A 72,089-nucleotide genomic window follows, 5' to 3' on the forward strand; every position below is an offset into this window, starting at 1 on the left:
CTCACTAACTCTAAATATATCCTCTAATATTTATTCCTGTTACCCGATAACCCGGTAATGTACCAGTTACCCAAAATACCCCTTGACTCACCCTGAGTCGGGTATTGGGTCCCGTTGTGACTTTCCCGCTAACCTGCTCCCTAGGATCGTCTCGTGTCGAGTAACCCAAATAAACCCACATAATAATGTGGTCTCTCATATATATCAAATATATGCACATAAATCACATATATGCACATATATACAATTATGTCCATAACGGGCCAAATTACAAAAATTGCCCTTCTAATAAGAAACGAACCCGCATGCATATCTAGTCATATTATAATATAACTTCACATAATCACATATTTACACACATATATACCACATAAGCACATATTTTCCATAAATTACCAGCATGGCCCCCTAATCAAGGCCCTAAGCCTTATTAGGTAATTTGGGATGTTACAACTATCCCCTCCTTACAGAAATTTCGTCCTCAAAATTTTACCTGAACAGCTCGGGGTACTGAGTCTGCATATCTGCCTCCAGCTCCCAGGTCGCTTCCTCGACATTGTTATTCCTCCATAATACCTTAACTAAAGGTATAGTCCTGTTCCTCAGGACCTTGTCCTTCCTGTCTAAAATCTGAATTGGGTGCTCCTCATAGGACAAATCTGTCTCCAATTCTAGATCCTCATAACTGGATACATAAGTCTCATCTGATACATACTTCCTCAACATAGAAATATGAAATACGTTGTGCACACTAAAGAGTGCAGGGGGTAAGGCCAACCTATAGGCCACCTGACCAATCCTTTCTAGGATCCCAAATGGTCCCACAAACCTAGGGTTCAGCTTGCCTTGCTTCCCAAATCATTTCACCACTCTCAGTGGTGAAACCCTAAGGAAGACATAGTCTCCCACCTAGAACTCCCCGTTCCTCTTCTTTGGGTCTGATTAACTCTTCTATCTGCTCTGAGACGTGAGCATCCAAACTCTAATATTTTCAATAGCCTCAGTGGTCCTCTGAACTGCCTTAGGACCCACATATTTCCTTTCACCCATCTCATTCCAGTGAATGGCGATTTGCACTTCCTACCATACAGCATCCGATAAGGTGCCACTCCAATAGTCGACTGGTAGCTGATATTATAGGAAAACTCTATCAAAGACAAATATTTACTCCAGGACCCTTCAAAGTGTTAGGAACAGTTCCTAGTGTGCAGCAGAAACTGCGGTAACAGTAGCATTGTATATAACAAAAAAAAATTCATAAAAACAACTTTATATTTGGATCCTTTAATATGCAATATGTTAATCAACATTATATGTATATGTAAAAATAATACAAAATGATTTACCTCTTGTAGCCTATGAAGAATCCTTGAATCTTTTCGTATATATTTTGATCTTCCTATCATCGCCAGAGTACTCACACCAAGATCTTCCAAGACGTTCTCTATACCTCAAGATGTGGGTGGGCACATAGAGAACAAGAATCAAATTTTTGAATCAAAAATATTCTCAACACATGAGACTCTTGATTATAGGCTAGAGAGAAAGGTTTATCTTTTGTGAGAAAAAGATGATCAGATTTTCTCATTTCTCTTGTAAAACTGTTATCTTATTATTTCTATCATATGGAATATATAGATATTATTATCATAATAATAATAATAATCAAATAAAATTGATCATCTTAATAATAATAAATAAATGATAATTAAAGACAAAGTCTTACATTCCATTTTAAAAACCCTTTTAAAAATATTTTATTAATTAATTAAATAAAATAAAATAAATCAATAACTGATCACTATCAGTAGTGGTACACACATAGGGCAGTCAAGGAAGCCATATGCATGTAACACTTCCCTAAAATAAGGGGATTTGACTTTTCATGCATTTTTATTTTAATTAATTAATAATTAGAAATTCAAATAAGGTATCATCTTTTTAAGGAAAAGATGACAACTTAATTTTCAAAATTCAAAATTCAAAATTTGAATTTCCATTATCATCTTATTATTAAATAAATAAATATAATAAGCAAAACCAATTTTAACTATCCATATATATCATTTCACACTTAAATAAAATAATTGATTAAAATCAACTTCTTTTACTTCTACACAATTTTGAAAATTGCATAAATGCAATAATAAATTGTGCAACTTCAATTATCACATAATTGCATATTTATTCCAATGAATAAATATTCTCTCAAATAGCTCATTCACAGTTTGACCCTTGTATCAACTCTTACATTGAATAGTGTTTGTTAACCGAGATTTTCGGTAACTACATTAATAAATGTTACTTAAGGATAATTGTAATGAAAGCTGAAGATTAACACGGGGTTTTTACGTGGTTGGGGCGTTAACTAGCCTTAGTCCACGAGTCTGTAGTATTAGAGCTTGAAAAACCTTTTACAATGGAGTTTCCCTCTGTATTTTGACAGGGTTACTGTATCTCAGATGAAGAGATCCTTTTTACAGTGTTCTATAGCTTATATTTATAGGCTTATGGGAACACTGGGTCTGGGCCAGGTACGACCCGGGCCCTTCGGAGATATGGATACTCTTGGCCTTTCTAGTGGAAGCCCAATACAAAAGATACAAAATACATGAATTCCAGACCAGCTAAGGCCCAATAAGTTGACTCAAGAGCTATATCTCGCCCGACAAAACGGTGCTTTTGGTCTGGACATTTCAAGTTACGAGGCAGATTCAGGAGACAAGACCAGTCAGAGTACTTGGCAGCGCAGACCTGAAACAACGGCATGCAATCCCGATGTGGCCTTTTCTGCAGGTGAAAAGTGGTGACAATACCCACGCGGAGTGGGGCGGCTTCAGGGTCCAGGACACTTGACCCCTCCAACAGGGGATGAGGTGATCCGGGTCCATTTACCTTTGTCCCTCTTCATTTACCACAGGCCCGGACCGTACCAGGGTCTGGGACCTGGACGCGTAGGTTGTGGGGGATCTGAATGATCTATACATCACCCGGACGACCGTCCCGGAGGGCCATGCCGGACCCCTCAAATGGGCCCAGACATGCACCCCTGGTCCATACCCCTCCCCTCGGACATTTTCCGTACCAAGAGGCCTTGGGCCGGGCCCGCATGCTTACATGGCCCCTGACAATGGGCCTGGACGAAGGCCCCGAGCCCATGCAGGAAATGGGGATAATAGTGTTGATAAAGCTGCCCCGAGGATCTATGGACCATTAATTCCATGATCCAATAAATAAAATATTATTAATAATCATATTTATTAATCTCATGATTACTCCACTATAAATATGAGACTGCACTCTTGAGAATTAAAGACATATATTTACTGAGTACTTTATTGTAACCATAAAGTGTCCATTGATATAATCATTACATACAAATTAATCATCTATTGATGATTCATAATCAAGTGGGAATAAAATTATCATTTTACCTTTTTAATTATATCTTGATTCCTAGTGTACCATTGACTTTACTAGTGAAGGTTAATTCATAATCTGGTTATGAATTTGACGTCAATAACCTTTTCAGTTCCAAAAGCCAACCAATAAGGAATTATCATTCAATCTATAAGAAGGTATAGATTCCATATATGTTAAGCTAAATCCCCAGCCATATACATCATTGAGTCACCAAAACAATAATTTTTAGCGTGATCATTCTGACAAACCGTAACGCATGAATCAAATGATCAAATGACATATATAAGAGTTCATAGTAACTTCAGGATTAAGATCAGTTTGTATATGATCATCAGTTGATATATTTTATAATACTACAAAATGGTATTCAATCAAGTATTATTAAATCACATCTGGTCCAGTTCTACATACTCTCAGTATGCAAAGTACCTCCACTAAAGTGTCCCACTACACTAGTAACCCGAATCTAGGTCACATATATTCATAATACTAGTGGATCGTTCTAGTAGTAATTAATCTAAAGATTCCATAACTTTATTTTACTGCGAACTATTTAAGTCAATTATCTCAATCTCGATCCTCTCATACCAATATGAGATTAAGACCACATAGATGAACTTGGAAATTTTCTAATACTTACTTAATATTATTAACAATAATATAGTACATAAGCTACATATATACAATAATTCAATTCATTCATTTATTTCATTAAAACCATTGTCAACTACAATTTCTTTAAGGGCACAATGCCCAACACAAAGTCCAATACACATGCTCTCAGCATGTCCTCCAATATCTAGATAGTCCTCTCAGACTGACCATCGGTCTGAGGATGACAAGTTGTACTGAACTTCAGCTGTGTGCCCATCGCCCTCTACAAACTTCCCCAGAACTTGGAAGTAAAGATAGGGTCCCTATGAGACACGATAGACCTCGAAGACCCATGAAGGCGAACTATCTCCCTCACATAGAGATCTGCATATTGTTCAACCGTGTAATTCATCCTCACTGGTAGAAAGTGAGATGATTTTGTATACCGATCCATGATGACCCATATTGAAACGTGATGGCCCACTGTCCTGGGTAATCCTACCAAAAAATCCATTGTGATGTCCTCCCACTTCCACTCTGGGATATCCAGAGGCTGCAACAGCCCTGCTGGTCTCTGATGCTCTGCCTTGACCTGTTGACAGGTCAGGCACCTTGCCACGTACTCAGTCACATCCCTCTTCCACCACTAGATCAATACCTGCTCTAGTCATATCATCTGCCAACTCCCTGGACATCTGCCTAGCACTATACAACTACCCCGGACCCTTCCGGCTTAAGGCATCTACTACTACATTGGCCTTCCCTGGGTGATAGAGGATTTCATAATCATAATCCTTCACCAACTCCAGCCAACGCCTTTGTCTCGTGTGAAGAAGTACTTCAAGCTTTTGTGATCTGCGTATATTTCACACTTCTCACCATATAGGTAGTTCCGCCACACCTTCAGTGCAAAAATCACTGCTACAAGTTCTAAATCATGTGTGGGGTACCTCTGCTCTCCTTCAGCTGACATGATGCATAGGCAATCACTTTCTCTATCTGCATAAGGACACAACCTAGGCCCTGCCTCAAGGCATCATAATAAACCACAATCTTGTCCTGATCTGTAGGAAGACTCAGAACTGGAGCGGTACTCAAACTCTTCTTCAATTTCTGGAAGTTGTCTTCACACTTGTCTGGCCATATGAACCTCTGATTCTTACATGTTAACTCTGTCAGTGGTGACACAATCTTGGAAAACCCCTCCACAAAGCGTCTATAATAACCTGCCAATCCCAAGAAACTTTTGATCTCTGAAGCATTCTTCGGCCTTGGCCAATCTCTGACCACCTCAATCTTCACTAGATCTGCCATAATTCCATCCTTACTAACAATATGACCTAAGAAAGTCATATGTGGCAACTAGAACTCGCACTTCTTGAATTTCGCATACAGCATGTGCTCCCTTAGCCTCTGTAGTACCAATCTGAGATGTTGCTCGTGCTTTGTCTCTGGCTGAGAGTATACCAGTATACCATCGATAAAGACGATCACAAACTGATCCAGGTAATCTTTGAACACCATGTTCATCAGATCCATAAATGTTGATGGGGCATTAGTCAGTCCAAATGACATCACCAAAAACTCATAATTCCCATACCTGGTGTGAAAAGCTATCTTCGGTATATCCTCTTCCCTGATCCTCAGCTAGTGATAATCAGATCGAAGATCTATCTTGGATAATACCGTTCTACCTTGTAGCTGATCAAACAGATCATCAATCCTTGGTAGAGGATACATGTTCTTGATAGTCAACTTGTTCAGTTCTCTATAGTCGATGCACATCCTTAGAGAACCATCTTTCTTATTCACGAAGAGAACTGGTGCGCCCCATGGCGAGAAACTGGGTCTGATAAAACCCAAGTCTAGTAACTCTTGTAGTTGAACCTTCAGTTCCTTCAAATCTGCTAGAGCCATCCTATAAGGTGCTCTAGACACTGCTCTGTCCCTAGCACCAATTCGATCACAAACTCTATATCCTTGTGTGGAGGTAACCCTGCCAGATCTTGTTCTCTGCGCTCTCAGCTATAAGCACCTTCTCCACAGCCTGTGCATAGGTAGTCAATTCTGGCACAGAAGTAATACGAACATCCCAGGCTATCATAGGTTGTAGCCCCTGGAGAAACCTCTCTCTTCTGGTCCCATCAGTGGGCACCAGATCCCCAGCAAACTTTTCCAATCTATCGAACTTCAGGGCATAATCAGTCATTGTCATGTTACCCTGAAGTAACTTACTGAACTCTTTAGCCTTCGCAGCTTTAACTGCGTCATTGTAGTATTTCTCATTGAACAGAGTTTTGAATTCTTCCCATTCCATAGTATTTACTGCCCTGGTCTGGAATATCACCTCCCACCATATTCGGGCATCCTCCCAAAACATGTAAGTGGCGCAGACCACTCTCTCATTACCACATACCCTCATAAAATCCAGGATGGTGGTTATCGTAGTCATCCATTATTTAGCCTTCAATGGGTCAGAGTTGCCCTCAAAACTAGAGGGTATTGTTTCCTGAACCTCTCATACAGGGGTTCCCATCTATCTCCCCCTGCATGGGGCTGTACCGTAGCTGGTAACCTGGCAGTATCACTGCTGGTACTGCGGGTGGTAGGTTCCCTGTTGAAACCTGATTTTATCTCAAGAGGCAAATCTCATCTTCTTGTCTCTATAACCTGGCTTGCATATCAGCAATCAACTGCTACCAGTTCTCTGGAGCTAGCGGTGGGGCCTGGCCTTGGTCATTCTCTTCCCTAACCTGTATCTCTTGGCCATCCAACCTCTCTGACCTTCAAGGAAACATATTGATAACTATTCCACTCTCAGTGATCAAATCGGCCATTAGGTAAGTAATAACTATACCTTTTGTCGCCTAACGATCCAAGATCAAACAAACAAACAAACAAATGTGATGCTAATAAGCATGCCAACACATAATACATTCAATCATGGTGCTAATAAGCACTTCCTGATATTCATCAGCAATTAACGATGCAAATAAGCATGTTCAAGCATTTATACATGTATAACAATGCTAATAAGCATGTTCTTTAATCCATGCCAGTATTAATAGTGCTAATAAGCATTTTCTGGCCTATTTGCAAATAACAACACTAATAAGCGTGTCTTGACCTACATGTCCATATAATAATGCTAATAAGCAGTTCCTTTGCATTCACAAGCAATAACGATGTTAATAAGCATGTTCTTTATAATTCATGCAACAGTCAAGGGCCAGGCCCTATCAAAATATCTCATGCTCCCTAATCAGGCATGCAGCTAAGGCAGTTATATCCTATTTAAGCAGTTAAACGCATAACCACATAAATAGTTACCGAACCCTGAGTCGAGCTTGTCTTTAGTGGCGAGTGTACATGCCCGGCCAGTCTTCAAGAACCCTTAAACCTTGGCAACTCTAATACCAAGTTGTAATGTCTTCTTAATCCAGGACCGTTACACTGTGTACTTTAAATAGTGTCAGACTTGCTAATCAAGTCATTTGGTTATAAATGTGTAACTAAAGTTAATGTCAAGGGTTAGGGTTAAATATTTTGGTCAAAGGAATTGTTGACTTTTCATTTAAAAGTTTCATACATACATGGGATCCCAAAATATTACAAACAGATATTTAAAAGGGTATATACAAGTCAAAAGTTACAACCAGCCGGCCTCAGCGGCAAAATAAAGGTTACAACCCTAGTTCCTCTGAACTATCCTCGGTCGTGGTGGATGAGCAGCCGCACATGTACACGCCGCCATCGAAGCTCTCCAACTCATGGCTGGTCTAGCTTTCCTTTCCCCTTACCTACACCACATAGCACCCGTGAGCCAAGGCTAAGCAAGAAAACTTAAACATGTGCATGAACAGTAAATACATATTCCAAATACATATCTAGCATGCCCATCAGTAATAACATTCTCATGCATGCATACAAATGCAAATAAATGATCATTGGATCATACTGGGGCTCGCTGCCCTAAATAGTTGACCACAGAGTCAATCTAGGGCCCCATTGCCCTAGCTATGTGTCCATAGAGTCACCTAGGACCCTTGCCCTTAGCTCTGAGTAACTAGCTATGTGACCATAGATTCACCTAGGACCCTTGCCCTTAGCTCTGAGTAACTAGCCATAGAGTTAGCCAAGCACTTTGTTTTCCAACGACCATAGGGTTGGCCAACGTAATAGTACGTCCCTGATTGGGCCTAAGCCTCTCAACCAGCGCGCAGTGCGCTATTGCCACCCTTGACTAATAAGCCAAGGCTTTAATCAGACATTCAGATAACTAGACAATCAGATACAGATAAGCATACTTTAGAGAATACAAGTATGCATACATATAAATCATGGTATCTGAACCAATCAAGCAGTAATAACCATGTTCCTTAACGGGCCCGAGCCCTACCTATGCAAACAAGGCAAGCATTCATTAAACAATTATCCAGATACAGAGCATTCAAGCATAGCCTAAATCATGTTCATTCTCAAAGGCCAAGCCTCATTCACAATTATAATCAATAATCGGGCCAAGCTCTAATCACATATATCACGTATTGGGTATGGTTTTCTTACCTCAGGTTCGAGTGCAAAATATAATAAGAACGACCCTCGAGCACGATCCTGGTTCTGAGCCTAGCGATAACCTTAACTGTGAATTAAATCCTCCTAGCTACATCTATTCCAATCCTAGATTCAAGCCTTCAATTTCCTAAGTTTTCATCCAATAATCCCCTTAGTTTCCTCAAGCATTCCACCTAAAATTGAGAGAGAGTGAGGGAGAGAGAGGGAGTCGTTTGAGAGAGAGGAATGATGAGAGTGTTGTGTATTTTATGTAGTTTACTTAAGGTTCAAGTAACTTAAGTTAATCCCAAGGCTCGAGGTACCAAAAACATCCCCGAGAGAAAAATGGTCAAAATCTTCGATATTCCCTCCTAATCTCACTAACTCCAAATATATCCTCGAATACTTATTCCTGTTACCCAAAATACCCATTGACTAACTTGCTCCCTAGGATTGTCTCATGCTGAGTAACCCAAATAAACTCACATAATAATGTAGTCTCTCACATATATCACATATATGCACATATATACAATTATGTCTATAACGGGCCAAATTACAAAAATTTCCCTTCTAATAAGAAACGGACCCCATGCATATCTAGTCATATTATAATATAACTTCACATAATCACATATTTACACACATATATATCACATAAGCACATAATTTCCATAAATTACCAGCATGGCCCCCTAATCAAGGCCCTAAGCCTTATTAGGTAATTTGGGACGTTACAACTATCCCCTCCTTATAGAAATTCCGTCCTCGAAATTTTACATGAATAACTCGGGGTACTGAGTCTGCATATCTGCCTCCAACTCCCAGGTCGCTTCCTCGACATTTCTATTCCTCCATAATACCTTAACTAAAGGTATAGTCCTGTTCCTTAGGACCTTGTCCTTCCTGTCTAAAATCTGAATTGGGTGCTCCTCATAGGACAAATCTGTCTCCAGTTCTAGATCCTCATAATTGGATACATGAGTCTCATCTGATACATACTTCCTCAACATGGAAATATGAAATACGTTGTGCACACTAAAGAGTGCAGGGGGTAAGGCCAACCTATAGGCCACCTGACCGATCATTTCCAGGATCTCAAATAGTCCCACAAACCTAGGGCTCAGCTTGCCCTTCTTTCCAAGTTTCTTCACCTCTCTCAATGGTGAAACCCTAAGGAAGACATAGTCTCCCACCTGGAACTCCACGTTCCTCTGCTTTGGGTCTGAATAACTCTTTTGTCTGCTCTGAGACGTGAGCATCCGAGCTCTAATCTTTTCAATAGCCTCAGTGGTCCTCTGAACTGCCTCAGGACCCACATATTTCCTCTCACCCATCTCATCCCAATGAATGGATGATCTGCACTTCCTACCATACAGCATCTCATAAGGTGTCACTCCAATAGTCGACTAGTAAGGGGTTCAGAACTTTGGCTAGTTAAGCATTGTAAACTCAGAGCAATATATACACTGCTTGAGACTCCATTGAAGCTTACTCAAATAATCTTCAAACTCACTAATGTCAAATACTCGTGGACTAGGGTTCTTTTATAGCTTGAACCACGTAAAACTACTATGTTATTTTCTTCTATTTTATCTCAAGTTCTTAGATTAGATTGATAGCGCAGTCAACAATATCTTTTTTTAATATTTTGAATCATAAATATTGTGCAATATTTTAATTTACATATAATTTACTATTTTTTATTTTAAAATTTTAATCTAAAAATGATTTTTTAAATAAATGGGATCTCTGTGGGGATTCCCCACCCTGTCCCTGACGGGGACGAGGGGAGCACTCCCTGCTAATTCCCCACCCCATGTGCATCACTAGTTCCACCCGAGTTGGTCTATGTGAACCAATCATTGCATTCAAGTTTTGGATATAACAAGCCTTAAACCTTAATAATATTCCTCAAGATCTGTCGACACTCCTCTTTCGACAACTATGGACACCAACTAGAAAGAATGTTCATCTGGAAGCACATGAAAAGAGTAAGTATGATGGTTTGAGAAATTATAATTTATTGATAGGAATGGAAAATGTCCTTTTTTTATATAGATTTTCATCCTAAAACTAAAAAATATATATGTCATGATAAGAAAATAATTTTAAAATATGTAAGTTAAATATATACAACCAAGCCTATCATACAACTTTATTTTCTCCTTCTCTGAACTACTAGTTTTGACTAAAAAAAGGCCCCACTAAATGAAGTTAAAAGTGAAGCCCTACCAAAAAAAAATTCCTAAAAAGTTAAAATGGAGCATTTGAACTTTGAAATGTATCTATTAGCTACAAAGACTATGTTTACTACTGGATATTTGCTTTCTGAATTTTGAAATATGTGTGTTATGAGATAATTTCAACTTAGGATGTAAGGACAACCTTGCTTATACGAGAATGGTGAGCTCACATGATTAGCTGACTGCAACATCTACAACACACAAGAGCTACCTCACTTATGTCAAAGAAGCGAGCTTGTTGCCTTACGAGAAGGGTGCAACTTGCTCAATGTGGCGAGCATGTAATGCACAAAGTACAATCGAGTCCAAATGAATCTTCAGCTGTGGTCAATAGCTAGAAATGTATAGCTACTTAATGATTGTGAATGTAGATGTTATAAATATTATAGGAACTCATCTATTAGTAAGTTATTATGATAACGTTATGATAGGCCACCACTCACTTATGTGTATGCTAGGAAGCATAGGAAGAGTAAGAGTGTGGGTGCAATAAAGGATAATTAACTGTGTTGGTTAGCAGGTGGTTACGAGAGTTGTTTTAGTGTGTGGGAGGGTGTATGTTACCAGCTGGGGTATCGGATATAATAAGAGTGAATTAGCTCATTAGAGGGTGTGAAGAATTTGTTGGGGTGTAACCCTTGTGGGAGAGACTAGGCTCTCAGATTCCTAGTGATCAATACAGATACATTGATTCATTTTCTGGCTATTTTCTTACTAGTTTCTATGTTGTGTTCTTGTTAGCTGATTAATTAGCAAGTTGAGTCTATCAAAGTGGTATCAAAGCATTTTCGATCGGCATGGGATCAAAGAAGGATTCAAAGCTGGAGATCTTGGAGGAACGGATTGAAGCGATTCAGTCGGAAGTTCATCGGGAGTTGCAGGACACACGGTCAGAATTTCAACAATTTCCTAAGGAATTGGAGCTGCTAAAGTTGGAAGTTCAGAGGTTACCAACAATGGAGAAGAAAATGGATTATCTAGTTGCTCATTTGGCTCATTTGCTGCAAGCTCAGGGACAACCTTCAGCCGAAGCGATTGCTGCGAGCATGGATCAGCAACGTCAAGCAGTTGAGGGGGACATTTCGTCGACTCCGGTACCGGCATCGTCGGGCGTTCGGGTCACTCTGCCTCCTCTGCCTGCTTCTGGTTCAACTCCGCTACCACCACTGATTCCGATGGATTCCTATTACTCCAGGCAGAGTTTTGGTCACGACTATCACCCACCTCGGATGGCATTGCCTCTGTTTTCAGGAGATAACCCTGATGGGTGGATTTATCGGGCTGAGAGGTATTTTTTGCTAACGAGAATGACGGAGCAAATGATGTTAGAGACAGCCATTGTGGGCTTGGATGGTGATGCTCTGACCTAGTTTCAATGGGAAAACCAGCGACGTCCGATCACCTCTTAGGCGGCTTTGAAAAGGCTGATTATTTTGTGATTTCGAGTTGTCCCAGTCGGGTCGATCTCGGAGGAATTGATGTCCATCACCCAAACGTCCACCGTGGAGGACTACCGCGTACGGTGGGAGGTCTTGGCGTCTCGGGTCCTTGATGCTCCGGATCACATCCTTGAAGGTAACTTCGTGAGGGGCCTCAAAGATGAGATCAAGGCTGCTTTGCACATCTTACAACCCATTGGGTTGTCCCAAATTATGGATACGGCCCAGAGGGTGGAAGAGGGCCACCAGCTTTTCAACGTAGGCCCAACCTCTCGGCCCACCCTTCCTAAACCTAGCCTGAGCCCAATCACACCTTTCAGGAACTCCTTTCTGTCTGTTGCACGATCTCTTGCGCCGCCCGTTACAACAGTTTCCTCTCAGGCGTTGACGATGACTAATCGCACCTCCGCCACCCAGTCGCCCAAAGCTCCGCCATTCCGCCGCCTGACTGAGGCCAAGTATCAGGATAAGAAGGCCCGTGGGGTATGTTTTAAGTGTGATAAAAAATTCGTCTGAGGGCAACAATGTGAACAAAAGGTATTGCAAGTTTTGTTGATGATTGATGAAGATGAACTAGCCCCTCTTGATGAATCGCCGCCGCCATCGCCAGACTCTGGGGAGACCGTGGTCACGGAAGAAACCTTGGCTACTCTATCTCTTAATTCTTTGGTGGGAATTACCTCTGCTCATACAATGAAGTTGGTGGGTCATATTGGGCAGCAATCAGTGACGATATTAATTGATAGTGGGGCAACTCACAACTTTATTTCCATGGATGTGGTCTCAGCTACTGGTATTCCAATTACAGCTACAACTTGTTATGGGGTTTTATTGGGTACTGGAGGGAAGGTTCGCACAGAGGACATTTGCGCACAAGTGGAGTTGGATTTGGGGTCTTTGCGGGTGGTTACTGATTTTTTTCCATTGGAGTTAGGTGGAGTTGATGTGATATTGGGTATCAAAATGGTTGGAAACCCTTGGTAACATACAAGTTAATTGGAGAACTATGGTTATGAAGTTTGAGATGGCTGGTGCTTGGGTTACTTTGCAGGGAGATCCTAGCTTGTGTAAGTCTCTTATTTCCCTTAAAGCCATGATTCTGTCTGTTGAGAAGGAAGCCCAAGGATTTTGGGTTCACTTTGGGGCACTATCCAAGGAGTCGGGTGAGGACCAGCAGCTGCTACCTACGGCCATCAGCAAATTTCTTGGGCAATTTGACTCACTTTTTTTTATGTCTGCGGGCTTACCACCGAGAAGAACCCGTGAACATGCTATCAAACTCAGGGTGGGGTCGGGACTGATTTTTGTGAGGCCATATCAGTATGCCCAAGTCCAGAAAGATAAAATTGAACGGTTAGTGTCAGAGATGCTACAAACTGGTATCATTCAGCCAAGCACAAGTCCATTTTCGAGCCCGATACTCTTAGTTAAGAAGAAGGATGGGAGTTGGCATTTCTGCGTTGATTGTCAAGCTTTAAATCGAGAAACTATAGCTGATAAGTTTCTAATTCCTGTTATAGATGAGTTGTTGGACGAGCTTCATGGAGCTCAAGTGTTCTCTAAGTTGGATTTGAAGTCGGGGTACCACCAAATTCGTGAGACTACTCGGGATGTGGAGAAGACAGCATTTCGTACTCATGAGGACCACTACGAGTTCCTTGTTATGCCTTTTGGCTTGACAAATGCGCCTGCAACGTTCCAAGCTCTTATGAATTAGGTTTTTCGGGATTATTTGCACAACTTTGTATTGGTCTTTTTTGACGACATTTTGGTTTATAGTACATCCTTGGAGGAGCATGTTCACCATCTGACGTTGGTTTTGGCTGACCTTCAGCAACACCAACTCTATGCAAACCAAAAAAAGTGCTTGTTTGCTCAAGAGAAGGTGGAATATTTGGGCCACATTATTTCAGCCCAAGGAGTTTCAGCTGACCCAAACAAACTTGCAGCAATGGAGGAATGGCCTACTCCAAAGACAATTAAGGATTTGAGGGGTTCTTGGGACTTACAGGATATTACCGTAATTTTGTCAAGGGATATGGGGGAATTGCAAAGCCTTTGACGGATCAGTTAAGGAAGGATGCTTTTGGGTGGACACTTGAGGCTCAAGAGGCTTTCTTGCAGCTAAAGAAGGCCATGTGATCGATGCCGGTGTTGGCCCTTCCCAATTTTTTCGAGCCTTTTATTCTTGAGGCGGATGCTTCGGGTGTAAGATTAGGGTCGGTTTTGATGCAACAAGGGAGGCCCATTGCTTTTTACAACCAGGTTTTGTCTTCAATGGCACGCATGAAATCAGTTTATGAGAGGGAGTTGATGGCTATAGTCCTGGTCATTCAAACATGGCGTCCTTATTTGTTGGGAAGGAAGTTCTTGGTGCGTACAGACCAATGAAGTTTGAAGTTCTTGTTGGAGCAACGATTGGTAGCCTTGGAGCATTAAAAATGGCTCACTAAGATCTTAGGGTACGATTTTGATATACAATATCGTTCGGGTTTGGAGAACAAGGCTGCCAACGCCTTGTCAAGGGTTCGCGATGACATTACACTTGCTGCCATTTCAGTCCCCAATGTGCTTTCTATACCAGATTTGCAAGCTTATGTCGTCGGGGATCCGACACTAGCTAAGGTGATTAAGGAGTTGTCTTTGGGCAAGTCATGTGGGGGGTTTTCGCTAGTACACGGTTGCCTTAAGTTTCGGGGCAGATTGGTAATTCCTTCTTCATCCCCTTTCATTCAATTGTTGTTGTAAGAATATCATTGCAGTAAGGCAGGGGGACATTCAGGAGTTTTCAAGACTTTCCAAAGGTTGGCAGCGGACTTATATTGGCGGGGTATGCGAAAGGTTTTGCAGCGGTTTGTTATGGAGTGTTCAGTGTGCCAGCTAAACAAATACCTTGCTTAGTCACCAGCTGGCTTATTACAACCTCTGCCAATTCCTGAGCAAGTGTGGGAGGATATTTCAATGGATTTCATTGAAGGGTTGTCGATGTCAAATGGATTTGATTCCATTTTGGTGGTAGTGGACAGGTTGAGCAAGTATGGTCATTTTATACCACTAAGGCATCTGTACTCAGCGGTAACGATAGCAACTATTTTTGTGAGAGAAGTGGTGAAACTTCATGGCATTCCATGATCTATTGTCTCGAATAGGGATAAAATTTTCCTCAGTCTATTTTGGAAAGAATTGTTTAGGCTCCAAGGGACAAGTTTGAAACAAAGCATGGCATATCACCCCCAATCCGATGGTTAAACGGAGGTGGTTAATCGGTGTTTAGAGACATATCTTCGATGTTTTGTGAGCTCCAAAGCAAGCCAATGGGAAAAGTGGATACCTTGGGCCGAGTATTGGTACAACACATCCTTCCACTCTTCGGCTGGTATGACTCATTTTCGTGCTCTCTATCATAGGGATCCTCCTCCTTTGCTTCGCTTTGAACCAGCCAGCACTAAGGTTTCGGAGGTAGAACAGAATATGCAAGCGGGGGATGATGTCCTTGATTTATTGAAACAGAACCTGCATCGCGCTCAACAAAAGATGAAGGATCAAGTTGATTGTAAGCGCTGTGATGTGCAGTATAAGGTAGGGGATTTGGTGTATGTGAAGTTGCAACCATATAGGCAGCGTAAGGTGGCTAAACGCGTGAACGAGAAGCTGTCCCCTCGATATTTTGGTCCATTTCCTGTGATTGCCCGAGTAGGTGCTGCTGCCTATCGCCTTCAATTGCCTTCGGATGCAGCTATACATCCTGTGTTCCATGTGTCCCTTCTCCGAGCAGCCATGGGACCAAACCAGCAAGCCACAACACTCCCTCTTGGGTTGACAACAGACTTAGAGTGGCTGTTGGAACCTGAATCCTTGTTGGAAGTAAGGCCAGGCACTCATACAAAGCCACCTCAAGCTCTTATTAAATGGTGAAACCTGGCCGATTTTGAAGCTACTTGGGAAGATTTTGGAGTGATACAAGCGCAATTTCCTCATTTTCACCTTGAGGACAAGGTGAAACTCCTAGCGGGCGGTATTGATAGGCCACCACTCACTTATGTGTATGCTAGGAAGCATAGGAAGAGTAAGAGTGTGCAATAGAGGATAACTAACTGTGTTGGTTAGCATGTGTTTATGAGAGTTGTTTTAGTGTGTGGGAGGGTGTATGTTACCAGCTGGGGTATCGGGTATAAGAAGAGTGAGTTAGCTCATTAGAGGGTGTGAAGAATTTGGTAGGGTATAACCCTTGTGGGAGAGACTAGGCTCTCGGATTCCTAGTGATCAATACAGATACATTGATTCATTTTCTGCCTATTTTCTTGCTAGTTTTTCTGTGTGTTCTTGTTAGCTGAGTAATTGGCATGTTGAGTCTATTACGTTCACCTTGACCTATAAATAGTTGAACACAAATTTAGAAAAGATTAGCCACATCTTACATATTCAGTGGACATAGGGATTGTTGGTTGAACCAATTGCAAATTACGGTGGTCATTTTTGTTCTTACAGTTTACTTTTGACATTCACTGTTTTACACGAGTGCTATGACGTTTTGTGTGGTAAATTTAAAACCTCCAACAATTTTTTTCCCTCAAAACTTGTATTTGATAATGCTGACCATAAAAAATTGTTCATTGTTCAATAGAAGGCTGACTTAAGCTGTTCAAAAACTAAGTAAACATATAATTCTTATGCCAAAATGAAAATCTCTTGAAAATATAGCATCCACTTCAAAATGGCTGTTTCATTTGTTAAGTTTTAGATTATATAAGATTTTCTTTTTTCAAAAAAAAAAATTGATTTTCAGTTATCATTTTTTTTTTAAATTAAAGGACTTGGATTATAAAAAAAAACTATAATTAAAGGACTTGGATTAATTATATTCAAATTCTAAACAAATCCAACTCTTGTATATATATTTTTTTATCGAAATGTTACATAGAAGAAAACTATTCACATGTTGATCAAAGAGAGAAGATACATCAAGAGCTGCTGCCCTACATAAGACAAATATACCTTAATGCTACTCTGCTCAACTTAAATAGACAAGTCATTCGCTAATAAATAAATGATAAGAAAAAAGGGTCAGAAAATAGCAAGGAAGGGTTTATTTACAATCGGAGAATTGTTCTTAGTGTATCACAAAGGTTTTGAATGGTCTGTTGCTCTTGAGTGGCTTGCAATTCCTGAAGTGGCATGTCCTCATAGCACCTGAAGTTTAAAATTCAAAGACAGTAAACAAAAATATCACTGCTGTACCCGCCGAATAAAGAACATAAAAACACTATATTTTCAGAAATACTGTTAGCATACATACGTTCTGTGGTAAGCTAGAGCTTGCGCCAGATTCAGTAATGTTGAACTTGAAGTGAGCCTTTGGTAGATACTAGGAGGAAGGGGCATCTGCAGTGCAAAACATTCAATGAGCAACCAATATTGGTAAAGCACACACAAACAAGGGTAACAGAAAGATAGAAAAAAGAACCTCGTTTTGCCCTCTTCTACCCTTTTTCGACTGTCCATCACCCGTGAAAAGCTCCTGAAGTGCTTCCACGGCAATGGTTCCACCATTATCACGTTGCATTCCTCCAAGAACATTGTCTGATAACAGTGCAATGGGAGATATATCAGTTGCCCTCAAAAATGGAATAGGCACTGTGTTACCCGCAGCGTAAATGGAGAAAAGCTGCAATGATAACAGATTCCAATTGATTAGAAGAGCCTATGGCCACAAGGGCATCAGGAATGATCAACTGAGAAAAGTGTTTAACAAAGGAAAAAAAAACACCAGCACCACCATCTACTAAAACAAAACAAATTGAAAGGTCTGCATTTGAATTCACAATTCTCATGAATCAGATATGATATCTGAATTACTCAAAAAGTTGGAATACTACTTTGATTTTATAAGGATTTTAAGTATTACTTTCAATTGGCGTCAAAACTGCCAGCTTCCGTACTCAAAGATGTACCGCTAATTAAAGAAATTATGTAATTTTACAGCAAATGTACTTCGAAATGGCAAGATGAAAAAAAAATCATTTGGCATATACATGAATTCAGAACAGACATACTACCTTGTCTTGCACTGCAAAAGCTTTTCGGCTGACAGTTTCATTCCTCAAAGCACTACTGCCCATGCTAATGCCACTCCCAACCTGAGCTTGAGAAGTGCTTTTCGACTTAAGATCAGGAGTAGTGTAGCCAAGGAGCAAAGGAGAAGACGACTGTATCGCCTGGGTAGGATGTGAATCTCCAACCAAATTGTTATTTTCAGCAGCAATTCCCATAGTTTGCACCCTGGCAGACTATCACAATTATCTGATGCACTTTTATTGAGTACATAAAGAATATATCAAAGTTTACAAGTAGTAGGGGGATTTCTTTAGAAGGAAAAAATCCGGTATACTGTAAGAGATAACTAGCCCATTTTTTGAAACAGAAAGGGTCGGTCTATATTAAAGTCAGCACCTGTGTTTATCCGATTCAACTCCCAAGGCACTAACATTAGGGCTTTCCAGAAGTCCTGGAGCAGTTGAAGGTCCTTTGGCATTGGAGACTCGTGAAACAATATTGGCCTCATCAATCTCATCACCACCATGAATTATTACGGTGCCAAAATGAACTGTAGTGTCTCCCAAGACAGAAGATCATAAATGAAATTACATGTCTACTTACCCTAGAGCTAAAATCAGAGAAAAGAAAAAAAAAAGCACACAGCTATATTTTCTTCACAGTCCAACCAGCAGCCCCTTTTTCATTGAATCAGTCCAAGTATCAACTTATTTTCATTAAACCCCTCCCAAGTCCCTCAATCCAGTGTTCAAGTTATCTTTTAAACATTAAGTGCAAATATGCATATTCAATCAGCCAAAATGGATATGTAAATGCTAGGTGTTACCAGTAGTAAGCCTAACTGACTTATGTTCCAGTCAAATGTGAGTAAGCAAGACATGCATACCTTCCCCGGCCCGTTCTACACCCTCTAATGCATGCTGCTTACATAGGGCACTAGACGTGGCTACTTCATCTGCCACCTGAGACCCAACATTTAGAGGTTTTGACGGTACAGTATCTCCATAATCATCATTCACTTGAGGAACTTGGAGTGTCTGTTTTAGTTACAACAGTTAGATATACATATATATATATATATGTGTGTTTATTTATATATAAATATAAAGTGAGAGAGAGAACAAGATAATTTCGTACACTCTCTTCGGGTACAACTGGAGCAACATTTTGTGCTTCTAAAGCCATCAATGCTCTTATTTTCCTGGCCTTTTCAATCTTTGGTAGCATTGCATATGAGTCGTATTTGCATTTTTCAATGAATTTGTGCTATAATGGGAAAAACCCGAGAAAGTAGCTTTGAATCAGAATTAGAGTCCAAAATAGTCCGACATTTATAAAACAAATAAGGGTAAATGCTCATTTGGTACTTTAAATATATTTTTAGAATTCATAAAATAAAATAAAATAAATGTTAATTAAAATTTTAAAATAAATTTAATTAATTAAAATCAAAAAAATTAGTATTAAAAAATTTTGAAAAATTAATTAAAATCATATTAATTAATTTTAAATAAACCCAAAATTTAATTTAATTAATGAAAAAAAAAACATATTTCACCCAATCTCACCATCACCATCTCAACTCCCCACCCTCCCAATCTCTCACAATCTCACTCTCATTTTAGCGATTTATTTTATTTTCAATTGTTTTATTATTTTTAAATAATTTAAAAATATTTTTAGAATTCATAAAATAAAATAAAATAAATGTTAATTAAAATTTTTAAATAAATTTAATTAATTAAAAACAAAAAAAAATTGGTATCAAAAAATTTTGAAAATTAATTAAAATCTTATTAATTAAATTTAAATAAACCTAAATTTTAATTTAATTAATAAAAAAAAAACTCATATTTCACCCATCTCACCATCACCATCTCAATTCACCCACCCACCCAATCTCACCCACATTTTTTCTGTTTTTGGATTGATTTATTAATTAAATTAAAATTTAGGTTTATTTAAAGCTAATTAATAAGACTTTAATTCCATTTTTTTAAATAATAAAATTTATTTTAAAAATAGTTGTTTGTTCAAATTATTTTAAAGTTTTAATTAAACATTTATTTTATTTTATGAATTCTGAAAATATATTTAAATTATTTAAAAATAATAAAATAAATTATTAAAATGAGGGGTAATATGGGAATATTAAAAATTTAAATGCACGGAGGGTATCAAATTATGTAATTTTTGCAAAAAAATAGTATCAATTGATAATTATCATAAACAAAATATATCAAGTTTGTATTTTGCTAAAAACACAAGTAACATGAGCATTTACCCAATAGACTTCAACTATTTTCAAATTTATGGTATATAGAAAATATTTTGAATAAAAAAATAGACTTCAACTATTTTCTTAGGGGTTAAGCACGGACTTTAGAGTAATTGACATTAGCAATCAAATGCACCTCTTTGCATGGATACTGGAATGTATATACTGACAGCAAAGACAAGTTATAAAAATATTGACTAAAAATAATATATAAAACAGAGATAGATCAGGTATCCTACAGCCTATATGACTCAAATATTGGACTGGTGAGTAATATTCTGCCAAATTCAACTTCTGTTTTTTTTTCTTTTCTTTTCCAAACACCCAAAAATCCCCCAAACTTGTTTGGCAAGCCTAAATATGAAAATGGGGCTTCCCACCTAACCCTACAATATTTTGGGAACAAGAAACTATATAGCCAATGCTATGTAGGATCCCAGGTGGGACTCAAGCCTAGGACTTGGTGGAGCAAATCACAGACCTAATTGTTTGACCTACTCCTCTTGGTTCTTTTATCCTTTATAAATCATAAAATAGGAACTCCATATAGCACGTTGTGACATGTTCTACAAAATTTGAGAGAACACTGTCCGCTTAATACAAAGACTGTATCGCTCACAAACACCAGACAAATATAGCAAACTCTAGAGAGCCATTTTAAGCATACCTTCAACATCTCAGACGCAGTGGGGCGTAAACGAGGTTCTTTTGTTAAACATTTAGCCACAAAATCATGAAATACAAGAGACCTGCAAATGCAAACTACCAAAATTAAGTGCTACAGTGAAGAAAGTCCAATATGATATGAGCTTGTCATGTAAGAGAAGACATCACAGGTGAATAGAAATTTCAGAGCCAAAATGAAATAAACCACATGTCCTGTTCAAGGCACACGACTTTCTGAAATAGAACCACCAATTCTTCCACATGGATTTGACATCAAGAAATGAGAAGGGATATTTGCGGTAAAAGTACTCAAATTATTACGTTTATAGCACTTAAGTACCTAAGTTATTTTTTTCTGCGAAAATACTTTACGTCTATATTTTGTTGCAGTTGTTTATTTTGGCGCTAAGTCTACCACTTGATGTCAAATTTGCTTATAACCTGAGTACTTTTGCCGCAAATATCTCATAATTTTGGTACTTTTTCCGCACATATCTATTAAATTATGTACTTTCAACACAAATATTCATTTAATTTGGTACTTTCACCAATATGTCACAAACACACCTAACGGTTGAACAAACACACCTAACGGTTGAAACCGACAGTTGCAACAAAACATAAACGGAATGTACTTTCGCCGGCAAAAAAATAACTTGGGTACTTAAGTGCTAAAAACATAATAATTTTGGTACTTTTGCCGCAAATATCCCTAATAATACCTAATTTGTTTTGAGATTAGGTCTGGCTCAAATCAGATCTTCTACCATACATTTACAGAATGCCATGAAAACATATTACAGAAAATGCTTAAAACAATATTCATGCATCAGAGCAAGCTTGAATAAATACAAAGGAAACTTAAGTCACATTTATTCTCAAGGATATCTTTATTCCTCTTTTTGACACTTAGTGTTCATTGACATCTTTGTATCTTTTCTCAATATTTATTTTCGCTCTGTTTTTCTTAGGTTGCATATTATTCATGTGCATGGACTAAAGGAGCTATGAAGCAAATTTTCAAAATAAATAAATAAAATAATAAACAAGAGCGCAGGAGGGATATGGAAAAAAAAAAGGTAAACAAACCATTTTTCTTTATCCTCGAGCATTGGTGCTGGCTCAATGGATATCATGAAAAGAACCTATGATAAGCAATAAGTGTGTTACAGCCTTGTAATCACAACGGAAACTAAAATTGGGTGAGGCAATAAAAACAACTTGAATGAAAAAGGAAAAAAAACACTTTTGATACTGCTAAAGTACTGACCCTCATTGGGTGCACTGCAGATCTAGGAGGAAGCCCCTGCAATTAACGACATTAGAAACTTCTACCAATTAGTACTAATAAAATCAAAATGCAAAATATTAAACTGACAGAATCTCATCTCAAAAACATAAAACAGAGGTAATCTTTAAAAGATATTTAAAACAATGTTTGATTCACCAGAGCTGGCAGTAGTATTCTTTATTGTCAGTAAACTAGTTTCCTAGATCCAACCAGTCAAAAGTCAAACAAGTTTTAGGGTATTTTAATGTGCGGGGAAAGAGGCAAGGTTACAAAACTTACAAAATAGAAGCGACTCTAAACATTTTACCCCCAGCCACTTTAAAGAAAGGACAGAACAGTGAATAGTTAAACCATTAAAAACACTTAGAATCTGGTCTGTTTTTAACATTTTCTAGTGAATTGAAAACAATTTAAAATTTCTCTAGAAATTACCTCTGCCATTTCAATTGCAGACACACCAAGCGCCCATACATCAACCTGGAGAAAGTAACAAAAATAAAAAATAAAAAATAAAATAAATAAAAAACAGTCAAAGAGGCAGAGGACTTCAAAAAACATGCAACAGCTGACAGGTGGAAGACAAATTTGGCCAAGAATCACATGAACTTCAATTAAAAAATGAAGACTTTTGCTTCTGCTCATACAAAAAGTAAGAACTCTCTAAAAGAAGCAGCATGAAAGCCAGGGACTCTGGACCCTGCATCTCTGTGACCATGTACTTCATGTCTCAATGATGAGGGGGAACTAAGAATATAGCCAAAAATAAAATCTGAAAATATTTATAAAAAAAGTACATCTTGATACCTTCCCATCATAGCGACTTTCTTGGATAACTTCTGGAGCCATCCAATGTGGGGTGCCAATGAACTGGAAACAATAAAGAACTAAATGCATTAAGCATTAGTCATCACTAGAAACAGCCCTGCTAATATTGCTTCAGAACTCAGAAGCATGGAAAATGAAGCATTTAATTTATGCAAATAATTAATGACCAAAAGAAATGGCTAAGTTATCAAAATTACTTTCCAGGTATGATTAAAAAATTAATTAAGATATTGCATACCGTGTTGCGCTTTGACATGGTCCTTGTGAGTTGGGCTGCAACACCGAAATCCCCTGTTCATTTTTTTCGACAAAAATAAAGTCAACTTTAGTTTAGTAGTCAGTTTGTGGAAGTATGCAAAAAAGCAATAGAAAATAACCAAGGACTAATCTATTGAAACACTCCTGTTCTAGTAAAGTCTGAGAAGCAAGAAAAATGTACCAAAAAACTGACTGTAAAAGAACAGGCTTATATTGCCTAATAAAAGAGATAGAACTTAATCCTCAAATAATTCAAACAAATATCTGTCTAAAATATAAATGACTAATGAAGATTACTCACCTAACTTGACGTCTCCTTGTTCAGTTAACAAAATATTACCACCTTTGATATCTCTATGCACCTTAAAAATTGAGTGCAAATATGCAAGCCCCTACAGAAAACAAATATGCCAAAGTTGCAGCATTCTATGTATAGAACTGTCTCATGAAGAAAAATTTCAAAAGGGAAAATATACAAGATGGTTGAAAATGAGTATGAGATCTACATTAGACCATCTGAATCAGCATAGCAGAAAATACCAAAGCATGTCTACTGAAGAGGGCTAAACAATAGGGCGTCCACATAACTAATCCAAGAAATCAAGTAAAGACCTTCAACACAGGGGACCAGATATTTTTTGCTTTCACCACATTTAGTTTTAAGAAAAGTTCCCAGCGTAGTTTATATAATTATGTCTCAAAATAATAATTTAATGCAGTGATCTTACCTTCAATGCTTCCCTACAGATGTATGCTATTTGAGGTTCCTCCAAAGATTCCTCAGTAACATTCATCAAGTCAGCAACACTTCCACCCCCACAGTACTCCATTACTATCTGCCAAGACAGCAAAAAATAGCTGTCCCAAACTTGAAAACATCCATGCACATAGTAAACAAAAAATAGCTGTTTTCTTTATGAGATTAGTCAAAGTAAAAGTTTTTCTACGTTCTTACCCAAAGATACTCTTCTCCTTGGTAGCTCCCAAGATACCGAACAACATTTGGATGACTACATTGTTGCAACATCTCGATCTCCCCACGGATTTCTTCATATCCCTCCTCCTATAGCACATATTTGATTCAACTTTCCAAAACTATATTTTGAATTGGTACGGCGTACAAAATGAAAGAATATTAACAAATTAACAAACAAACGCACCCCCTCAGACAAAGATATGACTTTGATAGCAACCAACTCGGAAGTTTTTAAATCCCTAGCCTTGTATACCGCACCATAAGACCCCTTCCCTGCCAAACCCAATAACCCCACAACTCTTTTCAGCAAAGGCAATACAAAAATGGAGAGAACTCAAACACACTGATGGTATGGAATCAAGAAAACTCACCAAGTTCATTGAGCAGTTCGTACTTAGTGGTTGGATCTTCCCGGGTAACGCTGTCAGGAATCGAACTGCACGAAATTTTCGTCATCAGGCGAGGCTCGTCCCCTTGCGACGACCCACTCCCCTTACTCTGCTTCCCAAAACCTAAATCCCCCACTGCCTGCATACTTGCCACAGCCATACTCATTGTGGATCCAACGCCACCGCCACTGGTCCTTCTCACCACAGTCCCGCTCGCAGAATCCCTCTCCCCGGACCTCACCACAAAAGTCGAAAATCCATCGCCATCGTCCTCGTCCCTCTTCATAGTGCTCACTCTATTCGGAAACGGCGGAGGAGGGGTCCCTCTTATTAAGGAAGAAGAACGGTTCCGAGTCCGATTCCGATCGCTTTTAACGATCATTGTCCCGAAATCATTGTCTCCGTCGTCCTCATCATCGTAATCGATTGAGGCTCCACCGCCGAAGTCCTTGGGAAGGCGCTTCAGGAGTGGAGGGAGAGAGGCGTCGTCATCTTCATCTTCCTCATCGTCGTTCCCTTTGTACACCATTGTCGCGTAAAGGTCTTCTTCACTCTTAGGCTCGCGCCGTTGTCGTTCTCGGCCGGCTTTGTCATTTTCTTGTTCGTCGTCGTCGTGGATGACTACAGTGGAGTAGACATCCGGTATGGGTGGAACATTCCGGGACCGGCGAAAGGTTGAATCCTGATCCATGTCGGAGCTAAGCTAGGGTAGGCAGAGAGCGAAAAAGAAGATCGTTAGAGCTTGACGTACAAGGCAATGGATTCGATTCGATTCTAACCAGAGTCGAATTGGAGCCAGCTGTTCCGCAGTGATGAGCATTGTAATGGGCTTCTGAGCTGCATTGTAATGGGCTTCTGAGCTACATTGTTGGGTCGAATTTCATCAAAGTCCACTGCTGTTTTCCAAGCCCATGTTCAAGTGGAAAGTTGTCGGTTTTTTTTTTTTTTTATTAAGAATTTAGCTATGGGAAAATTTTCTAAACTTTAATAAATATGAAATTTTTTTGTGTGCATTTTATATAGTATTTTATATTTTCTTATTTTTTTTATAGGATTTTGTTTTCCCATATTTGTGTAATAATTTATTAGTTTTACTATATTTAATTATATAAGATTATTTTTGCTAATTTTGAATTTTTGTGAGGGTATTTTATAAATTGTAGGTATTATTTTTAATTTATTTTTTTGGTCAGACATTGAAAAATATTTTATTTTCTACTTTTCTTCTATTTTTTATCTTCTTCAATCAACATTTTCTTTGCTGTAACCAGTCACCACTATTAGAACAATTTTGATACTTTTTTTGTGGTAGTGATCATTTGCCACTGTCAATTTTTGTAGTAATGTGTAGTAATTGGTTATATCTATAAAAATCAATTTTATTTTGTAAGTGGTGTTGTAGTATCTGGTTACAACTATAAAAATAATTTTGATTTTTTAGTAATGTACTATTATCAAAATACCAATTGAATTGTAACTGGATACTTAGTGAGATTTGAAGAAAATAAACTTATATGAAAAAAATAAACTAAATTGATCGTGAAGGTAACTGGTTACAATTAGGTTTGGAAAAAATATATATATGAAAAAAAAAACTAGTTGCGATGGTAACCAGTTACCTAGCCAAATCTGAAAACAAATAAGATCCAAACAAAAAATCTAAAATGATCATAATCGTAACTGGTTACAGCTAGGTTTGAAGAAAAAAAACCAGATCTGAAAAGAAAAAAAAAACAATTACGATGGCAACTAGTTACTTATCTAGACTTGGAAATTAAATTAGATCTAAACAAAAAAAAAATCTAAATTGATCGTTATTGTAACTAGTTACTACTAGATCTAAAAAAAATATCAGTTATGAATAAAAATGATCAGACGTCATTGTACCCGGTTACTTAAACAAATCTGGAAAAAAATCAGAAATCATAACAGATCGTGACTGTAATCGGTTACAGTTACGTTTAGAAGGAAAAAAAAATTAAATATGAAGTGCAAATTTGAAATGACAAAACCATAAATGAAAAAGAAGAAAACAACAAAGAAAATAAAAATAAAACTAGATATGAAGAAGAAAACAACAAAGAAAATAAAAATAAAACTAGATATGAAGAAGAAGAATAGGGGGAGGTATTGTAACTAGTTACAACTAGATCTAAAAAATAGCAATTATGAATAAAAAAAATCAAACGCCATTGTACCTGGTTACTTAAACAAATTTGGAAGAAAAAAAACCCAGAAATCAATATAAATCGTGACAGTAATAGTTACAGTTACATTTAGAAGAAAAAAAAATTAAATATGAAGTGCAAAAACATATTTGAAATCACGAAACTAGATGTGAAAAAGAAGAAGAAGAAGAAAGAAAATAAAAATAAAACTGGATATGAAGAAGAAGAAGAAGAACCAGAGGGGAAGGTACGTCGTCGTCAGGGGCGGGGGCGGAGGTGCGTCGTCATCGGGAGCGGAGGCAAAGGTAGCATCGCCGGCAAATGGCTAAGATGAGAAAACCAAATGGGAGATGAGAGAGGAAAAAAGGAAAAAATAAAGTTTTGTGTATTTATAATTATGGTAATCAATTTTTTATATTATATGAAATTACCATATATTAAACTTTTTTTTTTCAAAACTTACCATATTTTATACAATAATTTTTTTCCCATAAATATAGAAACTATGTTTATTTTTCTCATATTTATGTAAACTTCTCTTTTTTTTATGTTTACAATTATATACCTATAATATCAAATAATTACAAAAGTGACCTACAAATTTTTATTTACAAAAATGCATTGCCACATCATCAAAAAACACCTGATTCTTCTAAAAGTAATATACCTGAATTTGAAATTTTCTCGGGTTTTCCCATTTTTCTAGGTTTAATAAAGTAACATTTTTATTATTTAAAATGTTAATAAATTACCAATTAGTTACTTTTTTCACCGTTTTTTATTCTGCTTTTTTCAACATTTTTTTTAATTTTCTTTTTGTTTTTTTTTCATGGTACGGGCCCTCTCTCTCTCTCTCCGCTATACTCATTTTTTTATTAATTTCTTACATTCTCTATTATCTTTAATTTTTTTTTAAATTATGGCCACACCGCTAGTCGGTTGGGCTCAAAAGTGGTACCATCGCGATCTACTCTTCAAGGTGATCATTTTGATATGTGGGAAACATATGTTTTTTGGCCGTCACTCGAGAAGATGACCAGAATAAAAAGCAACATTTTAGTATATTTTTTATATTGTGTTGATCAAAAAGTAACTAAATTTTAAACTTTATCAAAATTTAATATACTAAAATTTGTATTATTGTTTTACATTTAAAAGATAATATATTGTATTCTAAACAACTTAAATTTATTTTAACATATTCCAAGTAGCTTTTTTAAAATAGATTATTTAGGATATTGTTTGGTAACTTTTAAATATAATATAAAAAAAATTACTGTATAGTATACTAAAAGTAACTTTTAATAATAAGCTATATAGTAATTTGTTATATTTTATTGTAACTCATTAGTTTCTAAAAAATCACTAATCGACAGCGTAAAAATATATTAAGTAATAAGACACCATAATATAACTTCAAAATGACTAATCAGTGTCTTAAGATAAAAAAGTTTCAAAAAATAAGTGTTGGAAGTAACTGAAATGTATATAAAATAATATGTTATAAAAATAAAAAATTTCATGAAAAAAATAATTAATTGGTAACTTATTAACATTTTAAGTAACCAAAATATTACTTTTTTTAACCCAGAAAAACAGGAAAACCATAATTTTGGGAAAGTTTCAAATTCAGTATATTACTTTTAGAATCCGGTATTTTTTGATGATGTGGCATGATATTTTTGTAAATAAAATTTTGTTGGTGATTATTGTAATTAAATTATAAAAACAGTAAGGAATGTAAATTTCTCTTCTTTTTTTAAATTACATAAAATATAGTTTTTATTTATACAAAATGGGAGTTTAACTTTTCTCAAAATATACACTTATTTTTGTTTGAAGTTAATATTATATGTTTTAGTTAATTATTTTTAAAATTAATAAGGGTAAATACCATTTTGGATCTTGTGTTGTGCAAAAGTTAGTGATCGGACTCTCTGTTTTGTTAAATAGCAATTCGGACCCTACTTTTTGCAAAATGAAACAAAATAGTACCCTCGACCAGATTTAGGTCAAACTATTTTTTAATATGACCAAAATGCCCTCATATTACATAAACAATGAAAAAATGTATTTTAAAATAAAAAATAAATTAAAAATCTATCTTAAATAAGAAAAAATTAACATAATTAGTTTTAAAAAAATTAAAACAAAAATAATTCAGATTTAATTAAAAAAATTAAACTAACAAACTTAATATTAATAAAAAAAGTTCCTAAAACGAAATTAGAAAAAAAAACGATTCTATCTCCTGTTTAAAAAAAATGATTCTATCTCCCTCATCTTCATCATTGTCTTCGTCTTCTTCTCCTTCTTGATGTTGACCAAAGCTCAAAAATTAAAACCATTGGTTTAGTTCACAGGGGGAGGGGGACATCAAATCAACGCTCGCAGACGAAGGCCTTTGACAGGAGGGAGAATGTCGTGGATCTGAGATATAGAGCTTGAGTTTTTCCTTTCCGCCTCTTCTTCTCTTGTCTTGCAGGTAGATTCGTGGAGCTCGAAGTGTTGGGATTTTATGCCCTAATTAAAACTCAAATTCTTTGTAATCTCATTTTATTATCAATAAAAGAATATAAATCATTTTTTGACTTGGTCAATCACTTTGCTCACATGTTTTATTTTCATGATTATTTGTTTAATATAAACTTCTATTAAATCTCGAGCATATAGCTAATCTTATTTATAGTGACGTAATCACAGTGGAATATAAATATGATTATATGTTCAAAATAAGTTAGTCCTAAGATTAGTCAGTGCACAGGATTTACACTGACTTGCCAATCTACGATATGATCTGCTTACACATCACAGTGTTATGTTCTTTCCAGAACATTAGCAAAGTAGATAAGATCGGATGTATTTGTTACATCGGACCGGACCGATATTGACAGTTGATAAGATAAGTAAACACACCGTTATTATCTACTCTAGTCATATCATATAGTTGACCATAGGTCAATTCAATCTCAATTCTGAGTGGTTAATATTCTAACTGATTGTATTATTTGAGTTATTTGACTTGTTCGTTATCAGCTTACCCTACGGACTAGCCCATACTTACATCTTGGGAACCCGGTAGTATAATTGAGTGGGAGTGTTAATCATAGATATGAACATCTATAGCTTCTGATGAATAAGTGAAACGATGGTTTCCTTTTAGTTTGGTTCAAGGTGTTAAATGATAGAGATCTCATTTCAGTAATTAAATTAGTTTGCTGAAATATCATGTACAAGGAACTAAGTGTTTTAAGGATAAAATACAATGAGGGGTAAAACGGTATTTTAGTCCTATCTCATTGTAGACCGTCTATAGAGGATTGAGTGACAATTATGGTTGTAACAATGGATAATTAATAGTGTATCTATATTTGTTATAGAACGTTCTATGAATTCAAGAGTGCAATTCCAAGTCTATAGTGGAGTCACGAGGAATTAATAAGTTAGTAAATTTATTTGTTAGATTTATGATAACTTATTGGAGCTTGATTTCATAGGCCCATGGTCCCCATTATACCTTGGATAAAATCATCTAGATAGTCTCAATTAATTGATTTAATCATCAATTAGAATTATCAAAGTTGACCAGGTCAATTTTGGATAGTTTCACAGAGTTGTGTAATTTTGAGAAGAAAAGAGAAATTATGGCAGATTTATTAATTAAGATAAATTGGTATCTAAATTAATAAATAAATTTAAATCAAGGTTCAAATTATAAATAATTAATTTGATAAAGGATTTAAATAATTATTTAATTAATTAAATCAATATAAAATAATATAAGCCTTGATTTTAAGTCCAATGGGCTTATAATCAAATGAGCAATTTCACAGGCCTATAGTCCATAATAATTTCGACCTAGGGCTTCAAATTGGCTACTATTTTATTGATTTTTTAATTAAATTAAATGGCCTAATTGAGTCTATAAAAGGAGTGCTTAGAAAGAAGTCAAAAGATAAGTTATGATAAGTTTGACAAGTCACAAGTCAGATTTTCTGATAGGTTTTAGATTCTCTCTAAACACAAGTCATTTTCTAAGCCTCTTTATTATTTTCTCTTATTCTCTCTGTATCTATCTCATGTGTTGAGAATTGCCCACACTAGTCTAGGTGATTCTAAGGATGCATTGGAAGACTGTGAAGAAATTAGAAGAATGGTTCAGTTTCTTGATAATATTCTGCGACAAAAAGGATACAAGAAGTTAGAGAAACTGAAGGAATGAATCTTTCATTCCGCTGTGTATACTGTAAGTATTCTTATCTTTGTTTCTCTTTGAATTCAATTTTAGAAACATGTTATAGGTTATCTCATATTAATTTGTTTAATATTAGATCTACATGAAAATAAATAAAGATCTTGTATAAGTTTTCTCAACACGAAGCACTTCAAGCCAAGACCACGACAAGATATTTAGATGACGACAAAGCTCCTTCCCTGCAGTGTGATCTCTCGCGAGCTCACTGGTGGTGTAGAAATCGATTGGGTGATGAGATCTAGGTATTTACAGCTAGGTTGTGGAGAAGAAAAGGTCGACGGGACGGGGTCGAGGAAGAAGATACCGACAGCCATATCTGAGTTTCTTGTTGTTTTTTTAAGAAAACAAAACAAAACAAAAATATGGGTTTGTGAATCTAAAACCATATCTGAGTTTGTTCTTGATTAGTTCAATATTGTTGAAAGATTTTAGTATTGTATAAAGTAACCCATATTTGTGTTATGAGATGAGTGTTACTAGATCGTTAAAAAAAACTAATTTAGTGTTTGGATTTTGGATCTGATATGATGTTTGGTTTTTGGATCTAGTTTTTGGTTGAATCTTGATTTATAATGACCAACAATTTTTTGTTTTGAATTTTATTTGAAAAATGATTAGAGTCATGAACTCAAGAACAATTGAATTTGGATTTCAAAGGTTGAAGAACACGTATTAGGTACAAGTCACGGTCTTCTACCCACATTTATTTTATTATGTTGGATTAGTTACAGATCTCATGGTCACCATACTAGAAAGAAGAAAAAAAGGAAAAGGAAAAAATTCGACTGTTTCGATTTTTTATTGGGTATTGTTGACGCGGTTCTTCACCAACAGGTAATTAAGAGAATGAGAGAAAGGGATTAGTGCTGAAAGTAGAACCGTCTCAGATAGGAAATCTTAGAGGATGAACTAAGTGACTCAAGACACGTTTTTAAGTGGTTCAAAGGTTAAAATCCTTCTACTCCACTAGTCAATATTATTGATCTATTCTGGGTATTTGGTTACAAAGTATATATATCTCCAGAGACTATTTTTTCCAACCCCTATCAACTCCCAGGGTCTCCATATTTATAGGAGAAGGCACCTGGAAGTTGGTAAGGAGGTCATCCCGTGACCTTCTTATTTGTCATATCAACTCTGTGACATTCATGATTAATTCCTAAACCTTATACATAAGTATGGTCAAATCGATAGATAAGGAGATAATGGGCCGCACGGCCCAACCCAGCCGTGGGTGTCTGAATACGCACGTTCCTGCTGCGTGTCCGAGAAGTCAGGGAGATATCGGACACGTGATGTCAGATATAGGCACGTTTATCTTGCATGTGTTGACTTTACAAAGGGTCAGAGATCCATGAGAAGCTCGTACCACGAGCTGCTCCCCTGACCCGACCTTCGGCCTTCAGACTCCTTCCCCCAGTCTTGGGCAACCTTGGCAAGTCCTTGAGGATACCTTGAGCTAATAGAGTATGACCTTGAAAATAGGAGCTCCAGCCTGGGGAAATTTACGGACTAACCATGATTAGTCCGAGGCTCGTCCTGCTAATCAGCCCGTGGGAAAACCAGGGCGTACATCTGCCCCCCAAGCTCCTGCTCGTGGTATATGACGTCATATATAGAAGACCACAGTAGGGGCTTTTAGACTTCCCCACAACCCTTCACATTCCACTTTTTATGCAGGCGTCTGATACGTGGAACGTCGTGGGTGATGACGGTACGTTTTACGAGAACCGCATTTAATGGCCTAGTCTATGCTCAGCTGTCGTTTCGTATTTCGAGTGGAAGGCCTCGGATCCCTCACTAGGGTCATCCAAGAGCCTTCTACACGTGATTCTTCATGTATATATAAAGGGGGTGGCCACCCTACGCACGGCCCACCCCTTCATTCAAAATTTCCCAAATCTCTTTCCTTCTTCCCTCTCTAACTTTCAGAAGAACGAAACCCTCGACTTAGTTGCTGCCATTTTCATTGTTCAAGAAGCTTAGGCGCACGAGTTTCTCCGAAGCTTTGGAAGCTATTTCACCGACGAAGCTCCTACCAACGCAGCACTCTCGTCAACCTTCCAGCCATACACTGTAAGTTTCCTGACCCCTGTTCACCTTGAAAACATGCTACTGTAGCTTAGGTAAAAAAATTTACTGTAGCCGCATGCAAGGGTTTTCTGGGTTGCGTGGATATGGAGGGTGACAGCCCTTTTTAGGTTAGGACATACTTGTTGTAGGAAATCGCCTTAGAGCATGGGTTTTAGGATGCTTTTTCTGGAACAATTTCTGGGTAGGAGTTTTGGGAATTTTGAGTGCAAAACCGGGTAGCTTAGGGAACACGCCTCATGGGCGGTTTTGCAATTCCTGCCTACTGAAACTTTCCTCCCAAGGAAAATTTTACTCTGAACCCCCTGACACGCGAATTCCGAGTAATCTGGGATCTGTTGGGAGTATACGCGCGTGTTCACTGAACCGCGTGGTTCCACCTCCCACGAGCTGGGCTTACCTCAGCTCGTGCAAATAATAATTATTCTTCCTCCTGCTTGGGTCACCTTTTCTAAAATGTTTTCTTGTGTTCATTAGGCGACCAGATGGCTCCAAAAAAGAACCTCCCTAAGAAGAACGTTGGAAGCTCGGCCTCCCAGCAGGAAAAAAGAAAGGCGGTGATGTCCAGCTCGCCGATCCCCCACTTTGGGCCGGCCGTGGAGAAACAGGTCGAGGTGGCCACCGACGCATTCTTTGAGGCAGAGAGAATCGTCTCAAAGATAACCGACCAGGCGAAGATCAACAAACTCTTCCTCACCCACAACATCCCACTGGGGAAAGCCTCTGTCATTGCCCGACCTGCTGCGGAGGGCGAGCGGAGCTGCACGCCGCTCGACGAATCGTTCGCGGCCTGGAGCGGTGAACAGTTCAAGGCAGGGGCCTTCCTTCCCCTGGATCAGTACTTCGTTGATTTCCTGAATTATGTGGGGTTGGCCCCATTTCAGCTCCCCCCCAACTCCTACCGTCTGCTGGCAGGGTTGAGGTACTTATTCAAGAAGCAGGAGTGGGAGGTCCCCACTCCTGCGGATATTTTATACTTCTTTTGCCTAAAAGCCAGCCCGGACCAGCGGGGGCGAGGCGACGGGTTCTACTATTTAACCCGTTTTCATAATACGGCGGCGGTCATCGAGCTGCCGAGCCATCCAAATGACTTCAAGGACCAGTTCTTCATGTCAACTGGGTTCCGGAACTGCGAGCACCATTACTTCAACCATCCTCGTAAGTGAACCCTGATCTTAGCTCGCCTTTTAAGTGTTATTTTATTCTATCTCCTCCCGTATTCCACTCTGATTCCAACCAATCTTGCAGCCATCTACGCGAGGACCGAAAAATCTGTGACCCTCGGGGGTCAATATGAAACACTGGTGGGCTTGCCCCCCAGTGAAAAGGACTATCGCGTGCTCGTGACGGACGAGACGATGGTGTTCTGCAAACTGATTTTCCCAAATCAGACTCTGAACCTGAAGAGGCCCCGGGGGCCGCCCCCAGCCCGCGACAACAGACCTATCATCGTTGAGGAGGTCGCGGCAGAGGAAGACGAGGAGGACAAGACGGCTGAAGTTCCACTCGTGAGGAATAGGAAGAGGACTTTGGAGGTCGCCCAGGGGATGGACGAGGAGAGGATCCAATCCGGAGCAGCCGCGGGTCCTTCCGGCCAAGGTAACCCTTTCTTGCTTAAGAATGTAGATAGGGCCACTGCGGACCCTCGGCTAGTTAGGTTCAATCCTAGGCAGATCATCCATCGTCACCGAAGGGACCCGGACCTGAACACACTCCTGCTCCATTGTGTTGACCGGCTCGTGCTGGATCACCAAGAGAGCCGGCCTAGGGGTACCGTAGTAGTAGATAACACCCTAGCTTTTAGGTCGATCATTTTTTAGGAGTATGGGACCAACTTACGCACGTGGCCATCACTCCAGAGGGGCATCTATGCTCCGGGGCTTAGGCAGTATGTAGAAGAGTCTAGCCCCGAGTCAAAACCGGACCCAGAACTTGCGCCTGTTCGGGAAATAATCGTCTTAGGTTCTTCTAGCTCGGGGGGTAGGGCTCCCTTAGTATTCGTATACTTTTTGCCTTTAACCTTTTGCTTTTATTTCTCCCCGATTGCTAACTTGTAATAACCATGTTTTTTGTTTTTGTAGAAGAGATGTCTCAGCCCGAGGATAGCCTGCGGGGCATAGACTTCGGGGGGAATCCCCCAGCAGGGCCAAGATTGAAAAGGCTCCGAGGGTCCAAGAGCACGGCTGGGGGCTCCACCAAATCTCCGGCAAAGGAGAAGGAAAAAACCCCATCATCCCAGGTCGGGGGGGCAATTCTTCCTGTTGCCGGAGCAGGACACATGCCCCCGCCGCCCCAGCGATCTCCATCAGCCACCCAGGACGTGGGAATGGAGGTCGGGACTCCGGCTGCAGTGGCCCCCGGCGTACGCATCACGGTCGACCCCCAGGATCTGGAGAAGATCCCAGAAGCCTTCCGGGGGACGGTGTATGAGTCGGCGAGCTACGCCGTCAACCATTTCTACAAGTTCAAAGAGAAGGAGTTTCGGGCTATTGAGACACTGAGCCCGGTCCTCGTAATAGAGTCATCGATGGACATGACCCTAACGGTAAGCTGCCCCATTCTTTTAAAGCTTTAATTCTCACACACCGCCTTATTCTTCCACTTAGCCAATTTATCTTCCATTTCTCGCAGGGCATCGCTGCCGTACACCGAGGCATCACTAGGACCAGAGCTCAGCTCGAGGAGATGAGGGCTGGACACCAGGCCGCTCTTCAGGAGGCTCAGGCGGTGAAAGATGCGCTGGCGACCTCGAAGGCCGAGTTAGAGAGGACCCGCTCGAAGGTCCAAGAGCTTGAGACATCTCTTGCCACCTCGCGAACAGACCTCGAGGCAGCGAAGACCGAGGCCCAGGCCGCCCTTGAAGCCGAACGGGCCACCTCGGAACAGTCCATGCAAGAACTGTTCTATCGTTGCTGGGCCCACAATCCGGAGGCTGACTTCTCTTTCATGCCGTCGAGTCTCTGGGCGCGCTTGTTGGTGAAGTTCCAAGCCCGCTTTGACAAAGAGGTGCCGCCCTCGGAGACTGGGGAAGCCTCTGGTGCGGCGGAGCAGGATGAGACTGCGACCTCCAATGGGCCGACTGACGGGGCTTAGGGCGCTTTTTCTTCTCTTTATTTTGAAGTATTTTATGTAATCCTTAGCACGAGGTATTTTTTCCTCGAGACAATTTGCCTTGCAATTTTAACTTATATATTTCATGTTTTTGGCTACAATACACATATTTTGTTTTTTGATAAACTTAGTTCGTGTTAACCGTTATTCATATCCCGAGCCCTTTAAGAAGAACCACGATCCATAAATTTAAGTTAACTTCTAAGTTTTATGACCCGGTTAAAACCAGGAGCTTATTTTGAAAACTTAGTTCGCGTCAACTTTTATCCATATCTCGAGTTCTTTAAGAAGAACCACGATCAATAAATTTAAGTTAACTTCTAAATTTTACGACCCGGTTAAAACCAGGATATGACTTAGTTGGCGTTAACCCTTATCCATATCTCGAGCTCTTTAAGAAGAGCAACGATCCATAGATAAGAATCAACATCTAAATCGTTAAGGAGACCTGGTTATATCCAGGTACCATATGCCCCCAAGTAACTGGGAAAGGGTCTTTCGTGGTTAGTTTAAGATTACACTTGCAAATAAAAGGAAAAACTTGATTTTTATTAATAGATAAAAAGTGGCCTTCCAGGCCTTACAAGTGGATCATTGATAATATTTCTTCAAGTGGATGGCGTTCCAAGTCCGCGGGACAGCCCCTCCATCAAGTCGAGCTAACTTATAAGTTCCTTCCTTGATGACTTCAATGACCTGGTATGGTCCTTCCCAGCTCGGTCCCAAGACTCCATCTTTGGGATCTTTCCCGGCCAGGAAAACTCTCCTTAGGACCAAATCGCCAACGCTAAAGGTACGTTTTTTGACTTTAGTGTTGAAGTAGCGAGTGATCTTTTGCTGGTAATGGGCGAGCTGGAGTTGCGAATCCTCTTGCCTTTCATCGATAAGGTCTAGGGAATGGCATAGGAGCTCGTGGTTCCTATCTTGGTCGTAGGACTGGATTCTATGCGACAGAACTTTAACTTCCACGGGGAGGACTGCTTCACTCCCAAAGGTTAGGGAGAAAGGAGTGTGACCCGTAGGAGTCCGATGCGAGGTCCGGTATGCCCAAAGGACCTGGGGGAGCTGTTCTGGCCAGACCCCCTTTGCCTCATCTAGCCTCTTCTTGAGGTTCACCTTTAGAGTTTTGTTGACAGCCTCGACCTGGCCGTTTGCTTGAGGATAGGCCATAGAGGAGAAGCTTTTCACAATTCCGTGCCTTTCACAAAACTCGGTGAATAGGTCGCTGTCGAACTGAGTGCCGTTGTCGGAGACAATTTTCTTCGGCAGGGCGAACCGACAGATGATGCTTTTAACCACAAAGTTGAGTACCTTCTTCGATGTTATTGTTGCCAACGGCTCTGCCTCGGCCCACTTAGTAAAGTAGTCGATGGCTACCACGGCGTAACGGACCCCGCCCTTTCCGGTAGGTAGGGCGCCTACTAAATCTATCCCCCAAACGGCGAATGGCCAAGGGGCTGAGATCATTTTCAGTTCGATTGGAGGAGCTCGGGCAACCACAGCGAATCGCTGGCACTTGTCGCACTTTTTCACATATGAAATCGAGTCTTTGGACAGAGTTGGCCAGTAATAACCTTGCCTGAGAACCTTTAAGGCCAGGCTTTGCCCCCCAGCATGGTCTCCGTAGAATCCTTCGTGAATTTCCTGCAGGATGGCCTGTGCCTCACCTGGATGAACGCACCAGAGGAGAGGTAGGGAATGTCCACGTCGGTACAACACACCATCGACCAGTGTGTACCTCGGAGCTTGATACAAGACTCGCCGTGCATCGTTACGCTCTTCGGGCAACTTGCCCTCGGTGAGATACTCAATGACGGGAGTCATCCAGGTCGGCCTAGCATCAATCATCTCGACCTCTGCCCAATCTCCTTCTATACTTGGTTTTTTCAAGAATTCTATTGGCACCAACCCCAGGGTTTCTGTCTCTCCCGAGGTGGCAAGTTTGGCGAGAGCATCTGCGTTGGCGTTCTGTTCCTGAGGTATCTGCTCGATCGATCCTCGCTCAAATGCGGACAGCTCAGTTTTTACCTTTGCCAGATAGGTGGCCATCTTGGGCCCCCGCGCTTGATATTCGCCCAGCACCTGGTTTACCACGAGCTGGGAGTCACTGAAGCACTGGACGGAGCTCGCCTTTAACTCCTTAGCTACCCTCAGCCCAGCTAACAAAGCTTCGTACTCTGCCTCGTTGTTAGACGCCTTGAACCCGAACCTTAGCGCCGAGTGGAATCTATGTCCCTCGGGGGATATTAGAATGATTCCGGCCCCGGAGCCGTTCTCGTTAGATGAACCATCAACGAAGATCTTCCACGACGAATGTGGCGAGGTGTCTTGAAGTAGGCCTTCTGATGGATCCTCCTGGAATCCCGTACACTCTGCCACGAAGTCAGCCAATGCCTGACTTTTTATGGCAGTTCGTGGAGTATAGAAAATCTCGAACTGACTGAGTTCGATCGCCCACTTTAACAAACGTCCCGATGCTTCAGGCTTTTGCAAAACCTGCCTTAGAGGCTGATCGGTCATGACGTGTACCGAGTGGGACTGGAAATACGGTCTGAGCTTTCGCGAGGCTGTGATTAGGCAAAACGCCAATTTTTCCATCAGTGGGTACCGTGACTCTGCTCCGAGGAGTCTCTTGCTGATGTAGTAGACTGGCTTTTGAACTTGGTCCTCTTCTCATACTAGCACGGCGCTAGTTGCATCCTTAGTGACGGCCATGTAGAGGAAAAGAGGCTCTCCTGCCCTGGGCTTGGACAGCACGGGCGGTTCAGCCAGATGCACCTTCAGATCGAGGAATGCGCTTTCGCACCCTACTGTCCACTCAAACTTCTTGTTTCCCCGGAGCAGGTTGTAGAAGGGCAAACACTTGTCGGTTGACTTGGAAATGAACCGGTTGAGTGCTGCCACTCTTCCTGTGAGGCCTTGGACATCTTTCCACGACCTGGGGGAAAGAAGCTCGAGCAGTGACCTGATTTTGTCGGGGTTCGCCTCGATTCCTCGGGTATTGACTATGAACCCTAGGAATTTCCCCGATGCGACACCGAACGTGCATTTCTGAGGATTGAGCCTCATGCCGTATTCCTGTAGTATTTTAAAACATTCTTCCAGGTCGGAAACATGGTTGTCGGCAGTCTTTGACTTGACGAGCATGTCATCAACATACACCTCCATGTTCTTTCCGATCTGGTCCGCGAACATTCTGTTTACTAGCCTCTGGTAGGTAGCTCCGGCATTCTTCAGGCCAAACGGCATGACCTTATAGCAATAGACATTCGTTGGGGTCATGAAGCTGGTATGTTCCTGGTCTGCCGGATTCATCGCGATCTGATTGTAGCCTGAGTACGCATCCATGAATGACATGAGCTCGTGCCCCGCCGTAGCATCCACCAGCTGATCGATCCTTGGCAATGGAAAGCAATCCTTGGGGCAGGCTTTATTCAGGTCGGAGAAGTCAATGCAGGTCCGCCATTTCCCGTTTGGCTTTGGAACTAGCACAGGGTTGGCGACCCAGATTAGAAATTTGGCTTCGCGGATAAAACCACACTTTTTGAGCCGGGCCACTTCTTCTTCTAGGGCTTCAGCTCGGGTTGTTCCTAAACGCCTTTGCTTTTGAGACTTGGCAGGAACGCTTTTATCCAGATGGAGCGTGTGCATGATGACACTCGGGCTGATCCCCACCATGTCCTCGTGAGACCATGCGAATACGTCCAAGCTATTCTTCAGAAACATAATCAGCTCTGCCTTTCTCTTGTCGCAGAGGTTCTTCCCAAGCTTAACCGTCCGTGATGGATTTTGTTTATCAATGTTCACCTCCTCGAGCTCCTCAATAGCCTGGAGCTCGGATCTGTCCTCGCCTACTCGGGGGTCAATGTCCTCACTCAAGGTGATCTTTTCCTCTTCGGGATTCTGAGGTTTTTCAATCTCAGGAGCCGCCAAGGGTCCCTGAGATTCCTCCTCGCTCTGAATGGCCATTGCCAGCTGCCCGGGTTTAGACTTTCCCTTCATGGAAATGTTGTAGCATTCCCTGGCAGCGAGCTGATCGCCCTTGATGGTGCAGATTCCTGTTGAAGTAGGGAACTTCATGGCGAGGTGTCGAATGGAAGTGATGGCCTCGAAAGCTATGAGCGTAGGTCGGCCCAAAATGGCGTTGTAGGCAGCGGAGCAGTCAATGACCACGAACTCAAGTAGCTTGGAGACTGTCCGAGACTCTTCTCCTAAGGTGATCACCAGCTCGATCGTCCCTATCATTGCCGATCCTTCTCCCGAAAAACCATATAGCATCATGGAGGTCGCCTTTAGCTCGGCGACGGTTAGACCCATCTTTTCTAAGGTGGATCGGAATAGGAGGTTCACCGAGCTTCCTTTGTCCACCAACACTCTCCTCACTTTCCGGTTGGCGAGCTGGACTGCTACGACCAAGGGATCATTATGGGGGAATTGGACATGGCCTGCGTCTTCCTCCGTAAAAGTAATCGGTTGCTTCTCTAACCGCTGCTGTTTTGAATGACGCTGCTCCGGGACGAACTCCGCTCCGTTGTGGGCCTTTAATTCATTCACATACCTCTTCTGGGCGCCTCTGCTCGTGCCAGCCATGTGCGGTCCTCCAAAGATGGTGGATATCTCTCCCTCGACCACGGGAGGAGGGACGTCCTGATCTACCCGAGGCCCGGGCTGACTGGCTGGGACTTCTGGAGCGGGTCGACCCGCTGGGACCCTGTTTCGTGAATATTGCGCCAAGGGGCCTGCTCGGATGAGAGTCTCTATCTCATCTTTTAGATGCCTGCAATCGTCGGTATTGTGGCCGACGTCGTTATGGAAACGGCAGAATTTTGAAGTATCTCTCTTTCCCTTGTGGTGTTTCAATGGCTCCGGCCTCTTCCAGGGGACCCGAGCAGCGTTGGCCAGGAAGATACTTTCACTGGACTGGGTGAGCTCGGTATATGTTGTGAACACGGGCTTGAATTTATCCACAGACTTATTCTTCTTTTGACCGTGCTGGCTGTTTTCACCATTTCCCTTTCTTTTGCCACCACCGGGCTGGTTGTTCTGCGCGACCTCGGGGATCGCCACCACGATCTCTGTCCCCGTTCCAGCGGGCTTCTCGGGAACCTGGCTGGTCCCCGCGGCTGAAGCTTCAGCTTCTTCTAAGTTTATCCACTCTTGGGCCCTGTTAAGGAATTCGTTAACCGAGCTGACCCCCTTCCTCTGAATATCTTTCCACAGGTCTCCCCCGACCAGGATTCCGGTTCTCATGGCCATGAGCTTGGAGCTATCATCTGCGTCCCTCGCTCGAGCAGCGACATTCGCGAATCTGCTCAAGTAGGCTTTCAGCGTCTCACCGGGCTGCTGTCTCACGTTAGCTAGGGAATCGGCTTGGACTCGGGCGGCCTGGGAGGCGCGGAACGCCCTTTTGAAGTCAGCTGAGAAAGTCTTCCAGGAGTTGATTGACTGCCTTTTACTCTGCTTGAACCACTGCCTGGCAGGTCCAGTCAGTGTGGAAGGAAAGATCAAGCAACGCAGCTCCGGGCCAATGTTATGGGCCATTATTAGGGTGTTGAACATCCCTAAATGGTCCGACGGGTCCCCGTCCCCGTTGAACTTTGACAAGTGAGGCATACGGAAACCAGATGGGTATGCCGTCGCTGCTATGTTGGGGGCGAAGAGTTCCATTTCGTCGCCCGAATCATATTCGTCTTTTTCTTTTTCTGATAGGAGCTTCCTCATCAGTTCCTCCATCTGAGTTAGGCGCTCGAGGGTTTGGTCCTGAGATCCTGGGTTATTCCGGGGCTGTTCAACAGCTCCGGACCCATTGTACATATTAGGTGGGTTGTCGCCCCTCCTATCTTGAGATAGGTTATTTGGGACATTCCCTCCGTTACGTACTTCGGATCGGACTCCCGCCGAGCGGGCCGGGCTACCATCTCTAGCTTGATCCGCTGAACTCAGTCGCTGACTCAGGTCTCCTTCGGAGAGATCACTCCAGCGGCTGCCGGTCCACTGACTCCTGCTGGATAGGCTTGGAGTGCGTCTTTGGCGGTGGCGACCTGATCCTTCTCCCGGCACCCTGCTACGCCAGGAAGGTCCGGCTGATGGCGGGTCCCTCCTACTACTCCCGTAAGCCGAGACGTCTCGGACGGGCTGAGGGGACGGATATCTGATTGGAGAAGGAGGATGCCTGACTAGGGAGGCGATCCTAGTTCTGTCTGGACGGATCAAATTTGGTGAGGGCCTTTCGGCCCTGCCAGCTTGCTGGTCCCGCTCTGGGCGAGCTGGACGAGGCGCAGGACGGTCTTCTGGGACGGGCTGACGTCGCTGGCCCTCCCCGGATCTCTTTCGGGAATTTCCTCGAGCTCTCCTGGGCGTTCTCGAGGAAGGTTGAGAACTAGGAGTTGACGTCCTGACCGAACGGCTGTATTGCTGTTGTCTGGTCCCAGGCATTTCCCTGAAGTTTGCCTCTTGATGGTGCGATGAAGGGGTGGAGTTGGCTGCAGGAAGTCTATCCGAACGGCTATGCCTGGGCCGATTACCCCGGTGAGACTTAGGAGCCTCACCTTGCCTCTCTCCAACGTTAACGTTGGTTGTGAGAGGGGGTAGTCGGGCCAGAATATCCTGGATTTGTCGACCGGCTGCTGCTAACTGGCTCCTCAGTTGAGCATTTTCCATCTCCACCGCAGTATAATAACACGGGTTCGGATTAGGTGGCCGGGGCGCTGAGCTACCAGTGTCGTCTTGGCCCGCCGGCTGCTTTCCTGGCCTCTGTTGGACTTCAGGAATTTGTTCATCAGGGATGGCAATATGGTGGGCCTCCTGCCCATCCTGCTGCTCTGTTTCGTTGCCATGCCTGGATCGAGTGGTCACCATAGTTGGATGTTTGTGGCAGCACTAATTGAACTTGCTCTCAATGAAAGCACCAAACTGTTGACGCGGTTCTTCGCCAACAGGTAATTAAGAGAAGGAGAGAAAGGGATTAGTGCTGAAAGTAGAACCGTCTCAGATAGGAAATCTTAGAGGATGAACTAAGTGACTCAAGACACGTTTTTAAGTGGTTCAAAGGTTAAAATCCTTCTACTCCACTAGTCAATATTATTGATCTATTCTGGGTATTTGGTTACAAAGTATATATCTCTCCAGATACTATTTTTTCCAACCCCTATCAACTCCCAGGGTCTCCATATTTATAGGAGAAGGCACCTGGAAGTTGGTAAGGAGGTCATCCCGTGATCTTCTTATTTTTCATATCAACTCGGTGACATTCATGATTAATTCCTAAACCTTACACATAAGTATGGTCAAATCGATAGATAAGGAGATAATGGGCCGCACGGCCCAACCCAGCCGTGGGTGTCTGAATACGCACGTTCCTGCTGCGTGTCCGAGAAGTCAGGGAGATATCGGACACGTGATGTCAGATATAGGCACGTTTATCTTGCGTGTGTTGACTTTACAAAGGGTCAGAGATCCATGAGAAGCTCGTACCACGAGCTGCTCCCCTGACCCGACCTCCAGCCTTCAGACTCCTTCCCCCAGTCTTGGGCAACCTTGGCGAGTCCTTGAGGATACCTCGAGATAATAGAGTACGACCTCGAAAACAGGAGCTCCGGCCTGGGGAAATTTACGGACTAACCATGATTAGTCCGAGGCTCGTCCTGCTAATCAGCCCGTGGGAAAACCAGGGCGTACAGGTATAGTTCTAGGTTTTAGTTTAGATTTGTATTTTTTTTAAATTAAATTTTATTTAAAATTAATTTAATTTATTTTTATTTTAAAATATATTTTTCATTATTTATTTAATTCATTAATTAATAAAATATGATGATATTTTGGTCATATTTAAAAAAAGTTTGACCAAAATATGGTCGAGGGTACTCTTTTGTTCCATTTTGCAAAATGCAGGGTCCAAATTATCATTTAACAAAACACAAGGTTCGATCGGTAACTTTTTGCAAAACACAAGGTCCAAAATGGTATTTACTCATTTAATTATTATATTGTTTTAATTTTATTTATTTAATTAACTGATAAACAATGAATTAATTTATATAATCAAAGGGTATTTTGATCATATTCAAAAAAAGTTTGATCAAAATCAGGTTCAGGGTATTATTTTGTTTCATTTTACAAAACACTGGGTCTAAATTTTTATTTAACAAAACAGAGGATCTGATCGGTAACTTTTATATAACATATGGTCCAAAATAGTATTTATCCAATTGTTGACTGCGTTTTTAGCCAACGACGTGAGAACGTCAAATACGACAAGCCTTCAAGAGAATGTAAACGACAACAGACGGTATAAACAAGAAAAGTAAATAACACACATGATTTTTATAGTGGTTCAGCCCCAATTGTCGGTAATAGCCTAATCCACTTAGAGTTGTGATTTATAGACCTATACTCAAGATCAGATGGACTGAGCCAACTGAGTTTCTTCAGTACAGATTGTAAAAATACAAGAGTTCTCTCAAATATCAGCACTTTCTCTCTCTAGAATACACAGACCCAATTTTCTCTCTCTAGAAAGAAGAAGCAGCCAAAACCCCTCTCTAATCCCATAAGCTCTCTATTTATAGGCCTGGGATCCTCAACTGATATCCCCTTTCGATAGGGATATTTTATTATTCATCTTATATTTATATTACAATAAATGTTTAAAATACAACTGATTCCTCAATTTGAGTGAGGAGTGAGAGATTCCCGGGTGCCTAGACCAATTCTTGCTAGAGTCGTTCTGGGGACTTTGACGTAGTCTCACATGCATGTTGATTACTCCTTCAAGCTTTCCTTGGACCAAAGGTGGTATATGCATGGCTCTCCTCGGACCAAAGGTCATGCAAACTTGGCTCCTCACCTTGGGTAGGTCCGAGGCAATTCTCTTGTTTCTCACCTCGGACAACTTTGAGCATACCTCCTCCATTCAAGGTCCCTTCGGACCTTTGTTGAGTCCCAAAGAGGGTGTGTTTTAATAATTAAACTCGCAAGTGCACGAATCATTTCGGAATATAATGTTCATGTAAGTACGAGGTCGAACCCATGGGAGTTGACTAACATCAAAAGAAACTATTTCAAACAAAGCAAGAATATTCTAACCTAGTTCCAAATATTTGATGAGATTTTGTTTTAGAAAAATAAAACACAAGTAATAAAAAGATTTAAGATTAAATAGAAAAATTGTTTTCAAATGAGATATATAAAATAAGATTATTAAGATTTTAGAATCCACAAAATGCAAGTTCAATAGTATTTATAAGTATATTGATTCCCAAGTTTTAATATAGTTGAAATAAATCATACTATATATTTTTTTCAAAATATATTTTCTATTCAAGCACAAGTTACTCTTTCAAAAAGGTAGGATTTTTCTTCACTTTTATAAGATATAATTTCTAAGTATTAGTTGTGTTACAACCTAATGAAACTACAAAAAATCAAAGAGATTATGTTTAGGCAAAATATGATACTTATGCTCTAAGAATTAGATGTAAACAATTTAATGAAAAACATTTAATCAAAGAATATCATATTTTTTTGCATAATGAAGAACTAAGTGTAATATGCTTTAACACTCAATAATAGATGAAAAATGCATATCATTGATAGAAAAATCCATAAACAATGTTACACAAATGGGAAATCAACATACAATAAAAAATACTATCTAGTTACATTTTGCTTCATCATCATCTTAATAACCTTTGAAAAAGATTAGAAGCTCATAACTAGATAAAAATTACAAAATAACATACTTGACATGCTCTTCAAAAGATGAAAATGGTAGAGAGAAAATAGTGAAAAGAAGAGAGAAAAATATGTGTAGAAGATGATGAAAAGATGAAGAAGAAGAGCCCCCCAAATGGTCTTACAAGACTCTATTTATAGGCAAAATATGGAGATTAAATTAATCAAATTAAAATAAATAAATTGATTAATTTAATTGTGTTGGGAAGTGGTAGGATAAATAGAGTAAGTGTAAGAGTATTGGAAAGATGAAATGTTTGGTTGGGTAAAAGATTAGTGAAAAGCTAGGGTAAAAAAAATAAATTAGGAATGTTTATTTAGGTAAGAAAAATAGGGAAGAGTGAATTGATATTTGGGTGAAAAATATTGGGAATAAAAATATAATTTTTGGCATTTTGGTCTTTTTGTGGCTGTTTGGCAAGGTTGACTTGGGCCAGGCGGCAATGTGGCATTTGGGCCTAGGCTGGCCCACGTTGGGGCTGGATGGCTGAAATGGGCAGCCTTGGGCATGGACTGCTTGCTGAAATGGCTGAAGGATGCTGAAGGCTGGAGGTGGTTTCGGCGTGATGGATATATGCTTGCTTCAGGGGGTATGGTGATATATGCTGAGGAAAGAACCATGGGCCTTTGACTACTTTGTTGATGGTCTTGGGAGTTATTGCTTGGAGATGTGCCAGGCGTGGGAGTCAGATTGATGAACTTGTGAAGGCTGGTGGAGTGGAGTCTATGCTTGATGTGTTGGGCCTGGGCAGGTGGTAGGGAGTGGCTTTTGGGCCTTTGAAAAATGCCACTTCCTTGCTTTCCTTTTACAAAAATGCCATTTTTTCACCATTCTTCTTGTTTTTCATACAAAAAAAAATTCCCTATAAAACAAACATAAATTAAATTAAAACTAAATATTTTCAATAATTAAATATACAATAAAAGTTCAATGAAAATATTAATTAAAATTTAATTTACTTAAACATTTAAGCTCAAAATTGCATATTTTTACTCCTAACTTAACAATATTAATTTTAAATAATTAAGCCATAACATTTTACAATAATATAACAATAAAAATACACAAAAATGTATAAAATTAAAATAAACCTAATAAATTCAAAATTACTTAAAAAAACTTAATAAATCAATTAAAAACTCAAGAATTAAGCAACAATTAGCACATAAAAAGTGGTAAAATAACTCTATTTTGTAGAGTTATCAACCTTGTGGCCTTCTCCTCGGACCAAGGTGGTCCGAGGCATCCTCCTCTTGCCTTCTCCTTGGACCAAGGTGGTCCAAGGCATCCTCCTTGACATCTCACCTTGGACAAGCCTGAGGCACTCCCCTTTAGCATCTCCCAACTATGTCCGATCGGACATTGTGTAGGCTCTCCTTGGCAAAATCTAAGTCTCCATTCTTGGCTTGCATGGGACTCCTCCTCCTTAGCTACTTCCCTTGGACACGTTCAAGCCAACACTTAGGAAACCTTGGGAGGCTTACCTCAAACACACCCTTGGGGTCTCCTAGGACCACATCCTCCTTGGGGTCTCCTAAGACCACTTTCTTGAGTTCTCCTAGGATCACTCTCTTGGGGTCTCCTAGGACCACATCCTCCTTGGGGTCTCCTAGGACCACTCTCCTTAGCCTCCTAGGATGCATTCTCCTATCTTTTGGGTATAACACCAATTAATAATAATGCAATATAATATAAAATTGAGTTTATACATTTTTTACCATGTGTTTTGTCTCATTACCTGTCTACTATGTGTTTTGATAAATTACTTTTAAACTTTGTGTTTTGTAATATAGTTCCAATAGACACATTAAGGTATATTCGTCTTGTGTAGGGTAGCAACTCTAGAGGTATCTTCTCTCTCTTTGATCAACATGTCAACAGTTTTCTTTTATGTAACATTTCGATAAATATATATATATATACAAGAGTTTGATTTGTTTAGAATTTGAATATAATTAATCCAAGTTCTTTAATTATAATTTTTTTTTATAATCCAAGTCCTTTAATTTTTAAAAAATGATAACTAAATATCACATAATCAAATTTAAAAAATAAAAAAAACCTTATATAATCTAAAACTAAACAAATGAAACAACCATTTAGAAGGGGATGCTATATTTTCAAGAGAGATTTTCATTTTGGTATCTGAATTATATGTTTACTGAGTTAATATACTAGTTGAGTATGTTTACTTAGCTTTTGAACAACTCAAGTCAGCTTTCAATTTTGATGAACAAAAAATTAAATATAATTGTTATGTTTTTGTTTTGAGTTGTTAGTTTGGTGAATTATTTGTGATTTTAGTTCAATTTTTTTTTTATCAAAATTGAGTTTAGGGCACATAGTACAAAAATGTATAAACCCTTTAAAATTTAATATTCAATCAAATCTGAGGGCATTATAGTCATATTAAAAATAGTTAAACTAAATTCGATTGGAGTATTATATTTGTACCCCAAAATTTGACTAAGACGCCTCATTTTTATTAAAAATAATATATAATATAAATTTTTTCAACTTATGCTCATATTTTTCTATTTTTTAAAAATACATGTAAATAATATATAATAAATATTTAAATAAAATAAAAATTAAAACAAAAAATATATAAAAACTTGTTAAACTATAAGTTTTTTCCTAAAAATTATACATCATTTAAAAAAAAATTATAAAAACTTTCTGATTCGGGGTTTACGCCGTAATGGTAATGAATATACACCGGCGAAGATAAAATAAAATTATTGAAATTAACAAAAAAAATTAAAGAATGTCAGAAAAAACTATTGAGAAAAAGTGTTCAAAATGATTTTAAAAATTAATTTTTTTCAATTAATAGGGTGCTTATATATAATGCCCCAAACCGATTTTATAGTACTTGTTTGGGTCAAAATATTCCCCCCAAATCTTTTTTTTTAATTTGATTTAATTGTGGATTCCAAGTTTAGTTCATTGTTGATGAAGACCACCTGAATCGTACACATTTTGTTGGCATGGCCAACGACATAAATGTGTTCTTCATTAGAATGAGTAGAGAGAACAAATGGGGTGTACCTACAAAAGACACTCTGATGTTTAAATCAGCACAATGCTCTCTCACTCAATCCTTAATCTATTCAAATTTTAATTGAACTAAAGTCCAAGGTCCCAAAATTTGGTTCCTCTTCTACTATGTATAGAAAAAGTAAACTAAGAGGAAAGTTAGAAAAGCTTATCAGGATTGGTCCACATGTCTTCCTTTTACTAACTTCCTTCCTCTCCTTTTCTCTTTTTCATCTTATGAGCTCAGATGCTCATTGGTCTATTCAATCACAATGAGCTCGGAGTCATCAATCTGTTCAATCATGTTGAGCTCAGAGTTTATCAATCTATTCAATCACATTGAGCTCAAAGTTCATCAATCTGTTCAATCACATTGAGCTCAGAGCTCATCAATCTGTTCAATCACATTGAGCTCAAAGTTCATCAATCTGTTCAATCACATTGAGCTCAAAGCTCATCAATCTGTTCAATCACATTGAGCTCAGAGCTTGTAACGTCCCAAATTCCCTAATAAGGCTTAGTGCCTCGATTAGTGTGTCAGGAGGGCATAAATGGATTAATATGTGAATTCAATTGAATATATGTGTGATTATGCGACATTTATGAATTATATTGTGATATGAATACTTATGCATGTTTATGTGTATTAAATATGCATGTGGACCTGTTTTCGTTAATAAGGCATTTTTGTAATTTTGACCAGTTAATGATATAATTGTAATTATGTGTGTTATGTGATTGAGACCACATTATTATGTTGATATATTTGCGATATTCGGCACGAGACGATCCTAGTGAGCGAGTTGGCGGAAAAGTCACAACAAGGTCAAATACCCGGCTCGGGGTGAGCCTAGGGGTATTTTAGTAATCTAGTACGTTGTCGGGGTTTATCGAGTAATGGGAAGTTATTTGGTGATTATTTGGGTATGTCAGGGTTAGTTGGGAGTTTAAAGTGTTATTTGAGGTTTAGTGGGAAATGTGGCAAATGACAATAATGCCCTTGGGGGTTAATTAAGAAGCTTATTGGAAGGAGGGGTATAATGGTCTTTTGACCATTAGCTAAAGCCAAGCTAGGCAGAAGCCTCTCATTCACGTTCAAGGCATTTCTTTGGTTATCCTTTGGTCATCTTCAAGGCTCTTCCAAGGACACCACCTCTAAGCCAAGTTTTGGCTTGAAATTGAAGGAGATTTCTAGGGAGATTCAGAAGATTCGAGGAGATTGGGAGTTGTGGGAGTCTTCACTAGTTAAGGGATTCAAATTTTTACAGCTCAAGGAGTTAGGGTGGTGTTGATGGTGGTTAGTTACTAGCAAACCCTTATGAAGCTCGGAATCAAGCTTGATACTCAAAATTAGAATTGGATTTTCGGAATTTTTGGGTTATACCGTTAGGGCTCGGGAGTAAGGATCGCGCTCGGGATCGCCATACGGTATCTACTCGGGACTCCAGGTAATAACACTGCACCTTGGTTGTGATTAGGGCTCAGGCCCCTATTAATGAATAAGACTATAAATATTCATGTGATTGTAACACCATCACTTATTTTAGTTAAAATCATATCTGAGGTGTTACGTTTTAAAACTATATCATAATTTATTACTGCGGAAGTCTGGACATTTTTTTTTTTGAAAACTTATTTCACATTATTTACATTAAACATAAAATGTGTCTCAAACATATTATACATAAGTATTAAATAACCCAATTTTTTTTCAAAACATAACTTCACACTTTATTACAAATATCACATTGGTAAACTGAAATAACCCACAAAAGGTCGATGTGTTCATATGTACAAATCAGGGTCAGGACCATGCTTCAGTTCTCCTTATGTCATTCACTCATTTCTTTCTCTACCTGCAACACAAGACAACTGTGAGCCTAAAGCTCAGTTAGCAAAGTAATGCATGCAATGCTAATGATTACTCAATGTCAAAGGACATACACAACTTCTTTTTAAATTTTTGGGCCCCTTAATATTGTGCACACTGTTTGAATTGGTCAATGCCTGCAGGGCTTGTTACACATATAATATAAAATTCCATGGGTTCTCCTCCAGCTAGCCATCACCACAGTAGGGCACATTAAAAACCTTATTCCATCGTTGCCTCGTCGGGCTCAAGAGTTAAGGCGGCCACACACTGTGGTGTCAATACATATAAAAATAACTCATATGGAGGAGAAATAAAAATGGAAACATGGCAAACAATATAATTGGTTCACTAAAACCTAGCCCAAATTATTGGGCTGCCACTATAAGCCTCCATTTACACTTATTAACACTTTCATTTGCCTTTTCAAAACAGTGGCACTGAACTTAAACTTCTTATTACAACTTGCTTTTATGTTGCATAAAACTTGCTAAGGCATCATATAATTAATCATCATAATATCATGCATGGTCTTATATCATACAATAATTCACCATATCACTATTATGCCATGCCTACAAATTTATGATGAAGTGTCAATGTATGTTAATACCACTTACTCACAAAATATTCATATAATGCATACTTTCACATAACATATAATCCTTGTGTTGCAGTTGAGTACTTTACTTACCTTCTGTCCAAAATATATTTCACCATGTAACAAGTGGTGTCTTAGGTGTTGATGTGCTTACCCTGACAATGGCATGGATTTTTCATCATAATGATGGCAGTAAGACATTGAACTATCATTTAAAAATACCCATAAAACATCATATCAACTTTCACATCCAAATCATGCCTAAAATGCCTTAAACCACCTAGATCGAGCGTTAGATTTATCTTAGACACTTAGAGAAATTTTGACAGAGTTTCCCCTTAATTTTAGCTATCCCCAAATATCAAAATCAATCAGTAATCAACATCAAATAACCTACCATAATCATATATCCCAATTACCAACATAATTCATCACAAAGTTATCATATACCGATTTTGATAAAATTCTAATTTCCAAGATCATCACCCAAATTAAACGAGTCTCTACATCTTTTCAAACATTTATAAACATATCTACCCTCTTATAAACTCAATAAAATAACCAAAAATCAGCTTGTACTCCAAGAACCCCAAAAACCTCATAAAACACAAAATTTCACTTACCGAGCAACTTTTCAGCGAAAACAATCTCTTCAAGCTTTTCTAAACCTCAAACCACTTGGAAACAACCAAGAAATATCTTAAGAAGGATAAAACACCATAGATAAGCTCTCAGCAAAATTAAAAAACATGGTTTAACTTCAAAGTATAAGAACTTACCATAAAAAGACCAAAACTAAGCTTAATCCACTTCTTTGGCTTTGATTTCACTTGGATCTCCTTAGAATCTCTTCAAACCAGCCAAGAAATGGTTTTTGGTTTTCTTTTCTCTCTGTTTTTCAGAGTCTTGGTCATGCAAAGTGATAAGGTTGATGACAATTCTTTATTTTCAATGATTTGGCCTTATTGTATCAAAATTTGACACCTTTCATCTCATCATTTCACCTTTTGACTTATGAAAACCTTATCACTTCAATAATTTCGACTTAATTATCTGCTAGGCCTATTATACTTATATGTAAAACACTCACACCAAACCTTAGGTCCATATGAGTTCATACCCAATAGTTATGCTTACCCGATCGAGCGCAGCGCACTTATGCTAAGCTTGTTTTGACTTTGCATCAATACCACTAATTATGTATACCTCCCATCAAGAATTGATCTAATGGTTCTAAAACCATTTTTACTTCATCAATGAGACCTTAATCATACCTCAATTATATTTGGTAATTCCACTAATACTCAATTTTACCCCGAAATACTAGTAATCGACATTGTACTATTTTTCACCACTTAACATCTTTTGTCTTCTATATCTCACTTTTCTCACTTAATTCCATGCCTTGTCCATATTTTTTTTATCCTTTCTTATATCTTGAGCACATCAAACACCCATAAAAGACAACTCAAATGCCACAAGGTTAATAATATTGAGCATACATATTGACATCACATACACAACTTTTATACTTATACATGAAAACACTTATAAGAATATGCATATGCTCAAATTATACATATTGTATGATATGTAATGCAATGCAATCATGTGATTATTGGCTATATTATATCAAAATAATGTGGGTGCTACGGTGATTACTTGATTAGGCATGTTTGTATACGTTGTATTTGATTGCGTGTTAGGAAAACTGTATGTTGATTATACATGATTTGAAAGCTCGGCCTAAGAGAGTTGGGGTCGGCGATACGCGTGCGAAAATTAGGCCGTTTTGGCTAGGGCAACCTGGGAGTGCAATATGCACTTGCCTGGCCCGAACGCCACCTAAATAATTAGAAGTGTGGTATGCAGTTGTCTAACTCATTGGTAGTTTAAATTGGACTATGTGTTTGTTTGAGCAGGTTTGTTACTGCTAAGCTTGTTATTTATATTATGTTGCTTATTTGAATCTATTGATTTAGGTTTGCTTGTTGAGCCTTAGCTCACAAGTGCAATGTGGTGCTGGTAAGGGAAAGGGAAAGCTGGACCAGCCATGAGTTGGAGAGCTTTAGGGGCAGCGTGTACATTTGCAACTGCTCGACCACCACGATTGAGGATTCAAGAGGGACTAGAGTCATACCCTAATTTTACCGCTTAGGCTGGCTTGTGTTGTAATTACCTTGGAGTTGTAATTGACTTGTAAATATTTATTTTGGGATCCCATGTGCAGATTCAAACTTTTAAATGAAAGTTATTGTTCCTATGATCAAAACTTTTAAACCCTAATTCGTTAATTACTCTTGGTTACATGTTTATATCCAAATGACTTGATTAACAAGTCCAACACTATTTAAAATACACAGTGTAATGGTCTTGGCTATCCAGGGCATTACAGAGTTCATCAATCTATTCAATCACATTGAGCTCATAGCTCATCAATTTGTTCAATCATATTGAGCTAATTGAACTAAACTCCAAGGTCCCAAATTTTGGTTCCTCTTCTACTATTTATAGAAAAAGTAACAAAGAAGAGAGTTAGAAAAGCTTATCAGGATTGGTCCATGTGTCTGTTATGATTGGTTAAATACAAATGATAAGTGTTAAAATACAAGCAAGGTATATACACTTAGTAGAATTCACATAATGAAGATGTGAATTTAAGTTTCAATTATAGGCACTTATAAAATTCAAAATTGGGTCCAAAGTGGTACATGGGAGTATCTAAGGGTTCCCAAAAATTTTGGTGACATTTGGAGCATTTTTTGGACCTTTGGAAGTGTCCAAAGTCAGAGAGGGTGGCGATACGTCACCACCCAAGAGGCGAGACATCGCCTAACACCTAGGGTTTCCAGAAACCCTAGCAGGAAAAGCATCGCCTATTGTATTACGTGAAATATCGTAAATGCTCTAAATGATGTGTTTTTCAAGTCTAATTCTATTGGTTGGACATGATGACGGTTCCTACTGTATATAAAGGTCAAAAATAGTGATTTAGAAGACTTGATCACTCTCTCCATTATATATCTACCCTATCCCTCTCTAGCTCAAAGAATCTCTAGTTTTCTCCAAGAACTCTTCAATAAAGTGCTTGACTTAGAGAGTTGAAGGATTGTTCAATCTCAATCCTCATTTCGTCAAGAGAAGGCCTCAAGCATCAATGGTGGCTGGTAAATAGAGTATTAGGATAACATTTTGCAACGTGTATCAGCCTTGGTTTGTGTTTGGTTGGCTCAAATGATTGCTTAAAGTTTTGCTCAAAGTGGTGATATTTCCTAGGGTTTGAAGCTTCATCAAAGTTGAAGATCACCATTGTTCTACTTGGGTTTGCATGTTCTTTCTTAATCTTTTTTAAGTCTCTATTAATCCAAATTTTGTGTATATTCTATTTCTTGTGGTGGTGTCATCCCACTCTCCCCCAACAGTGTCTTCATTTACTAACTTCCTTCCTTTCATTTTCTCTTCTTCATCTTATGAGCTCAGATGCTCATCAGTTTATTCAATCACAATGAGCTCGGAGCTCATCAATCTATTCAATCATGTTGAGCTCGGAGCTCATTAATCTATTCAATCACATTGAGCTCAGAGCTCATCAATATATTTGTTGATGCCATTTTTCATCAACTTAATTACAAAGAGCACTAAACAATATTCCAGAAAAATAGAAGAACACAAGAGCTTTTTACGTGATTCAGCAGTTAAAATCTGCCTAGTCCACAAGTCGATATTATTGATCTTGATACTCTCTCAAAGATTTTTTAGAAATAAATTTGATATTCTCAGTACAATTTTGTGCGTCCATCCAAATGAAATTCCCCAGGCTATTTATAGGCTTGGTTGACAGAATGTCTTCCCCTTATTTCGGGAAATTACAATCAATTATTCAAATTTCAAATAAATACATTAATTACATAATATCCCATGATAATTGGGATTTGATATCTGATAACAACAAATCCCCAAGGAATAGGGATTCCTAACAACTTTCGTGTGCAAAATGCGTTACTGATCTCGAATGCAAGGTTGACGCGCTTTTGAGACCGATCCAAACTTCGAGCTCATCATTCCAGTCAACTTCCTCCTCATCTAATGATTTCATTTGTGACAAAAATGTTCTCCCGAGTTTCAGTAAGCTCGGTGCAAACCGTGTAAATGGAGAAATACTTCTCCTTTCTTCTTTTTCCCCTATCCGCCTCTCAGTTATTCCCTTCATTTTTCTCTCTTTGAAGGGTGTCTCCTGAGGGTCGATATGTTGAGGGGGTAGCCAAGGTCGAGGCTGAGTTAACATTCATCATTGTAGTTATAATAGGTTGAGGGGTTAGTTTTAATGTTGACCTCGCCTCCTCTATATTGATGAATCTCTGAGCCCTTTTGTTGAACTCGGTTATTGTTCTTATTGGTTTCCTTTGAAAATCATCCCAAAGGGACTTCCTGGCAATATCCTAGCTCGTACTGCCATAAGATGACCATTGTCATCAACATTACGGGCTCGTGCCACCTCAATGTTAAACCTGGCCAGGTAGCTTTTTAGTGACTCTCCCGGCTGTTGTTTAACATTAGTCAAGGCCGAGGCTTCGGGTCTGACGCCTACCATGGCCTTGAATTGTTTCTTGAACTCTTTTGCCAATTGTTCCCAAGACGGGATTGAATGCCTTCAGAACTTATTGAACCAATTTTTTGCTAGTCCCATAAATGTGGTTGGAAATAGCATGCACCTGAGCTCGTAACCAATGTTACTAGCACACATGATTGTGTTAAACGTACTCAGATGACTGTATGGGTCTGAGTTCCCATCAAAAGAAGCTACATGGGGTATCTTGAATCTATAAGGGAACTAAGTGTTAGATATGTGCGGAGCAAAAGGCTCGAGCTCCTCATCGGAGTCATCTGCCTTGTCCTTATTCCTTTCATCTTGAAGGAGTCGAAAGGCTCTTTCGAACTGGTTAATTCTTTCTTGGACCAAGTCCACCAGAGGTTGAGCTTGCGCTTGGGGTAGCTGGTTATTGTTTGTAAAAACTCCAGCTCCCCGTCCTAGTACAGGGTATACTGATTCCCATATACTGACTGCATGGGTTCTTTTTGGCTATTCAGATATGTCTATTATTATCCCCAAAATGTCAGTTCGATGACGTGGCAATCAGAGGTGACAAGTGGCAATGCATGGTCAGTAAATGGCACATTAATAGTCAATAAATGTGTTGGCTCTTCGGAGTTATGATAAAGTGATCTGACCGATCCGATAGAATTTCTGTCAGACCGGTGAAGATTTTTGACTGACCAGTCAAGTCTCATGAATGACCAGTCAGGTGTTTGTCCGACCAGTCAGGTGTTTGTCCGACCAGTTAGGTGCTTGTCCGACCAGTCAAGTGTTTGGCCGACCACACATGTGTTTGGCCGGCCAGTCACTTGTCTTGGACGACCAGTGAGGGTTTGGCCGACCGGTGAAGTGTTTTGGCCCTCCAGTTTTCCTTCTGGGTGTGATGCGGACCGACTAAACAGATCATTGCTATGCAAGAGATCCCAGTAATGACTTCTGTTAGAATCGGTCATACCTGCGCGGGAATCTCTCATATTATCCCAAAGAATCGCATATTGTTGTATTTTAGATGTTATTATTAATTAAATATTGTGATAGTAACAGAAAGGACCTGGTCAAAGGGAAAATCTGATGTACGATCCATGAGCCTATAAATAAATGGCTCATGGCATCATTTTAGGTCTCTGATCTTTTTAGACTGAGAAAAACTCTCTAGTTTGGAGACTTTGGGACTGTTACTTGGGGTATTCTTGGGGCATTTTCTAAGAGAGTTTAGAGAGAGAAACTATGTATTTTTCTACTGACACTTAAGAAACTCAGTTGGCTCAAGTTCATCTGATCTTAATGTTGGATTAGCTTATACAGGATCTTTATTTATTTTCATGTATATCTAATATTAAACAAATTAATACGAGATAGCCTAAAACATGTTTCTAAAATTGAATTCAAAGAGAAACAAAGAATAGAATACTTACAGTATACGTAGCGGAATTAAAGAGTCCTTCCTTCAGTTTCTCTAACTCTTGTATCCTCTCTGTCGCAGAGTATTATCAAGAAACTGAACCGATCTTCTATTTTCTTCACAATCTTCCAATGTATCCTTAGAACCACCTAGACTAGTGTGGGCAATTCTCAACACATGAGATAGATATAGAGAGAAGAAGAGAAAATAACAAAGTGGCTTAGAAAATGACTTGTGTTTAGAGAGAATCTAAAACTATCAGAAAATCTGACTTGTGACTTATCAAACTTATGTTTTGACTTCTCTCTAAGCACTCCTTTTATAGACTCAATTAGGCTATTTTATTTAATTAAAAAATCAATAAAATAATAGCCATTTTGAAGCCCTAGGTCGAAATTATTATGGGCTATAGGCCTGTGAAATTTCCCATTTGATTATAAGCCCATTGGACTTAAAATCAAGCCCTGTATTATTTTATATTGATTTAATTAATTAAATAATTATTTAAATCCTTTATCAAATTAATTATTTATAATTTGAACCTTGATTTAAATTTATTTATTAATTTAGATACCAATTTATCTTAATTAATAAATCTGCCATAATTTCTCTTTTCTTCTCAAAATTACACAACTCTGTGAAACTATCCAAAATTGACCTGGTCAACTTTGATAATTCTAATTGATGATTAAATTAATTAATTGAGACTATCTAGATGATTTTATCCAAGGTATAATGGGGACCATGGGCCTATGAAATCAAGCTCCAATAAGTTATCATAAATCTAACAAATAAATTTACTAACTTATTAATTTCTCGTGACTCCACTATAGACTTGGAATTGCACTCTTGAATTCATAGAATGTTCTATAATAAATATAGATACGCTATTAATTATCCATTGTTACAACCATAATTGTCACTCAATCCTCTATAGACGGTCTATAATGAGATAGGACTAAAATACCGTTTTACCCCTCATTGTATTTTATCCTTAAAACACTTAGTTCCTTGTAAATGATATTTCAGTAAACTAATTTAATTACTGAAATGAGATCTCTATCATTTAACACCTTGAACCAAACTAAAAGGAAACCATCGTTTCACTTCTTCATCAGAAGCTATAGATGTTCATATCTATGATTAACACTCCCACTCAATTATACTACCGAGTTCCCAAGATGTAAGTATGGGCTAGTCCGTAGGGTAAGCTGGTAACGAACAAGTCAAAGAACTCAAATGATACAATCAGTTAGAATACTAACCACTCAGAATTGAGATTGAATTGACCTATGATCAACTATATGATATGACTAGAATAGATAATAACGGTATGTTTACTTATCTTATCAACTGTCAATATCGGTCCAGTCCGATGTAACAAATACATCCGATCTTATCTACTTTCCTAATGTTCTGGAAAGAACATAACACTATAATGTGTAAGTAGATCATATCGTAGATTGGCAAGTCAGTGTAAATCCGGTGCACTGACTAATCTTAGGACTAACTTATTTTGAACATATAATCATATTTATATTCTACTGTGATTACGTCACTATAAATAAGATTAGCTATATGCTTGGGATTTAATAGAAGTTTATATTAAACAAATAATCATGAAAATAAAACATGTGAGCAAAGTGATTGACCAAGTCAAAAAATTATTTCTATTCTTTTATTGATAATAAAATGAGATTACAAAGAATTTGGGTTTTAATTAGGGCATAAAACCCCAACACTTAAGTGTAGGATATATATCACAACTCCAAGTGGATTAGGCTATTACCAATAAATGGGGGCTGAACCACTATAAAATTATTTGTGTCGTATTTTTCTCTTGAAGGTTCATTGTAGTTTTGACGTCTACTCGTCGTTGGCCAAAATCGAGGTCAACATCTATAATCAGGGTTCGAGGGGTTAGCCTGCCCCCGGTTTTGATTTAGATGATCTTGAAGATCATGATTATTCTCATAATTCTCAATATTCCTGGGTTCGGTATGATATACGCTCATCGACTGATTAGTGTTCAAAAGTATCATTTTATTAGTATTAAAGTTTAAAATTAATTAAGTTTTAATTAATACTTTCATGGATTTATTGTCATATATTTTATATTTGAAAATATTAATTTTAATTTAATTTTTAGGAAATAAAATGTATTTTGATACAAAGAAAAAGAAAGAAGAAAGAAAGAATTAAAATTGAAGAAATCATGAAAAAAATGGTATTTTTGGAAGTAACTTAGGCCCAAAAACAGCCCAGGCCCAAGCTTTCAGCAATGCCCACGCTGCCACATGGCAGCTTGCCATTCGCTCAGCCAAGCCAAGCCGAGTCTGACAGGAGCCGAGCCTTTCCTCCAGCAGCCGACATGTGTCCCCTTCCAGCCGCCTGACGCAAGCCGTACGCCTCCAGCTAAACCGCCTGACACGCTGCCACACCTGCCGCGTCTGACGCACCAGCTGCCGAGCCAACCCGAGCCCGCCATCTGTCCCACTCGCCTGGCTGCTGTCTCCCACGCGCCTGACGCACTACCTGCCGAGCCAATCTGTGCGTGACACGTGGCCAACGTGTCTCCTTTATTGTTGCACTTGTCTCCCACTTGTCCCACTTTGCACCTATTTTGCAGTCATTTTCCCACTCTTTTGTACACGATTTTAACATATTTTGGGTCATATTTTCACTATAAATAGAGAGCCAAATGTTGTGAAAAATCATCAGATTGTGGAATTAAGGTGGAGAGTATAATTAGAGAGAAAATCATTCTTTTTCCTATTTTTCTTTTATGTTTCTTTGAGTGAAAACAATGCCTATTTTAGGCTAAATTCTCTTGTGGAAAGGCTAGAGTGAAGTTCATGTTTCACATTATATTCTCAATATATTGATTCTTTATTTTGTTCTTTATTTCTATATCTTTGTTACAATTAAATTTATTTTCTTCTAATTTTTATTCTAAATTTATTAGTGTCTTTTACATAAGTTTAGTCATGCTCTTCTTATGTAATTTAGGTTCTTAATTTAATTTAGGATATTTGTTATATTATATGCTTTTTACTGCATTTTGCCATTAGTATTTTGTCGCTCTAAGGTATATAATATGATAGGTTTTTAAAATTAGAAGTTAGTATAATTTAATTAAAGAACATATTTTAAGGTGAGCTTTATTATATATATTTTCCAACTATAATTAATGGTGTAGAATTATAGTTGAGTAGAACGAATCAATTTTATTAAAATATATATATGTTTGCATGAATGAAACTTATGTCTTCCATATTTTCTTTATGATTCTAATTCCTCGATTTTGTTTATTTAATGTTTAAAAAAATATATGTATATTCTTCAAAGTCACATTATTTCAAAGTTTATTATTTCTAATTTACTAATCTTTCTTTTTGTTTGTATTTTACCTCTCTGTGGATACGACATAGCCTGATTACTACTGCGTCCGCTTAGGAGTTATTGGGTGATATCACCGACCTACTGAGGTCCAAACTTCCACTCATGAAACTAACATTTCTCTCTGGTTAAGTGGCTCGATGGATGCGAGGTGGATCTTCCACTGACCCCCTCACTCCAGTTGTTTGTGACCTCGACATGTGACTTCCTGCTAGCTGGGATGCCCTATGTCCTCGGGGAGCCTCTCGCTCGCCCCTGTGTCCGAGTTGAGCTTTGCGGTTCCTGTCTCGACTGCCACTCCGAGAAGGTCTTTGAGGTGCCTGCTCCCCTATCTGATTCCTATTAGGAGCTGGCTGGGGTGCCTCTCGAACCAGAGATGGGTGCCTTATTGGAGACGAAGGATGCCTTATAGGCGACGGTGGGGGCCTTCCATTGCTGGGCCTGGAAGGTCCAGAATTGGCTAGGACTGACATTGGGTTATTCTTGACAGGCTTGAAGTTAGTGTTCTGAGCTGCTGAGGGAGCTCGGTTATTCCATGTTCTCGCAGTTACACTCACCGTCAGATTACTAGCAGTAGTAGTTTGAGTATTCCTCCCAGGGCGGTCGTTGTCGGTGTTTTCCCTAGGCCTTGGTTGGGTCTGCTGGGCCCTTTGTTCAGCCATTCTGGGGGCGTACTCTCGCAGGGATGTCCCCTGGTCCTCCGAGGAGGTGCCTGGGCCTCAGCGACTTGCCTGCCCAATTCTTCATTACGTCGTGTTTCTTCGACCAACTGCTGGCACAGTTGGCGATTCTCCAGCTCCACAATAGGAACGTACCTCTCGGGATTATAATAGAGATCCTCATCATGCCTGGGGGTTGGAGCAGGTGGCCCCCTAGAGTCGGATGATGCACTCCCCTCATCTGGGCCCTGATCTGCCATAGGTTGCTTCCCAGGCCTTCGTGGATAGTTCTCAGTCTGAGGAGTTCGTTCCTCAAGGATTTGTGGCAATGGTCGTCCACCAGTTCCTAGATTGTTCGTGGCAGCCATTGATGCTATGCAGGAGGTTTCTAATTAAATAATACAGAGATTTTTCTTAATGCTCTCAATGAAAGCACCAAAATGTTGACGTCGTTTTTCGTCAACTTAATTACGAAGAGCACTAAACAATATTCCAGAAAAAAATAAAAGAACACAAGAGCTTTTTACGTGGTTCAACAGTTAAAATCTGCCTAGTCCACGAGTTGATATTATTTATCTTGATACTCTCTCAAAGATTTTTCATAAAGCAATTTGACAGAGCATTTTCAGTACAATTTTGTGCGACCATCCAAATGAAATTCCCCAGGCTATTTATAGGCCTGGTTGACAGAATGTCTTCCCCTTATTTCGGAAAGTTACAATCAATAATTCAAATTTCAAATAAATGTAAATAAATACATTAATTACATAATATCCCATGATAATTGGGATTTGATATCTGATAACAACAAATCCCCAAGGAATAGGGATTTCCTAACAGCTGCCATATGCAAAATGCGTTACTGATCTCGAATGCAAGATTGACGCGCTTTCGAGACCGATCCAAACTTCAAGCTCATCATTCCAGTCAACTTCCTCCTCATCTAATGATTTCATCAAACTCATGCTTCGGAGAAGGTCCCTGGTCTTCGAGCCTGAAACTTAAGCTTGAACCATTCAACTTGTGCTTGATCGCCAACAACAACAAATCAGGAATCATGTCAATTTATACAAGTGTTCAGCCAATGCCTGTTATTTTCGAGCTTACGCTTTTTGAGCCTACATTTTGAGGTTCGTTTATTCATGCTCAAAATTTGGGTGTAACAATGTTCAATCATATTGAGCTCAGAGCTCATCAATCTATTCAATCACATTGAGCTTAGAGCTCATCAATCTATTCAATCACATTGATCTTAGAGCTCATCAATCTGTTTAATCATATTGAGCTCAGAGCTCATCAATCTGTTCAATCACACTAAGCTCAGAGCTCATCAATCTGTTCAATCACTTTGAGCTCAAAGCTCATCAATTCAAACAAGTTCTAACGAACTCTGTTCTACAAATAAGCTCATGCTAGCTCTTTTCTTTGATGAGCTTATTCTAAGCTCTGCTCTTCTATGATGAGCTCCTCCGAGCTCTGCTATTCTTACGACGAACTCATTTGAGATCATCTTTGTGATGAGCTCATTTGGAGCTTTGCTCTACGGTGTGCTCATTTGGAGCTCTGCTTTTTTCAATCAAACTATTATCAAGTTATTAACTAAAATAGTGCATTTTTCTTAATTTATATCCCCTAGCTTATTGGGAAAAATCATTCCCCTACAATTGCCCCTCGCCTTTTTCCATTTGCATTACTTAATAAAGGATAAAGGCGATTTTCATTATGCTTGATTTGTTCTGTTCAATACTTTGCCCCAAGCAACGCACGTGCTTGAGTTTCTGCTAGGCATTTATTACCAGCCCCATCTTTCAAATTATGAGTCAATCATGTGGGAAAAACTTATCTTTCTTACAATCGCATTGTTTCTTAATCTTCTCTTCTTTTTCAAAAACTTCTTCCATTTTTCCCCAAATTCCAGCTGTTTCTTCATCATCGACCTACTTTTCTCCGTTCGATCCAAATTTGAACATATATTTTATGTTTTCGTCCGTCATTTCTTCTAAATCCTCTTTTTCACTCAGTAATTGTGTGATCATGGCTTCAAAACGTTCAAGCAAGGGTTCGACAAAGGCTTCATCGTCGACTTCCACCAACAATCCTGTGAAGAGTCCAAAATCCTTCAACGAAAAATATGCAGAAGCATTCAGTGAGTTGAAACAAATATGCATTTTCCCTCTGAACATCACCATCAGGCCATTGAGTGAAGAAGAACTCAAAAAGCGGCGCTTCGAGGACATATGTGCCCGTGATGAAATTTTTATTGGGTCTAAACACCTTTAGTTGCTTCAGTTCCTGATTCCTCCCTTCCTGGTGCATGTGCTTGCAATCACTAGGATTCACTTGATGCAACTTGTTCTGAACGCTATTCAAACTGTATGTGGAGCTGCTATGATTGGTTCATTGTACAAGACGATAATCATTGTCCAATACATTTTTTGTCGCTTCTCCAATACTCTGCTTAACCGTAATCAAGATGATCGAACATTCAACACTTATTATCTCTCTCCCATAAAGAGGCGTTTCATGTCCAAGGGTCATCCAATGACCAATAAGAACTGGGATGATCTTCCTTTTGTAATTTGGGGTGACTGGTATCCACTCTATGTACCCAAGGATGTTTTCGCCTTACCCGATTGTTCCAAAATGGTTAGTTACTTCTCTTCCCTCAATTCAATATTCCTCATTTCTTATATATTTTTTTTCTTAACTTCATTTGTTCTTTATTCTTTTGCTTTTTCTTCTTTCAGAAATTCAATTGCCAATGTACGTTAAATAGTTTGACCATCGCGAACCCCAACTTCGATCTTTCAAGATTATTCACAAGCAGAAAGATGATCCAATTCGCATTGGAGTCTTATTAAAAAATCCACTGAAGGGTTACATGTCCAGGCTCTGCTTCCCTCATTCTATCGACTGTCATGCTACCTTCCTTCTTGTTGAGCGTGACAATAAGGGGAAAAACAATTATACGATCAATATCTTGCATGCGTGTCATCTTACACTACCAATTCTAGTTCTACTCACCATGCCTCTTTTGCAGTAAATTATCTCACCATGCTTCAAAACATGATTTTGAAAGATTTTGTGCATTTCGAAGACACTCAGGAAATCACTTCTGATTTTGAGGGTGACTTTGACATTGGCTCCACTCAGCATCCCCATTCTCCCTCTCAATCTTACTACTTAAATGAAGATGTTGGTCATGCATTAACTTCTACATCTATTGACACCATAGTTATCATCCCATCTAGTGTTAATCCCTCCCTTGTTGTTATGTCCAGCACGTCCTCTCATCCTGAAGTTGAAGACTTCATATTTTGTAACATCCCAAATTTGTTAATCAGGCTTAGTGCCTTGATTAGTGTGCAAAGAGGGCATAAATGGATATTATGTGCATGTTTATGATTATATGCATGATTATGTGAATTATGTGGGTTATATTATGATATGACTATTATAGCATATTTAGGTGTATTAAGCATGCATGTGGGCCCGTTTCTTATTAGAAGGGTATTTTCGTAATTTTGACTCGTTGATGGTATATTTGTAAGTATATGTCTTTTATAATTGAGACCACACTATTATGTGAATATATTTGAGTTATTTGGCACGATGCGATCCTAGTGAGCAAGTTTAACGGTTTAGTCACAACGTGGTCAAATACTCGGCTCGGGGTGAGTATAAGGGTATTTTGATAATTTAGTACATTACCGGGATTTATCGGGTAATGGGAAGTTATTTGGAGATATTATAATTAATTGGGAAATTATGAGGTGTTAATTGAGATTGACGGGAAGTGGTGGCAAAAGACGATTTTGCCCTTGGGGCCATTAAAGAGTAGTTGATTTGACCAAATGGTAGTTTGGACTTTTCCAAGCCAAGGGGTGGCTTAAGCCTACTAGAGGCTCTTCGAAGTAACTAGATTACATAACACAAACTATAACACCCCAAATTTGCTAATAAGGCATAGTGCCTTGATTAGCGTGTCAGGAGGGCAATAATTGATTTAATTGTATTATTACGTGATTAATCAGGGTATGTGTGCATCATTATGTGATTGCTTGAGTTATGATATGATATGATTAGATATGCATGTTTAGGTGTAATAAATATGCATGTGGGCCCGTTCTTGTCAATAATGGCATATTTGTAATTTTTGACCTGTTAAGGGTATGTATATGTGTTATGTTGTGATATGAGTAAGACCATAGTATTGTGGAGATATATATGAGATGTGTGGTCCGAGACGGTCCTAGAGAGCGGATTAGCAGAATAGTCACAACGGGGTCAGATACCCGGCTCGGGGTGGGCCTAGGGGTATTTTGGGAACCTAGCGTGTGTTCGAGATTTACCGGGTAACGAGTAGTTATTTAGTGGTTATTTGGGTATACCAGGATTAATTGGGGATTCATAAGACTATTTGAGGAATTAACGGGAACGTGGCTAATGACCATTTTGCCCTTGGGGCGTTAAAGAACAAAAGTTGGTCTAGGGGTACTTTGGTCATTTTGGTATCAAGGGATAGACTTGGACAGACCATCAGGAAGTGACTAGAACACTAACCTCATAAACCCTTCCCTCTCCCACGTTCTCTCTCTCTCTCTGTAATGTCCTCCTAATCCAAGACCGTTACACTGTGTACTTTAAATTGTGTAAAGCTTGCTAATCAAGTCATTTGGTTATAAACGTGTGACTAAGGTTAACGTCAAGGGTTAGGGTTAAAATTTTTGGTCAAAGGAACTGTTGAATTTTATTTAAAACATTTCACACATACATGGGATCCCAAAATATTACAAACAAACGTTTAAAAGGGTGTATATACATCAAAAGTTACAACCGGCCAACCTAAGCGGCAAAATTAGGGCTACAACTCTAGTTCCTCTGAGATATCCTCGGCTGTAGTGGTCGAGGAGTCGCATATGTACACGCTGCCAATGAAGCTCTCCAACTCATGGCTGGTCAAACTTTCCTTTTCCCTTACCTGCACCACATAGCACCTGTGAGCCAAGGTTCAGCAAGAAAACTTAAACATGTGCATGAACATAAAATACAGATTTCTAGATACTTATCTAGCATACCTAGTAGTAATGACCTACTCATGCATGCATACAATTACAAATAGATGGTCATTGGACCATTTTGGGGCCGCTGCCCTGAATAATTGACCATCGGGTCAACCCCGGGGCCCTATGCCCTAGCTATGTGACCATAGAGTCACCTAGGGCCCTCGCCCTTAGCTCTGGGTAACTAGCCATAGAGCTAGCCAAACTCTTTTGTTTTCCAACGACCATAGGGTCGGCCAACGTAATAGTACATTGCTGATTTGGGCCTAAGCCGTTTGACCAGCGCGCTATTGCCGTACTAGACTAATAAGTCAACCCTGAACCAAGTATTCAGATACAGATGCAAAAACATATATAGAGAAGCACACTTCAGACAATACAGGTATGCATACATATTAATCATATAACTTCATCAAGTAATTGCAAACATAGTAATAACCATGCTCTTTAACGGGGCCAAGTTCTAGCTACACAAACCATGCGAACAGTCATAAAACACTTAATCAGGTACAGAATATTCAAGTATGTTTAATCAACAAGCGAAGCGATAACTTAAACATGTTCATTCCCAGGGGCCCGAGCCCGAGCCTGAGCCCTATTTATAATTATAATTAATAGTCGGGCCAAGCCCTAATCATATATATCACGTATTGGGTGCAATTTTCTTACCTCAAGTCCAAGTATAGCGTAAAATAAGAATGACCCTCGAGCACGATCCCGGTTCCGAGCCCTTAGTGATAACCTAGTCACAACCATAATATAAGATTCCGTCAATAACAAACAAATAAAGACTTTCAGACCAAGTCCTAGCCTTCGGGACCTGGAATTCTACTAAATTGGGTAGTAGAATCGATCCTAAGCCCTTAGGAATAATTTCCCATCTCTTAAAACCCATGGTGGCCAAAGCAGCCTAGGCGGGCCGTGACCTGTCCTTGAGGGTCGTGGCGCGCCCCTCAAGTCAGAGGCCCCCTTCCCCTAGAAATGGGACACGAGCCCCAACTTTCCCTTGAGGGTCGCAGCGCGCCTCCCAGACAGAAGCCCCAAAGGGCCCTGGGTTTGGTTGGGTCACAGTGCCCCAAGAACAGGGTCGCGACCTGACCCTGCGAACCCAGATTTCCTCTGTTTTCCTCCAGCCAAAAACCTACCCAAATCATTCCTAGAACAACAATGAAATCCTCATAACAATTTAACTTAATATCACCAGCAAAACCCAGCCGAAAACTTGATTAAAAACTCATAAAAAAACTATCAATTTAACACTTAAGCTACAAAGCTCAAGAATACCTCAAGAACAACCAAACTAAACAAAATTTCAATGGAAAACAAGATCTAAAGCTTACCTCAATTGGAAGTTAATTCCTCTAGCTACAACAAATCCAATCCCCCAAGTTTAGGCCTTTAATTCTCAAGCTTTCAGCCAACGATTCTAAAAAAATTCTCTTAGAAAATGGAAGAGTATGAGGGAGAGAAAGAGAGAGTCGGTTGAGAGTGAGAGAGAAGGCTAAGTGTTTTGAGTGTTTGTTGTGTTTTTGTTTTGTTTTTCTTAAGGCTTAAGTTACTTAAGCTAATCCCGAGGCTCGGGGTACCAAAAACGTCCCCAAGGACAAAATGGTTGTAACGCCCTACTACCTTAGAGCCATTACTAAGTGAGTTTAAAATGTGCATTTAGCTTGCTAATCAAGAATTAGGTCAAAAGTGTAACTAAACTATATTAAAATCACATAATTTGAAAATGTAACCATTCATTGAAAAGTAAAAGTGTTTTACATTCGGGATCCCAAAATACTGTTTATAAATATTTACAACTCAAAGTATGTTTAAAGTCGACTACACAACAAAATAAGATTTAGTACAAAACATCTCCCAAAAATACCCTTGGTCGTGGCAGCCAGGCAGACCATACATGTACGCATCACTTCATGCTCTCCGTACTCATGGTTGGTCGGCTTTCCCCTTGCCCTTACCTGCACAATAGAGCACCCGTGAGCCGAAGCCCAGCAAGAAAATCTACACAAATAGATAACATATGCATTTCAATCACTCAACATATAACAAATCCGCCAACAGGCTAAGCACATACGGCCATGCCGTCCCAGGCGCTTTACCAGGCCCTGGGTTCGCGGTCTACACCATAAGGATATCCCAGGTATCCTTCAGGGTCTTACCCTGGCAACTCGCACTCCGCGTGCTAAATGCTGCTCCCGGCCCCTTGCCATTCTCGGCCTTCGCCGTTCCTGGCCTTTGCCGTTCTCGGCCTTCACCGTTCCCGGCTCTTGCCGTTCTCGGTCTTCACCGTTCTCGGCTCTTGCCGACCATTCACATATATGCATACATAGCATAATTAAACAAATACGTAAACATGTATTAACATAATCAATGGGCTACACCCTGCACATAATCATATAGGGCCGTGCCCTGCAACACAACTACGGGGCCTCACCCTGCTCTATGGGTACAACAGTTTTCTTACCTATGCCCCGAGCTTCTTGAGCACCAATATCCCGAGCACAGTCCTCTAACCTGAGCCTCGCTGAAAACCTAGTCACAACGTATACATAGCACTCTCATTACTAACCAATCATAGCCATCTCCCAGAACCAATCCCGTGCTCTCGGGACCTCCCGTTTCCCCACACAAGGTACGGAAGCGTCCCCCGATCCCCAAGAGTCAAAACCCTAAAAACACAATTTCCCCTTCCCAGAAATTGGCCTAGCGCCGCAGCACAACCCTATAGGAGCTGCGACGCCCAGAGTGGTGCCCTCCTCCTGATTCAACCTAGCACCACGACACGAAAGAACAGGGCCGCGACGCTCATACGCGAACCCAGAAAACTGGGTTTTCCCCAACATTTTTCCCGAGCCAAAATTCTTCCAAATCAATACCCAAGTACTCCCAAGTCTCCAATTCAACCCAGAACCTTATATAAACAGTATAACAACGTATGAACACCAGAAACACAATCAAACACTCCTCCAAACTCAGAATCACAAAGTGGTTTAAAACTTTATAAAACTTAAACCACTAACCAAAAACCTTAAACCATAACAGAGCATAAACCTCAGAAATGCATGAAACTCTTACCTCAAGTGGAAATTCGACCTTGAGCTACTTTCCCAATCCAATTCCAAGCTTAATTCCACTAATCCCAATCTGAACTTCACTCCAATAGTCCACAAGACAACACACAATTCAACTCTCAAACCATAACATTCTTGGCTGAATTCTACAAAATAACTACTTAGAATCCTTACCTCAAATATGCAGAACAACCTCTAGGTTCCTTGGCTTAATTCCCCACTTGATCCCACAAAAATCAGAGGTCCTTCCTTCCTTCCTGGTTTTTATTTCTCTCTAGAGCTCCCCAAACATAACCCTTGCATATGCCAAAATGAGAAAACGTTCCAAACCTTTCCTCAGCCAAAGTTTATCTACCACCTAAGCCAAATGACCCAATTGCCCTCCCTTCTAACTTAGATTCTTACTAATCCTCAAGGGCAACCTAGAATATTCCTTAACCTCTTGCAAGAATGCCACTTTCCCACTTAAAGCAACTATCCTCAAGAGTTACCTATAGTTACCCGAGTTACCAAAGTGCCACTAACCACTAATTATTCCCACCAGTGACTATTTGGCTAAATCACTCCCTAGGACTGTCTCGGACTGTGCAACACAGTTATATCACCACTCACACGTGGTATCAATCACAATATACATATACTAATATTGCATTTATGCCCTCAGCGGGCAATAATTACAAATACGTCCCTAGCAACCAAACGGGGCCCACATGCATATTTAATTCCCCTAAACATGAATTTCTAATCACATATTTATCAAATTCACATATTAGCAAAATAACTCAATTATTGCCCTCTAGGCACGCTAATCAAGGCCCTAAGCCTTATTAGCAAATTTGGGACGCTACAATGGCAAAAATCCCCAGTGTTCCCTCCTATTTTCACTAACTCCAAATGTATCCTCAATTATTCATTCTTATTTCCTGATAACCCAATACTGTGCTAAATACCTAAAATACCCATTGACTCGCCCTGTGTCGGGTATTGGGTCCCGTTGTGACTTTCCTGCTAACTTGCTCCCCAGGATCGTCTCGTGCTGAATAACTCAAATAAACCCACATAATAATGTGGTCTCTCACATATACCACATACATGCACATATATACAATTATGCCCATAACGGGCCAAATTACGAAAATTGCCCTTCTAATAAGAAATGGGCCCACATGCATATTTAATACTCCTAAACATGCATATCTAGTTATATTATCGTATAACTCACATAATCACATAATCAAACACAAATCTATCATATAAGCATATTATTCCATATATTCCCATCCTGACCCCCTAATCAAGGCCCTAAGCCTTATTAGGTAATTTGGGACGTTACACTCTCATTCTGCCTTTTCTTGAGCCTTGGGGAAGCACTTGAAGTTTGGAGACTTAGCTTGGGAATCCAGGAGTATTTGAGGCTAGGAATTTGGGGAAAACAAGCTAAAAGAAAGTTTGAGGCAGCTGAGGGTCGAATTCTCGGATTGAGGTAAGGGATCTACTCTTATCCTTGGTAGTTTTCTGGTGTAATTTTGGGGTTTTCTTGAGGTATAAACCTTAGGCTGACTTTGGATTTTGGTGAGATTTTGGAGTAGTTTTTGTGGTAATTATATTGAATAGGTTATGTTGATATGAAATCTAGCTGTGATTCTGGGTTTAGGTATGGATTAGAGTGAATTTCAATAGAACTGGCTTGAGAAAACACAGGGAAATTCTAGGTTCTGGAGCTCGAGCCGCGACCCTGTTCTTCAAGCGTCGCATCCCACATTAACCCAGAAGGCCTTAGGGGTCTCTGAAACCGTCCAGGCACCGCGGCACAGGTTGAGGCGCACCGTGGGCCGTGTCCCCCAGGTGAGAGCCTTGAGCTCATTGACTTGAGGAGGGTTGCGGCGCCCAGAGGAAGGTCGCGACTCAAATGGAAAATAATGGCTAATTAGGGGTTTTGGGCTTGGGAACTCAAACTTAGAGGCTCGGGAAGGATCTTACTACCCAATTTAGTAGAATTCGAGGTTCCCGAGGCTAGTGTATTATTATGAAGGT

At 39.4% G+C, this 72,089-nt stretch overlaps 1 protein-coding gene and 1 long non-coding RNA gene across 2 annotated transcripts; both read right to left on the reverse strand.

Annotated features, from left to right (window-relative positions):
- Positions 1-17,123: 17,123 nt before the first annotated feature.
- Positions 17,124-25,799, reverse strand: LOC133822946 (serine/threonine-protein kinase 1). Its single transcript, XM_062255424.1, has 18 exons — positions 24,976-25,799; positions 24,789-24,877; positions 24,584-24,691; positions 24,357-24,464; positions 23,930-24,020; positions 23,609-23,661; positions 23,350-23,412; positions 22,978-23,022; positions 22,525-22,560; positions 22,344-22,399; positions 21,256-21,337; positions 19,448-19,576; positions 19,197-19,347; positions 18,707-18,860; positions 18,313-18,535; positions 17,721-17,921; positions 17,553-17,638; positions 17,124-17,446 (listed from the first exon to the last, which is right to left on the reverse strand). Exons 1-18 carry the CDS (start codon positions 25,682-25,684, stop codon positions 17,347-17,349), a joined length of 2,484 nt encoding a protein of 827 aa, XP_062111408.1. The 5' UTR covers positions 25,685-25,799; the 3' UTR covers positions 17,124-17,346.
- A 25,295-nt stretch (positions 25,800-51,094) lies between these two features.
- LOC133821248 (uncharacterized) lies at positions 51,095-52,013 on the reverse strand. Its single transcript, XR_009887408.1, has 2 exons — positions 51,955-52,013; positions 51,095-51,246 (listed from the first exon to the last, which is right to left on the reverse strand). It is a non-coding gene; the product is annotated as an uncharacterized LOC133821248 (long non-coding RNA).
- Between the last annotated feature and the right edge of the window lie 20,076 nt (positions 52,014-72,089).

The sequence above is a fragment of the Humulus lupulus genome, chromosome 3 (assembly GCF_963169125.1).
Source record: "Humulus lupulus chromosome 3, drHumLupu1.1, whole genome shotgun sequence".
NCBI lineage: Eukaryota > Viridiplantae > Streptophyta > Magnoliopsida > Rosales > Cannabaceae > Humulus > Humulus lupulus.

Excerpts from the sequence above, each read along its gene's own strand:
- LOC133822946 (XM_062255424.1), bottom strand. The coding sequence starts at position 25,684 with ATGGATCAGGATTCAACCTTTCGCCGGTCCCGGAATGTTCCACCCATA. Across the intron at positions 23,662-23,929 it reads ACAAGGAGACGTCAAGTTAG|GGGATTTCGGTGTTGCAGCC; the intron begins GTGAGTAATCTT and ends AAAAATGAACAG. Across the intron at positions 17,922-18,312 it reads CTTTTGCAGTGCAAGACAAG|CTTTTCTCCATTTACGCTGC; the intron begins GTAGTATGTCTG and ends TTATCATTGCAG.